The sequence below is a fragment of the Macaca mulatta genome, chromosome 10 (assembly GCF_049350105.2).
Source record: "Macaca mulatta isolate MMU2019108-1 chromosome 10, T2T-MMU8v2.0, whole genome shotgun sequence".
In the NCBI taxonomy this organism is placed as follows: domain Eukaryota; kingdom Metazoa; phylum Chordata; class Mammalia; order Primates; family Cercopithecidae; genus Macaca; species Macaca mulatta.
The window spans coordinates 106,968,207-107,040,295 of NC_133415.1; the positions used below are offsets into that span (position 1 = coordinate 106,968,207).

Below are 72,089 nucleotides of genomic sequence, written 5' to 3' on the forward strand. Positions count from 1 at the left end.
AGCATACAATTGGCTTAGGTTGGAGGAACAGTGAACTTGGTGGTCTTGCTGAGCCCTGGTCATGCATAACTAGGATGCCAGATGCTTAGAACTGTAATAAAAAATTTCCCTTGAGCTTGGTAAAATTTGGCAGGCTCACCATTCATCCTTCCATGAGCTGCGTGAGTCAAGCGCTGGGCCAGCTCAGCAGAAGCATCGAAGTTCAATCACAGCACAAAAATCTAATCAATTCTCACAGTCAAAGAATGAGCTGATGATTCAGGTATTTATAGCAAAAGGTGTGAAGAGACTATTTGGAACATGGTGGAGGGTAAGAAACAGGATATAAAATCTACTCCAGAATTTAATTTCTTGTGCGTCTTCTAGGAAATGGGATGAATGGTCTTTTAAAGAACATTCTTTATTCAGCTAAGATTTTTGGGCATCTACCATGTGCCGGGCGTTAGGCTAACTTGTAGCCAAGTAGCTGAGAACAAGACTATGTGAGCACCAGTTCTCACAGTGTTCAAAATATATGTCAACATCTATACTGAGTGTGTAGCCCTTATTATGCAGCTTGGTACTTTAACTTTCTCTAAGTTGTCAGAAACTGCTAGAAATTTGAATGATTTCCATCAATGTATTCAGATGAATTGCTCTAGTGGTGGGCAGAGGAAAGATCCTATTTTTTCTCCCCTAACACACACACCCCATTAATCAAAAGATTGCCTGTTATTTAATAAAAAATAAAACACAGTAACTTATTGAGGCAGACGTGTTTCCCAAAGCCATTATTAAAACTGAATTACCAACGACACGGTCTGAGCAGTAATATTATGACCACAAGTCATTTTTCTCAATTGACATTCTGACTGGTGATACAAGATCCATGGGAACTGTCTGAATTGCAAGGCAAATATTTTAGTAATGAGTCGATCCCCAAGGCAATTTCAACACTGGCATGGAAATTTATACATTCCTTAAGCTTTGCTTCAAAGACAGGTAAAATTCCTTCTGAATTGGGTAAATGGAATGCATTCTATAAACTGCACTCTTTGGTTACAATGAACCCAATTGCTCCCATCGTTCATAATCTGGCCCAGCAAGCCAATTCTTTGTTCCATTGCTAACCCATAGTGCAGATTTTAATCTCCAACAATTAGTAACCCATTCCCACATATCTTGGAAAGTTCACGACTGCCAGGGTAGGCAATTTTTATGTTGTGTATATAGGTCTCCAAAGAGACAATAAATATTTGTGGAATGAATATATGCTTTTAAAATTCCCATTTCAGTAAGTGGAGTTTGCAGTATACTTTAATATAGCCCAGCAGAGAAAAAATTTAGTGAGAGAAGAATCTAGAATAGTAGTTTCTAACTGAGGGTGACATCATCCCCCAGGGGACACCTGACAATGGTTGGTGACATCTTCGGTAGTCACATCTGAAAGAGGGCGCTATTGGAATCTCGTAGGTAGAGTCCAGGGATTCTGTGAAATATTCTACAGTGCACAGGACAGCTCCCCTATGATGAAATATTATCTGGCCCTAAATGTCACTAGTGCTGAGGTTAAGACACCCTGATCTGGAGGAATGCTTCTCTTTCTTTCATCTGGGGAAGTCAGCTGTGTTTCAAGTAAGCTCCAGCAGCCCCATGGAGAGGTCCACGTGGTGAGGAATGAAGCCTCCCCAAACAGCAGTCAGCAACTTGTCTGTCACCTAAATGAACTGTCTCGCAAAGGCATTTTCCAGCCTCGGTTGAGCTTTCAGATGAAAGCAGCTCAAGCAGACACCTAGATGGCAACCTCATGAGAGATTCCCAGCCAGAACTAGCCAGCTAAGCCATACCCAAATTCCTGACCCTCAGAAGTTGTAGACCAGTGGTCCCCAACCTTTTTGGCACCAGTGACTCGTTTCATGGAAGACAATTTTTCCACAAATGGTGGGGTGGTGGGGGATGGTTTTAGAAGGAAACTGCTCACCTCGGATCATCAGGCATTAGTTAGATTCTCACGAGGAGCGACAACCTAGATCCCTCACGTGTGGAGTTCACAATAGGGTTCACGCTTCTATGAGAATCTAATGCTACCCCTGATCTGACAGGAGGCGGAGCTCAGGTGGTGATGCTCACTTGTCTGTAGCTCATCTCCTGCCATGTGGCCAGTTCCTTACAGGCCACAGACTGGTACCGGTCTGTGCCCTGGGGGTTGGTGACCCCTATTGTATATGACACATTCCTCTAAGTCATTAAGTCGTTAGTAGTTCCTTATGTAGCAGCAAAACTAATATTAAGTACCTTATGTTGTATCTACACCAAATGGCTTCATTTTCTCTCCCTGTATTCCAGTGAGTACAAGAAGAATGGTGAAGGATATGCTTTTTGATTTTGCAGAGAAATGAAGACTTGCAGAATAAAGTATCTTGCTTAGTTAATAGAGTCACAAGCCATTTGATGAAGCACCTGTTGAGAGTATAGCCTAAGGAAGACTTGACTTTGAAGCCCAGATCTGCCACTTTCTAGTCAACTAACATCCCCAAGCATTGATTTTTAAAACATGGGAATAACAGGAGCACCTGTTTGATAAGGTTCCTGTGGAAATTACAAGAGATAACAATATAATGTGCTTAGCACAATGAGTGGCTGGTGGTAAACGCTCTACAAATGTTCGTTGAAGAAATAGATGTGATTACATGAGTGAAATTTTTTTTTTTCAACTCAAATCACTCTGGTTTTCTGTTTCACATCTTTGCCATTTAAAGGTTTGGGAATGAGTCTCAAAGCCCATGATTTATGATCTTGTGGTATTTTGCTGAGGTTGGGATTAGAATCATTTAAGTTGCAAGGTGGTGTTTGGTGGAACTCAGTGAACTCCCAGCTGCCTGTGCAGCTCACGTGTCTCAGTAGAGCCAGCGAGGCACTCGTTCTGGGTGAAAAAATTTAGCAGACTGCCAAAAAACTCAGTACTGTTAGGGTAAATATTTTTATATAATATTTAAAAAATCAAATTAGCAAATGATTGCTAGCCACCTGTTTTTGTAACTGAAATTTTATTGGACGTTCACCACTCACAGCTGTGAATTCAATAATTCACATCAAGCTTTTTAAGATGATTATTTTCTTAAATTTATTTTTCGTTTATATTTACAGGGAAATTTTTGCCCCTAAGCAATATTTATGTGTGCAAGCCATTGTGAAGTTAATGGCGCTTATACCCTGGAATGGGTCTGTATGAATTTGGAAGCTGTGGCAACATGTTGCGGACAGTTTATTATGAACAGCTGTGGTTGGAACTGTTAATGTCTTTTCTCATTGCCAGGCTCTTGATTCTTCCTAATTCATATGATTTGCATCCATAATTTTGGAACTAAAAATATGTCTTTTAAACTAGTAATATTTAAAGAGAAAGATTCCAAGCCCTATTTATATTTTAATTTATTATTTATCGATTATTTTTTATTTCCATATGTTTCTGGGGAACAGGTGGTATTTTGTTACATGAGTAAGTCCACTAATGGTGATTTGTGAGATTTTGGTGCACCCATCATCCAAGCCCTACTTTTAATTCTAAGGTGATAGAAATCCAGGATTAAAAAGAAGAATAAACAAAAAGAGAAGTTAAAAAAAAAAGATGAAAGCATCAACTAATGAAATGGAAAAAGAAGAACCAAACTTTAGCTCTTTGAAAAAAACTAAAACAGGCTTTTGTTGAGATACAGAGAGCATAAAAATAATCCTAAGCATAAAACAAAAATTTCTACAATTATAGTAGATGTTTTGAAAATCATAAGTGAATACAGTTAGCAACTATGTGCCAATAAATTTATAAGTCTAAATGAGATTGACGATTTTCTAGAAAAAAAGATAAATTACTTAAACTGACACAGAAAGTAGAAGAAAATCTAAATTAACCAGTAACTATGAAGGAACTGAAGTAGTGGTCAAATGTCTGCAAGCCTGTGCCAGAGCTGGCTCCATGGGTGGGGACCTGAGCTGGGCAGTCACAGGGTGGCCCCGTGCTTAGAAGTACCTTGCTCTGGGTTTAATTCTTTGCTGCTGCTTTCTTAAAATTCTTATTCTTTTCCTTTTCTCTCTCTCTCTCTCTCTCTGTGTCTCTCTTTCTTTCTTTTCTTTTTTTTTAAGACGAGTTCTCACTCTGTCCCCCAGGTTAGAGATCACAGCTCACTGTAGCCTCAAACTCCTGGGCTCAAGTGATCCTCCCACCTCAGTCGCCCTTGTAGCTGGGACCACAGGTGTGCACCATCACACTTGGCTAATTTTTTGAACACGTTTTTGTAGAGATAAGTTCTTGCCATGTTGCCCAGGGTGGTCTGGAATTCCTGGGCTCAGGTGATCCTCCAGCCTTGGCCTCCCAAAGCGCTGAGATTAGAAGTGTGAGCCACCACACCTGGCCTTAAAATTGTTAACATGTCATATTATCATATATAAATTATAATATATGTTATATTATCAACTATGTTAATTATATTATTAAAATATAGTACTATATTATTAACTATAATATATCAATATATACTATAATTAATTATAGTATATATTAATAAGAAACCCTCCTTTTAATTTTGTACTTGGCCCCACAAATGATGTGGCCGGTCCTGTTCATACTAGTATACTTTTATAGGTGAGTTTTACAACTAATTTTACAGTACTGATAATCTAAAACTTTTGAAAATAGGAAAAGAAGGCAAGTTACCCAGTTCAATTTAGATCATTGTAACAATTCCAAGATCTCTTGATGAAAGTCATTTAGAAATTTGGAGATAAAATGTTATTTCATTGGATCTGCCAAATCATTTGAATAACTGCCATAATCATTTATTACTGAAGAAGTTTGATATTGACCTTTACAGTTGAATTGTTCTCTCTTCAAATGAAGTTGTTTTCTAACTTTTTTGTTTTTTTCTGTTTCCAACAAGAAGTATGCTAGCATAGCTTATCCTAAACTCATTCTAGGTTAGTTGATGAGTTAACTATTTTAAGCTCTTCCGGCATTTCTACTCTCTTAAAGTCTTAATATGAATTTTTTTCCAGGTCACTTGCAGTGAACCTTGGAAAGATTTGGCAAATTGACTTAATGTTTGTCCAAAGTCAGACTCAGCTACTTTTTCCGGAAGCTCTAAGTTTTTTTTTTTTTTTAAAAAAGATGGAATTAGTGTTGGAAATCTTATTAAGAATATAGTGGAAGCGGCCGGGCGCGGTGGCTCAAGCCTGTAATCCCAGCACTTTGGGAGGCCGAGATGGGCGGATCACGAGGTCAGGAGATCGAGACCATCCTGGCTAACACGGTGAAACCCCGTCTCTACTAAGAAATACAAAAAATAGCCGGGCGAGGTGGCGGGCGCCTGTAGTCCCAGCTACTCGGGAGGCTGAGGCCGGAGAATGGCGTGAACCCGGGAGGCGGAGCTTGCAGTGAGCTGAGATCCGGCCACTGCACTCCAGCCTGGGCTACAGAGCGAGACTCCGTCTCAAAAAAAAAAAAAAAAAAAAAAAAAAAAAAAAGAATATAGTGGAGGCATACTTGTTTTGTTCTGTTTCTATATTTCTGATCTAGCTACATTGTTTCTCTATAAGGCGGGCAATCATTTGAAGTCAGGAGTTGGAGACCAGTCTGTGTAACATAACGAAACCCCATCTCTATTAAAAATACAAAAATTAGCTGGGTGTGGTGGCAAGCACCTGTAATCCCAGCTACTTGGGAGGCTGAGGCAGGAGAATCTCTTGAACCTGGGAGGCGGAGGTTGCAATGAGCCAAGATCATGCCACTGCACTCCAGCCTGAGTAATACAGCCAGACTCTGTCTCAAAAAAAAAAAAAAAAGAGGCTGCCCTCTGTTTCTTGCCACGAGGGCCTCCCCAGTACAGTCGCCTGCTTCATCAAAACAGATGACTATTACAATCTTTTCTCACGTAATCACCAAGTGACATCTCATTACCTTCGACATATTCTGTTGGTTAGAATCAAGCCACAGGCTCCACCACACTTAAAGGGAGGGATTTACACAAAGCTTTGTTTGCCTCATAAAATATCATTCTGTTGTTATTTTACTTAGGCATCATCTTTAAAACTTGAATCAATTGATTTATAAGTAAATTTTGTAGTAGCACCAGAACTTTAAAAAGAATTAGTATTACCAGAAGATAATTGTAAACATACATATTACCAGTAATACAAATTACTTGTGTATGTACCTTGAAAATTCATCCTGTATACAACTTGTGATTGTACATAAGCATCCTTAATAAAATGCTGAAAAAAATCAATGTAATACACTTAATATAGTGCCAAGCACACAGTCAGCCCTTAATCAATGTAAGCTATTCTTATTACAGATCTATTAGGTTGGTGCAAAAGTGATTACGGTTTTTGCCATTACTTTTGCACCATCCTACTACAAGTTTGGTCTCCAGAATATATTGTATATCGGATGAAACACAGGCTGAATATCTCTTTTCCAGCACCCTTGGCCTATTGATCATGATCTTCTTTCCTGCCATGCTTGGACTCAACTTTAGAATGTTTCTCGATACTGTGTTTCAGGCAGTTGTCACCAATCAATTGGTGTTGGCACAATCCAGAGGGCGGCTACTGGCCTCCAATAGATTTCACCTGGTGTAGAGAGATCTGGGCCAATCATAACTGAAGAAAAGCATTAACAATACATGAAATGAAGGGGGAAAATCGGTTTATTAAAAAGAAAACAAATGCAAATGAAAAAGCAAAGCATTTCTTTTTCAAGTATGTCATCAACTCTCCGCTTCATATTTCTTTTGTCTTCCTGATTTCTTTTCTCCCACAATGTGGGACATCCTCATCACCTTACCTTTCTGCTCAATGTGTGCAAAATATATTGCACACTCATTTTTATGAAAGCACAACAGATTCGGGAGGAAGAAGTTTCCTCTGTGCAAATCTTCTAATTCTAAAGCACTGGTACTTGGGAGTTGATGCTACTTGAAAAGCCCAGGTGCAAGGCATCCTGATGACTAAGAGTTCTACAAATATTTTATTGCTGATAAAGGAGATTCTACAGGACAAAACAGTCATGGAGAAGCATAAGTGATATTAATCACTTATTAGGTCAATGTCCAACCCAGGAGATTAGGAAAAGCACAACAAATTAATCTGAATCATAAAATAGCACCTTGGCTTTCAACCAACAGCTTTCTCCTAAATACTTGCTGATAGATTCATTGACTGACCCATTTAGGTTCTTTGAACACCAAGAAGTGCAGGGAAATGAGCGAGAACTATGAAGTCAGACAGACTGGGGGCTCAGTCCAAGCCTGCTTGCTGCATTTCCCTGAGTAAGATACTTAACTTCTCTAAGCCTAATTGAAAAATGAGAAGATTCCCAGCGATTTGGCAAGGCCATGGGAGAAACTGTTGGGACGATTATAGAAAAGGAGCTAAAACACACTAAAAATATATTAGTGGCCCTAATCAGATATTTGTGCATTTCAGCTTTTTAGAGAAATGCAGTGAGATGGCCTAAAAACCAAAGGAAAAAAATGCATAGATTTCTAGAATGTGCAAAATAGACCGTGAAAATGAGATGTGGCAGGTGCTATCAAGAGCAGACGCTGAGTCAGGACTCAGTGTTGGAGACTGAAGCTCAGGCCCTGCCCCAGAAAGGACTGGCTCCAGCTGATGGCTTTGTGGGCTCAGGGGCCACACAGACCAGGACCTCTGTTTTTTCACGGAAGCCAGAAATATGAGATGGTGCATCTCATCCCACAACTGTTAAACGTTAGTACGTCTTTAAATACCTGCTATTTACTGAGAATTCGTCATGTACCAGACAGCTTCTAAGAGTTTTAGTGCATTGTTTCCATTTATTCTCTCAACAACTGTATGAAATATGTTTTGATCATTATTTCTGTTTCATAAATGAGAAAACTCAAGCACAGAGAGGTCAGAATCACTTCCCCAAAGCCACACAGTGGAGGAGCTGGGATTTAAACCCAATCTATCTGCTTCCAGCACTCAGTTCTTTTTTTTTTTTTTTTTTTTTTTTGAGACAGAGTTTTCACTCTTGTTGCCAGGCTGGAGTGCAATGGAAGGATCTTGGCTCACTGCAACCTCTGCCTCCTGGGTTCAAGCAATTCTCCTGCCTCAGCCTCCCGAGTAGCTGGGATTACAGGCACACGCCACCATGCCCAGCTAATTTTTTTTGTAATTTTAGTGGAGACAGGGTTTCACCATGTTGGCCAGGCTGGTCCCGAACTCCTGACCTCAGGTGATCCATCCGCTTTGATCTCCCAAGTTGCTGGGATTTCAGGTATGAGCCACTGTGTCAAATTATTTTGACATAATTTCAGAAACGTTATATGAGCGGTACAAAGAATTCCCATATACCATTTACCCAGATTCTTCAAGTGTTTGCATTTTACTACTTTGGTTTTGTCTTTCTCTCTCTCTCTCTCTCTCTCTACACATACACACACACACACACACACACACACACACACACACACACACACACGTCCTAACTCAATGCTGAGCTTGCCTAGAAGCAGTAACATCCCAGTAGCAACGAGTACCAGGAGCCAAAATCTTGATTTCTAAATGCTCTTTTCTACTAAAATAAACTAGAACTTCTTGAAGAAATAGATGATTCCAGGGTGGGACAGGTGAAGTACAAGATCAGCCTGGAATATCTTAGGGTGTTCCAGAAAGCAAGGAAGTGCTAAAAAATAACCACGTCAAAAACAAACAAAAAAACAAAAAAAAACCAACAACAATGCACAGGAACCTATTGAAAGAGGCTCCCATTAGTCAAATCTGGGACAATCTGAACATCCAAACAAATAATGACAGTGTAAAAATTATAACCCATTCAAAAACGTAAGAAATCTGCAAGCTCGCACTACATAAATAGGCATAAATTATAAAGAATAAATTCTTCCTGACAGCACGCCTGTAATCTCAGCACTTTGGGAGGCCGAGGTGGGCAGATCACAAGGTCAAGAGATCGAGACCATCCTGGCCAACATGGTGAAACTTCATCTTTACTAAAAATACAAAAAATTAGCTGGGTGTGGTGGCATGTGCCTATAGTCCCAGCTACTTGGGAGGCTGAGGCAGGAGAATGGCTCGAACCCGGGAGGTGGAGGTTGCAGTGAGCTGAGATTGTGCCACTGCATTCCAGCCTGGTGACAGAGCAAGACTCCGACTCAAAAAAATAAATTAAATAAAAGTACACAAAATTGATGGGATTAGAAAAATCACATTTGGCAACTAGATTTGAACCAAACCAAATGCATCAAATTTTATCTGTGGATTTGTAGTTTCCAGTATTCAGTGTAAAATCTCCTATGATGAGACCACTGGGTTGATGGAGTTAACTGTATTTTTTAATTATCCTGGTAATTCTCCATCAGTCCCAAGAAGACTCTAAACAGAAAAGAAAATTAATTTCCTGTATTAGCATGCTAAAAGACACTCCCACCAGTGCCATGACAGTTTACAAATGCCATGGCAACATCAGGAAGTTACCCTATATGATCTAAAAGGGGGAGGAACTCTCAGTTCTGGGAATTACCCACCCCTTTCCTGGAAAACTCATGAATAGTCCACCCCTTGTTTAGCATATAATCAAGAAATAACTATAAGTATACTTAATCAAGCAGCCCATGCCACTCCATTGTTCTCCCTGTGGAGTGACTATTCTTTATTCCTTTACTTTTCTAATAAACTTGCTTTCACTTAAAAAACTATAATTTCCCATAAGTCTCTTAGGGTCTGCTCCACAAATAGGTAAAACTGATTGTGTTTGTATTTCCATGATGGTGTAATTGTCTCCCATTTTTCCCATTTGGGCCCAGAACATTTCTTTTGACAGGTTCTGCCCCGTAAAGGGAGCTGTTTGACTTTTGCCTCTTTGATCGAGAAATAAGGGTTCTGACGCCATCCCTGCTCTGTGCTCAGCACTGACTTAGGTACATTTCAAATTTTCTAATCTCCGTGAGAACACCTGTGCATCGGGTATGTTAGTGGCCATTGAATAGCTAAGGCTCAGAGAGGTTAAGTAAACTCTCCATGTCACACAGCTGGGAAATGGCTCCTCTAGAATGAAAACCTGGTGAGGTTAACAACTTTAAAACCTAGGTTTTTTTGGGTCGGGCACGGTGGCTCATGCCTGTAATTCCAGCACTTTGGGAGGCCGAGGCAGGTGGATTACCTGAGGTCAAGAGTTCGAGACCAGCGTGGCCAACATGGCAAAAACCCATCTCTACTAAAAATACTAAAATTATCTGGGCATGGTGGCAGATGCTTATAATCCCACTACTTGGGAGGCTGAGGCAGGAGAATTGCTTGAACCTGGGGGGTGGAGTTTGCAGTGAGCTGAGATCACGCTGCTTCACTTCAGCCTGGGTGAAAGAGTGAAATTCCATCTCAAAAAATAAAATAAAATAAAACCTAGGATTTTCCTCCTATATCAGCATGAAGTTTAAGGGTGTGGAACTCACAGGTGTTTCATTGGCAAGACAATGCACTGGGGATTTAGGTTTGAAAGTTAAGCAAGCAGAGTAAAAATTTCTTAGAGTTACAGTAAACTTTACATCCCTTCAATTATCTGTAAAGTACACCATAAACACAGAGTTTCATCTCTTATTAACCCATTTATGCCAGAAGTTGCAAATTTTTTGTGTGTGAAAAATCAGACCTTGGCGATGACCTTGAGCAGTAGGATATCAATAACTCCCACAAGCTTAGAGTTCCACTAATGGAACACTAGGCATAAATGAGTTTTAATCCACATGAATTCCTTCCAGTGTTGAAACAGTTTTCTGCTCTAGTGGGTGAAAACAACCTGAAGTAGTTGGCTTATGTCTAGGGGCCATGTCAAGTGAAAAAAGCACGTCTTCAGATACTGGAACCACACCAATGGCATCAGGAGCTCACATTTTGAGATGTACATGAGAAATAAGGCAAGAGGTGGATCTTATTTCCCATCGTGCTGTTCTCATTGAGCGAGGATGTTGGAATCACCTGGGCTACATCCTTCCATAGTCATCTTTCCACTCCAAGCATGGATGGTTGGATGTGCCTGGGTTGAGTGTGCATATGATGCAACCTCACTCCATCCCCTGCGTAAGTAGTTTCCCCACAAATAATTCCTACTCCCCAGGGCAGCAGTACTTGGTCTGCAGAATCCCTGCTACAAACGTTGAGGAATTCCTTTGCTCTCTCCATTTCCTCCTTCATTTTTTTCCCTTTCTCTCTTTTTATTTTTCCCTTCCTCTCTCTCTCAAAAATTATTTGAACATCACAAAAGCCAATTGGACTGAATTCCATATGTATCATTATATACTGGTTTCCCACAAATATCCCTGGAAATTTTGTCAAAGCTAAAATATGGAGCCAGCCTTGAGGGAGACAGAATAGGGACTGGAAAGGTGTCATAATAAGCTATGAGCACTGAGCAGCTGTGTTACTGATGACGATCACAACGGCCCTGAGTCACTAAGCATTTACCGAGGGACAAGCACTGTATGACATGGTAATCTAGAAGACCTTGGAGAGGAGGTTTTACAACTTGGCATGCATGAGTCCTGGGAAATTTGCCTAGCTTTATTGGTTACCACAAATGGCGGTTGTAAACATTACAACTAGGACAACCAGGTAAAAGGAAATATTTAATGAGTGCCTATTAAGATCTGTAAGCCAAGCATCATGGATACAGGGGCAAACTGAAATAAACATATCCCTGCTCTTATGCTGTCTATATCCTAGTACATGGGCTGGGGAAGAACAAGGGGAGGAAATGTCAATCAAATAATCACAGAAATGCATATAAACTTGCTATTGTGGTGAGCTATGTAGGAGCGGTACATGATGTGCATCCCACAGGGCCGGGAACCAATCTATCTTGGAATCTTGACTTCCCTATGTACCAATTGTGATTCTAAGGGGATTACTGAGCACCTCTGTGCCTCAGTTTCCCCAGGTGTGAAATAGGAAGAATGATCACATCTACTTACAGGGCAGTGACAAGGATTTGTGAATTCATATGTAGCGAGTGCTTAGAAGAGAGACTGAGGCAGCAAGAGCAGTCAATAAATATTATTATCATCATGGCCACATTGGCCATGTCAGTGTCCATGTCAGTGTCAGTTCTAGGCAACCTGCTCAGGGAGGTGAGGGGTAGCAGACATGGTCCTTGCTCCACCCTGTGCTCCTCACACCCTTTTGCCAGTCTTTGTGCCCTTCGCCCAGGTTTTTCATGGTTTGCTCCTCATGGAGCCTGCAGCCTTCTTTAAAGACTACCTTCTGGCCACTACAGCCATTTTGCCTGCGTATGTAAAGTCTAGAAGTATCTGGCAGTTTATACCCCAAGGTGCAGCCTGATTTGAAGGAGTGTGGAAGCCCCGCTCCCTGGGCACAAGGAGAACAAAGTGAGCTGCAGTGTACACTCCAGAGCTCCCCAGGGATCAGGCTGGGGCTGGAACTTCATTCAAAACCACACGCTTGTTTGGCTTCTTTCCCTTCCCCATCCTGCTGTCCCCACCGTCGCACAGGTCTCCTCGGGAATCACAACCCTAATGAATCTCGGTGCCGGGGACAGCCCCTGTGGGATCCGAGTCATCAAGGAAGATTTCCTTCAGGAAGTGAAAGCTGGATGGACCTAGATGGTGTGTAGGAGAAGAACAGGCAGAGAAAGAGCGTGTGCGGAAGGTGGCGGCGGGAGGAACCCTCTTGCCAGCATTTAAGGAACAGCAGAAACTGGCAGAAGCCACTGTGGCCTGGGTCCAGAGGCCTCTGGGGGTGGATGATGGGGGCTGAGGCCTGGGGGATCAGTGGGACCTCAGTTGACAGGGCCTGGAAGTGCGGATTGCAGAATCGGATCTTTAGGTAAGAGGAATTGGGGAAGCCCCAGAGGCAGGATGAGACATGATCGGGTTTGGGTTTTGAAAAGACCAATAAGGCAAGTGTGCAAAGAACAGACGGGAAGGAAGCAAGAGAGGACTGAGATCAGCTGGGAGCTCCTGCAGAGGCTAGAGATATTAGTGGTCCAGGCAAGAAATTGTCAGTATTATTCCCAGCCACGGAAGATTTGCCTGTTGTAGGTCTTTCATTGTGAAATGCAAACTTATTCTTGGGAATTAAAGATTCAAACACTGAATGTGGTAGGCAGGGGCTGAAACGGTTCGTAACCTCTACCTGACTAACAAGTGCCAGCCTCCCTTTCATGTCATGGAAGATGCGAGAGAGAACAGGCTCCCAGGCCATTCTACCCCGCTTCCAATCACATAACCAGAGTGTGGTTGATTGTGTGATTGGAAAGGGGGTAGAAATAGAAGTAACCGGACTTGAGAAATATTTAAGCAGCAAAAAAATGGCAAGTTATTTTGCAGTTCCAAGAATACACTTTCAGTAAAACCGCTATTAAAGTCTAGATTTATCTAAGGGTAAATTTTGTGATATAGGGCTTATAGGCCATATAAGAAAATTTTTTACCAGTAAAATAAAGTTTGAATTTGTTTTTATTTTGCTGTAACAAAGGCAATAAAGAGAGGAAGTCTCTCAAATATTTAAAAACTTTTATTTTTACTGTCAGAGAATTTGAAGGTATACAGATGAAATCTGACAAGACATGTGAATTTATAATTCTAAAAATAATTTCACAGCAGAGAGAAAGCATATACCTAGATATGTACACATTTATTACAATATAAAGACATAAATGTATATTTCTGAAACATTCTAAAAACATAATGTAGGAAGAAATATTTATCAAATATACAGAATTATATACAGTATGCATTTAGGAAAAGCAGTAGTAAAAATATGCACAAATAAACCATCTGTAAACACAATTTTTAAGTCTTACAAGTATTACATGCATTTCTATGCATTCTACATTTATGAAATCATATTTTTCCTAGGAGTTCAAATCACAAAACAAATGTTATATAGCAGATCTCTAACTTTTGCATGCTTTATAATTGTCCTATTTAATAGAAAAATTATGGCATGGGAAATCATTTTATAATATTAAAGTCACACTGAATATTTTAAAGCTGTGACTAAACTTTGAAACACTGCCCTCCACCACAGATCCTAAATCAAGTACTGCAAATATTAAAAAAAATGACTGAGGCAAATTACCATTAGAACACACACACATACACAGACACACACACAGACACACACACACGCACGTCTGTGCTTCATATGCACATACACAATTTAAAAATTGTTGCTTCATCCTTACCCTAATGCCATAAAGGAATCACATTAAAAAAATAAAGAATTTTAAGGTCCTCTAACAAAATGATGCCCCAGTGAATCACTAGTCTTATAAGATGTCTGACTTCATTAAAGTCCTTTTAAAAATAGAGGTGTTCTCTAGTTTCCCAATAATGTTTCTATTTCAATTCAGGAAGAACGCAATTTCATGGGAGGCCTGATCACTTTAACGATCATTTAGCTTGGCTTACATTATTAAGCAGGCATTTCCCTAAGTAGTACATTAAAGCAGAGCCACAGTAAATGGATTGTCAGTATTACTCCCAGCCCCAGAAAATTTAGCTGTTGTAGGTCTTTCATTGTGAAATGTAAACTTATTCTTGGGAATTAAAGATTCAGACAGTGAATGTGGTAGCCAGGGGCTGAAATGGTTCGTAACCTCTACCTGACTGACAAGTGCCAGCCTCCCTTTCATGTCATGGAAGATGCGAGAGAGAACAGGCTCCCAGGCCATTCTAAGCACCTGAAGACAGCGCTGACGCAGGTGAAGTGTAAACCAGCAGTGAACCCTGTAGAATGCCTTGAATCCCAGCACTCAGTCCGCTTCCCTGAGTTGGATATGACGTTAACAAATACCACGGTCTAGAAAGACAGTATAGCTTCTGGAACAATTTTGCAGAAGAAAAAATATCAACACCTGGGCCTAAATATTCTTTATAAGCTATTGTATGATGTGGGCTTTTGAAGTTTGCGTTCCGGTAATGCAGAAGCCGTAAGCACCATTTTTGCAGAAAAGTCGAAATGGCTGTTTTGGTCTTGGTTAAAAAAAAAATCTGAAAAAAAAAAAGGTACACCGTAATTATATATCAAAAAAATGTATTTAAACAAGACAAATTATTAGCCAAAAAAAAAAAATGCTAAAACTTAAATTGCCATGGGCTTTTACCAAAGGTGCGGCTTACTGTGATAAACATGCACGCTGTCTTGGCTGAAGACTGGGGTCTCACCACTAAGCTAGAACACTTTCCTTACCCTACTTGATTCAGTTCTGTTGGCTGGGATGCTCAGAATTGGACAAATTTCATAACAGCATCAGACACTTGGTAGAGGAATAATAATGTATTCATTTGGGCCTTGTTCAGAAATTTTATCTGTAATTGCATGTTTCTCTAAATAATCTACCAATTAGCAAATGCTCCTGAACTTGCCACTCGCAAACAGTATTTTCTCTCCAGGCAAATCCCAGGAGGTGCTGCTAACAGAACAAAATGATAGAATCTGGGTTTAAATGCTGACATGTCACTCTCTAAAGCCATATGTTACAAATGTCTTCGTTCCACCACCGGGGGTGGTGGCTCACGCTTGTAATCCCAGCACTTTGGGAGGCCAAGGCGGGTGGATCACGAGGTCAGGATTCGAGACCAGTCTGGCCAACATAATGAAACCCCATCTCTACTAAAAATACAAAAAGTTAGCCGGGCATGGTGGTGGGCGCCTGTAATCCCAGCTACTCGGGAGGCTGAGGCAGAAGAATGGTGTGAACCTGGGAGGTGGAGGTTGCAGTGAGCCGAGATTGCACCACTGCACTCCAGCCTGGGGGACAGTGTGAGACTCCATCTCAAAAAAAAAAAAAAAAAAAGAGCTTTCTTAGGCTAACTTTTGGTCACTTCAATAGTTTTGAATTCATTTTAATGCCTATTAGGAGAACATAACTAGACTTACTAACTTTTAATTTCATTAAGGAAATTATTACTCAGCACAAGGCCAACATATAGTATTAGGCTTATGTTAATTTAAAGGAAATAACTCAGTAAGTATTGAAATAAATAGCAGTTGGTTGGTATATGGATATGGCAAAAGTTGTGGAGGGAACATGAGAACTCCTCTACTGTCAGAAAAAGCATTGAATGGCATACTGCAGAAAAAATATTCTATTGTGTTCAATACAGGCTGATAAATACATACACTTATCGTACAAGTCATTTCATAACACAAACCTAGACCCTAGGGCTAAATAAAGTCTACCGCTCGTGTTTTGTAAAATTTATCAGAACACAGCCTTTGTAGGCAGAATAACGGTCCTCCTAAAATGTGACTGCTCTAATCCCTGGAACATGTGAATATCCTACTTTATATGAAAAAAAGGGCTTTCCAGATGAAATTAAATTTATGAACTTTGAGGTGGGAGACATGATCCTGGATAATATCTTGTCAGACAGAAGCCATATAAGAAGAAAGAGAGATTCAAAGCATGAGAGGGACTCAACCGACCATTGCTACTGGCTTCAGATGGGGAAGGTTTCATGAACCAAGGAATATGGGAAATTTCTCAAAGTTGAGTATAGCCTTCAGCTGACAGCAGCAAAAAAAAAATAAAGACGTCAGTCCTGTAACCATGAAGAATTAAATTCTGCCAACAACCCAAACTAGCAAGAGAATAGATCCTCCTCTAGAACCTCCAGAAAGAGCCCCGACGACACGATACTTTTAGCCTGGAAGAGCCTCATCAGACTTCTGATCTATAGAACTGTAAGATAATACATCTGTGTCGTTTAACTCACTAAATTTTAGTAATTTGCGGTGGGAGCAATAGAAAGCTAGAACATCAGCCCACTCATTAGTTTACAAATTGTCTGTGGCTGCTTTCATGCTCCAAGGTAGTATTAAGAGGATGTGACAAAGACTGTTTGGTCCACAAAACCTAAAGTATTTGCCAACTGGCCCTTCACAGAAAAAGTTTGCCAAGCCTTACTATTCACATGCAAAAACCATGAACAGCTGCTAGCATTTACTGAACACTGAATTGATGCCAGGCTCAGGAATAAGTATTTGGTATTCACATTAAATTTTTGTGATACACACTCTTTGGGTCATCATTTTACAAATTAAAAAAAAAAAAAAAAAAGGAAGCAGAGAGTTTAGGGAACTGCTCAAGGTCACCCAGCAAATTAGAGGTGAGCTGGGATTCAAACCCCAGCCTGGCTGACTTCCCAGCATAGCTCATCCCTCGTCATTCTCCCTACCTTGCAGAGGATAAGGAATCGCCTAGATGCTCACCTGAGGCATCTTATCGCTGGAAAAACACGATGGGGAGCTCCCGGCTGGGCACCAGGGTGCCTGAGTGTAGCATCTCAACAGGCTCGTTGTCTGTGGCCTGGATGTCATATTTGCGGACAATCTGCAATGCGCATGCACACAAAAACAGAATTACCCCTCTCTTCTTCTGCCTTGTGAAATAGCACAGAACATAATTGCAGAAACCAGTAAAGGTTTTACCCAACAAAGAGCCAAATGCAGTTGAAGCTCGGCTAATCGGCGACCAATGCACATTCTTTTTCCAATGCCAAATGGAAGATGCGCAAAGGGATTAATTTTTTCCTTCTCCTGAAGCCAACGTTCAGGTCTAAACTGACTTGAATCTTCAAAATTGTCTTCATCGGATCCCAGCACCTGGGTATTTAGCATCAGCACTGTCTAAAAACACACAGAAACACATAGTATTTAAAATAACCAGAAGATACCTTTGAATGACAACATTTACAAAAGTTGTCACCTTACAAATCAAAAGCCAAATCCACAAATGTATAATAATGATGATTGCCAATATGCACGGAGGCTTAAAATGTGCCAGGTAATAAACAGGTAAAGGGCTTTAAAATTGTGCACAATACTCACAGCAATCCCGTGCGGCAGATTCTGTTATTAAACCCCTTTTACAGTTGAAGTTGAGGCTCACAGAGATTATGTAACTCACTCAAGACAACACAGATAAAGGTGAGACTGAATCCAGGTCTCTGTCTCCATAGCCATTAGTTCTAATTCTATACTATGCAACATTCACTACCATCTCTGTATTTCCAAAATGAATATTTTCCAGTGCAAAGTCTAGGGAGATCTGACGAATATTTGCAAAGTGTATCTTCCAAGGTTTTGTAAGGTGTAGAATATACAAATTCGACTTACTCCTTTGGGTAAAGCATATTCACCCAGAACTGTTGCCTTGTCAAGAGTCCGAGTTGTAAATGGCACACTCGGCGTAAGCCTGAAAACGTAAAATCAAAGATGTCAAGGTGAGCACGAGCACCGTCTAAGTTCTCTCTGAAGTGTCAGTGGGAATGCAGATTGGATTAAATAAGTGCAGCCCAAGTGCATACTCAGAAAGGCAGCATAATCACAGATCTTCCTAAAGAAGTTGTCTTTCTCTTCTCAATAATTGTATTTCTTGTTCCTCTTATCTTCTTGAGTTAGTTAAAACCCCAGTGCAAGGGTGTTTAGTAAACTGTTAACATTGGTTTTCTCTGTACTTCACTCCAGACTTCAATTTGTATGTTTCTATGCTAGCTCTTGAAGCGCGATGTTTGTTCTATGTTTCTCCTATGTACTCTTGACAAAGTTGACAGTATCCTTCTCATCCTAAAATGTTGAGTTTTATTTTCCCAAAAGGATGTAAAAAGAATTTCCAAAAAATGTTTTATACCGGAGGCTCAAAAACAAAGCTGTCTGTACGTCCTATTACATAACAATATAGCTCTTTTGTGAGCTTCCATCTCATAGCCTTCAATCATGCCCCTATCTTAATTAGTGCTTACCGTGTTCATTAGAGTAGCAAGATTATCGAATTAAAGGGGAGGGCACTGACTTTCCAAGATTTAATAGAATTTGCCCAAATGATTTAGGAAATGAGTGCCAGAAAAGAAATATGGCTCCAAAGATTTTTTTGCGGTGTGATAATTGTTTCTAATTAGCTAGGGGAAGCTGTCCATGAGTAGGGGACCCCTTGCTTTGTAATTAAGAGAACAGTGTTCTAACACATTTATATTGGCTCAGAGATAGGCTCTTACCTCATAGATTCTTTCAGACAGGCTTTTAAATATGGCATATTCCTCAAATCTTCTGCCCGTGGCACCTGATTCTCAGGTAATACACTTTGAATTTCCTTAAACAGCTTTTGTTGCACTTTTGGATTACGGGATAAATTGTAGAGAATCCACATGAGACTGTTTGCTGTCTGCAAGCCAAATGGACGTAAACTTGAGTTTTTGTAAATAACTGCATTAAACCACTATTAGCTGAAAAAAGGTATAAGATGCCTACCACCTTATTCTGCAAATATATTAGTGAAGCTTCTTCATGCATCCTTATAGCTATGCCTTTAGAAAATCCAATATATAAAAAAGCAGATTTATTTCATAAAACATATCAATTAAGGATATATTTTAAATTAATTACTGAGGAAACCAAAGTATAATCCTTTAATCAGCTGCTTTAGAACATTTAAATACAGTTTTGTTTTGTTTTGTTTTTGCGATGGAGTCTCACTCTTGCCCAGGCTGGAGTGCAGTGGCACCAGGTCAGCTCACTGCAACCTCCGCCTCTCGGGTTCAAGCGATTCTCCTGCCTCAGCCTCCTGAGTAGCCGGGAGTACAGGCGTCCACCACCATGCCTGGCTAATTTTTGTATTTTTAGTAGAGACAGAGTTTCACCATGTTGGCCAGGCTGGTCTTGGACTCCTGGCCTCAGGTGATCCACCCGCCTTGGCCTCCCAAAGTGCTGGGATTACAGGTGTTAGCCACTGCACCTGACCTAAAATATGGTTTGACACAATAATTGTTCGAACGCAAATGAGTACATGTAAAACTGGTGAAATGAGAATATTAGCGGGTTAAATCAATGCCAATTTTGGGATTGTGACAACGTTTTCTTGTTAGACAGGATGTTACTATTAGGGGAAACGACGGATGCAAGGGATCCCTCTCTATTTTTTCTTAGAACTGAATGTGAATCTACAATGATCTCAAAATAAACATTTAATTAAAAGTTACTTGATACAAAAAACATTGATATAAAAATGGAATAAACAGAGAGGGATGATGATCCTCAGGGTGTTGCTAATGAGAGGCTTTAAGAAAATGTTATAGTGGAAATGGACAAGAAACGGCATTTCTGAAATTTAAAAGTTCCTTTGGCCACACCCTAAAAAGTTACCACAAAAATAAACAGGCACTATCTACACTCGGGGTTTCAACCACATGTAAAGAGCCCTCATACGAGGGTGCCAACACCAAAATAAGAAATTCAAGCATTGAGTTGAGTACTCCAGCTACAGTTTCTGACAAAGGCCTACGCCCTTTTAAGTGGCATCTTTTATTTTGTCTGCACAGGCAATGACTGGAGAAAAAATATTGATGGAAACAGCCAGTGTAGCTTTAAGCTACATAATATTCACCACTAGTATTCATATGTAGTTATTTTTAGGCCGTACTTCGCTAACTTAAGCCAAATATTCCCTGAAAATGATCATTGTGTCCACCTCCACAGACATGAAGGCGCTGTTGCTAAGTGCCATGTGCCACTCACACAAATGAGCAAAGTGCACGACCATTCAGAGACTATGGTTATTTATTATTTTTGGAAGAAGATGCCTCCAAGGCAGGCTTCTTCATGTCAGAGGACTGGCAGCCTCGGCTGCAAATAAACTATAGACGCCATGATTGTAAGAGTCTAATTTACAAAACAGGAAGAGGGTGTAGCCATCAAATTAGATACACTTTCAAATGGCTCTGATTTTCCAAATGTGACTTTCAGAATAGCCAGGACCAAAAAAGAAATGGATTTAACCATATCAGTGAGTCCCTCACCGCAAGTACCAAATAGTTTCCAAAAGGCAGATAACTGTAGCTTTTACCAAAGCCATGTAAGACAGTCTGAGCCTGTAGGGAAAACTGCAGGGGCTAAGCTGCAGCAGCTGATTTGAGGGGAAGTGGCCTGGAAAACCTCGGGGGCACAAACTGTCCTGGACTGACCTCCGTGGAACAGACCGAGCTCACTGACTGGCCTGCTGCACCCACTCTCTTGGCTAAGTTCATCATTCTCCATCCACCAGCCAGAGCCCACTTTCAAAAACATAAATGATCAGGTGATTCCCTTGTTTAAAATGCTGCAAGAGCTTCCCATCACAGGTGCAATCAAATCTAATGCCTTACCCAGGCTGGGCTCACAAGGCTCTGACTAACAAGGCTCATCCAATTCTCCAGTCTCAGCTCTCACCACATTTGCTAGTTCTCCAGCTCCATCCCTCTTTCTGCCCCAGGGCCTTTGCATGGGCCGTTTCCTCTACCTGCAGTGCTCTTCCACCAGGTCTTTCTGTGGCTGGCTCTTCTCATCATTCCAGAGTCAGTTCCAGTACTGCTTTCTCAGACAGGGCTCCCCTTTAATCATCTCCACCCCTCTATATTACACCATCCTGATGGCGTCCTCTGCAATCCATACCACTATCTAAAGTGACCACATCTGTTTGTTTACATGGCTACTGTCCGTCTTCCCTACTTGCATACGCGTTCCATGAGAGTGGGAACCCTTGTCTCTGGTTCATGGTGGTCTCTCAAGAACCTGGAACAGTCCCAGGCATACAGTAGGCGCTCAATAGTTCCTGAATTCATTTATTCAACAAGTATCTATCAGCCACTACTAGATGCCAAGTACTGTTCTATGTCCTGGAATCACAGCAGTGGACAACCCTACGCCATTGCTCTCAGAGAGGTCACATTCCAGTTGAAAATATAAAAGAATAATGGGTGACACTTTACTTTCACCGCTGTAAGGAGCCTCCCAGGGTAAGTAGTTCAATAGGAAAGTGAGCGAGGATGGATTCCCACTTTCAACAGCCTTCTGGAGCATGAGGAGAAATGAGAACCTCGCTATCTCCTGATATAGAAAACCTACCTTTACTTCAGGCAAGAAACAGCACAGAAGGGGAAACACATGGAAAATAAACAACTGCTTTACATTTTGCTTAGGAACTTTAAGATGCATGGAGTAAATGTTGCACTTAGGAGGAGGTTAGTGTGTGTCACTCCCATCACAGCTCAAACCAGTATCCAGGTCAATTCAACCTACCTGAATGCCTATGGCAGGGTTGGTCTGCACTTAGTATCTACTATCCCCTAGGGAGTATCGGCCACATCAGAGACAGAATTTTGGTCTTTACAATGAGCTGTTTCGTTTCAGTTAAAATCCACTTGTCCCAGACTCTTTGGGACTTTGTTTACAATTCTAAGCGATAAAAATATTATTGGCTTGAAAGAGAGTATGCCATTTTTTTTTTTTTTTTTTTTTTTTTACAGTAAGTAACAGCCACAGTTAGGCACTTTGGGGTAACATGTACAACCGAACAAAATACATCCAATTTTGAAAAATCTGGATTCTGTATCTTGCCAGGGCAGGCAACTTTACTGCTCCTGAATTCCTGCAGCAGCGTGCATGGACATCACGACACTCATCACATCCCACTCTGGGTTTTTGTCACTGGGGCACACGAAGTCTCCTCCTACCCAGTGTTTAAGCACAAAAGGCCATGCACGGATGCACAGTGGCATCTAGTATGAGACTTTTCATTTTTGTGAAGTTGGTGCTCAGTGAATCCCGGTGACATGAATGAGATGAATTACTATTTAAAATCTGTCATCTAAAAATTGTACAGACTGTTCATTTAGCAAACTCAAATCCAGCCCACCCTTACCGTTTCCACTGCAGCCAGCTGGAGCTCGGTGACAGCAGCATACAATTCTTTCTTTGAAAGCCGATTCTGGTGATAAATGTCACAAAGGAAATCTGCACTAGGCTGCTGAGAATACTTCTCTAACCGGTTGTCAACACAAGATTTGACTATTAGAGCAGAGAAGAAAGAGAGGAAGTCAGTTGAAAATGAGGATGAGGAAAATCACAAAAGAAGATCTCAGTCCAAAATCCTTCTTGCAATATCTAAATAGTCTTTTCAGGAACACTGACAATTTGTTACACACACTAATTATTGCCTTCTTGTTAAGTCTGCAAGGATTTTTCAATACCCACATGAGTGAGGCTTCTCAAACTTCAATGTGGATAGGAATCACCTAGGCATCTTCTCAAAATGCAGAATCTGAATCAGGGCTTGGGTAGGCCAGGAACTCTGCATTTCTAATAAGCTTCTAGGTGATGCTGATGCCACTGGGCTGCAGGTCATAGTTTTGAGTAGTAAGAGTTTAGATCTTGGGAGAAATAAGCGTAAAAGAAGGTAGGATTTGGGCTCACTTTCAGAATCCAACTTGGACCCAGATATTACTAAGCACACATACCCCACATACATATGCACAAATACACTGCTCGTCCATGTTGACAATAATGGTAAAAATTTCTAATATTTACAACATAAAATCTAGGCGTGCACCTTCATCACTATTAAACAACCACCAGGCTTATTATAATAATGGAAATGGTAATAATAATGGTCATCACATATGGCACAGCAGTTAGAGTTCGAGTCCAGGAAGCCCTCTGTCTGGCTTCAAACCTTGGCTTTGCCATCACCTGGCATGCAATCTTGGGAACGTTTGCTAACTTCTTTTTTTTTTTGAGATGGAGTCTCACTCTGTCGCCCAGGCTGGAGTGCAGTGGCGCGATCTCGGCTCACGGCAAGCTCCGCCTCCCAGGTTCATGCCATCCTACTGCCTCAGCTTCCAGAGTAGCTGGGACTACAGGTGCCCGCCACTACTCTCAGGTATTTTTTTTTTTTTTTTGTATTTTTAGTAGAGACGGGGTTTCACTGTGTTAGCCAGGATGGTCTCAATCTCCTGACTTTATGATCTGCCTGCCTTGGCCTCCCAAAGTGCTGGGATTACAGGTATGAGCCACGGCGCCCAGCCACGTTTGTTAACTTTTATGTGTCTCAGGTACCCCTCTCAGGGCTAACAAAAGGACCTACCTTATAGTGTGTTGTGAGGGTTAAATAAATGTATAAGTGAACAATGCCTAGCATCAAATATCCCCCTTTGTCATGTAGCAGAAACAGCTCTAGTCCACTGAGATACTGTGATATGCCAGGTTTTTATGTTAACTATAATCTGTATTAGACCCAGAAACAGTTACATTGAGGTAGGTACTCTTATTATTATGATTATTTATTATTATTATTCGTCCATTTTAGAGACAAGGCAACTGAAGATGAAAAGGTGATTGCACATTTGGCCAAGCCACCACAACCAGTGACAGAGCTCAACTTGAACTCAGGGTTCCCTGACTCCATAGAGTTTACTTTATTTTTTTTTTTTGAGATGGAGTCTCACTCTGTCTCCCAAGCTGGAGTGCGGTGGCGCAGTCTTGGCTCCCTGCAACCTCCGCCTCCCGGGTTCAAGCAATTTTCCTGCCTCAGCCTCCTGAGTAGCTGGGATTACAGGTGCCCGCCACCATGCCCAGCTAATTTTTGTATTGGTAGTAGAGACTGGGTTTCACCATGTTGGCCGGGCTGCTCTCAAACTCCTGGCCTCAAGTGATCTGCTTGCCTGGGCCACCCAAAGCGCTGGGATTATGCGGGGGAGCCACTGTGCCCCGCCAGATTTTACTTTTAACCACTCTTAATTCCCAAAGAAGACTACAGAAAGCTTGTTACTTAGAATTTGTGTATGCCGGGGCAATCCCAAAACACCTGTGTTTGCAAAACCTAAACGTGGTGATGAGGCCCTGGAGATCACTCCACACCTTCTCTCTGAAGCTCCAGACCCAGGGATGCCGGGCTGGGTCTGGCTGGATGTGAAGGGCGGCCCTTTACCTGATTTGAAAATGGTGTCCCAGGCCAGAGTGTGGTCCTGCCAGACCTTGGTGTTGAGGCTCTTGTGCAGCTCGACTGGAGTGACCATCATTCTCCCAAACGTGCTCATCATCTGAGAGAAATGCAAGCACCTTTTTATTCTGAATTCTCCTTCTCTCAAAGACAACGTTCGTTCTGGAAGAGGAACATTCTAAACCACAGCACCCTGCACTTTTTAAAAGGCTGGAATTACAAGGACGCCCCCGGCTCTCTCTGCACTGGTCCTGGGAGCAATGCCCACACCCCACCTCCACCTCCTTTCAATATTGAAGGTAATATGGGGGATGACTTTCCACTGGACGTGTTTGATAAAAAATTGCAATCTGATGACTGAATTGTAAACAAAAAAAGAGGAAAAACTATAACTTTCATATTCACTTCAATTTCTAATAATTTCCAAGCTTCAGTGATTTCCAAACCAATTTCAGTGTTTATCCTATCTACACACCACCCAAACTATTCAAAACGGTACAATCTGAAACATTTTGGGTTCCTTTTAAAAAGTATTTTAAATCAACTGATCTTTAATTAAAATAGCTCTTTTAACCTTGCCTAATCAAAGAAATAATGGATTTAATGCGCTTCTTTATGTTACGGGCATATATGCAGGGGTCCCCAACCCCCAGGCCATGAACCAATACTGGTCAGTGGCCTGTTAGGAACTGGGCCGCACCGCAGGAGGTGATCAGTGGGCCAGCAACATTACCACCTGGGCTCTGCCTCCTGTCAGATCAATGGCTGCGTCAGATTCTTACGGGAGTGCGAAGCCTACTGTGAATTGCCTATGCGAGGGATCTGGGTTCCACACTCCTTAGGAGAATCTAGTGACTGATGGTCTGTCACTGTCTCCCATCACTCCCAGATGGGACCTTCTCGTTGCAGGAAAACAAGCTCAGGGCTCCCACTGATTCCACATTATGGTGAGTATGTAATAATAATAGAAATAAAGTGCAGAGTAAAATGTAGTGCACTTAAGTTATCCTCCCTCCCCCGCCCCACCACCCTGCCCTGTCCATGGAAAAACCGTCTTCCACGAAACTGGTCCCTGGTGCCAAAAAGGTTGGAGACAGCTGTATATATGCACATCAATATACTAAAATATATAAGGCACATTAAAATGAATACTTAACTAGGGAAATAAAATACGTGTGTATGCCAGTTTTTGGGAAACACTGTGAAGTTCTGTAAAAATCGATCTGTAAAACATCAATCAAGAAAACGGCTCTCTTAAAGAGACGGCTTACTGTTTTGATGGCCATGATGAAGTTCATAGCTTCATCCCCTGCATTCTTCTGGAGAAGCCCAAATCTCTTCTCATATAACACGAGGCAGATACCTGTCATTTAAAATAATCATCACTTTACACAATCACAGCAATGCTGGAGTCTATGTTTAGCTGGCTGTTAAAGACTCAATTCCATGCCTCTTAAAAATGTGGGATTTTCTGAGAAAAGGCAACAGTGCAAGAATATCGAGGAAAAGCAAAGAGTCAGAGAACGGGGACACAATCACTCTCCTTTTCTAGAAATTATCTCCAGGTCCAATGACTCATCACCTTAGAACGTGCTGATCAGAGATCCACTGTCCTGAGTCATGTAAGTCACACAAGAGATCCACTGGCCCCAGCAAAGGTGCCGCAGGGTCAGGTCTACGCTATGCCTCTAACTCAGCTGTGTTTTTAGAGTCACTTATTGGATTCTACTGCCTAAACATAATGAATTGGAAGCCATTCACCAGAGGAGGAGAAGGGAAGGGAATAATTATGTTCTAAACACCCATTACATGCCAGGTACTGGACTAGCACTTTACATAGGGTTTTATTTTTTCTTCCATTTCATCATCTTATTTAGAAGGAACCTTTTTAAAAATAAAATTCTCAACTCTTCATTTCAAAACATTTTACCTACAGAAAAGCTGAAGGAATGGTAAAATGAATACCTGTATCCTCTGAACTCATTAACATCTTGCTGCCATTTCTTTCTCTTTGTGTGTATGTATGCATACAAGTGTATATGTGGCTGTGTGTGCTGAACCATTTGAAAATAATTTTGAGCTCTCAGGACACTTCACCATTAAATATTTAGCAGTAATGTCCTAAGAATAAAGCATTCTCCTACATAACCACAATGTCATTAACATCCCTGAGAACATTAGCAACCATTCCATAAAAAATCGACTGTGTCCCGTTTTAAAATGTTCCCCATTGTCCTAAAAATTATCTCTTGTAACCTTTTTTTTTTTTTTTTTTTTTTTTTTTTAAAAAAAAAGGACACAGGGCCAAGCATAGTGGTTCACATCTGTAATCCCAACACTTTAGGAGGCTGGGGCAGGCAGATTGCTTGAGCCCAGGAGTTCGAGAACAGCCTGGGCAACATGGCAAAATCCTGTCTCTACAAAAAAATAAAAATAAAAATATTAGCCAGGCATGGCTACATGTGCCTGTAGTTCCAGTTACTCTGGAGGCTGAGGTGGGAGGATCTCTTGGGCCCAGGAGGCCGAGGTTGCAGTGAGCCAAGATTGTACCAGTGGCCACTGCACCCTAGCCTTGGTGACATAGTCTAGAAAAAAAAATTATACAGGATTACTGCAGCCACCTTTTTAGTGGTGGATAATTGGCTCTTGACTTATAAAGTGGGAAACTAGGATTAAAAAGGTAAACAACTGGCCTAAAATCATAAACCTGAGGAGTGAGAGTCAATTAGCTTAGTCAGCACCCACATACAACTTTTCCAACTACATCTGTGTTTTCCAAACTCTACTCATTTCTTCCCAGCCTTTCAAGGTTTCGCCACATTTGTGTTCCACAGTGGTTGGTAGGTACACCACTGGGAATATGTGAGACAGCTCTGGGTGGTATATGAACTTTAAAAATAATTAGTTACCCTGAGGGGCACGATGGCTCATGTCTGTAATCCCCGTACTCTCAGAGGTCAAGGCGGGAGCATCATCTGAGCTCAGGAGTGAGACTAACTGGTGGCAAAACCCCATCTCTACTAAAAAACACAAAAGTTAGCCAGGCATGGTGTCTCACGCCTGTAATCCCAGCACTTTGGAAGGCCGAGGTAGGTGGATCACAGGTCAGGTGTTCGAGACCAGCCTGGGCAAAATGGTGAAACCCCATCTCTACTAAAAAATACAAAAATCAGCCAAGCATGGTGGTGTGCACCTGTAGTCCCAGCTACTCAGGAGTCTGAGGCAGGAGAATTGCTTGAACCCAGGAGGTGGAGGTTGCAGTGAGCCAAGATCACACCACTGCACTTCAGCCTGGGGGCAGAGTGAGAGTCTGTTTCAAATAAGTAATAAAAAAGTTATGTATTTTTATATTTATCTATTTATGGCCATATTTCTGACCCTGAATTTATGGAAGTGTTATAGGTTTTCCTTCTCTCTCTTCCAACAGCAGCCACAGTGATCCTCCCAGCAAATCTGCCCATATCGCACTGCTGCTGAATACAATCCACAGCTCCCAGTTACTTACAGGCTCATATTCAAACTCCTGCCCATACAGCTCTCCATGAGCTGGTTGCCAACCCTCTCCCAGCCTCTGTTACAGGATACGCTTGTCATTCTGCACTTTTTCTGTAGGGACATCTTCCTTTCTCCCTTTTCAGCTGGTGAACTCCTACTCAACCATCAGGTCTTAGCTGAGGGGCACCATCTCCGTGAAGCGACCCCTGGCCATGTCCGGCTTAGGTGGCCCTCTCAGATTCTCCCACAGTCCTGAAGGTCCTCAGCCAGGCACTCTCCCACCTGATCACAGCTGCCTGCTCTCCTGCCTGCACCCCCATGGGCAGTGAGCTCTGCCCTTTATTTCCAGAGTAATCTTTGAAGAAAGTGGTCATGTCCTCCCTCCCTTACTTGCACCACCTGAGTCAGACGAGGAGTAAAGTCTTGCCAGGACCTATGAGCTGTGCCCTGTTGGACGCCTGTCTTCTTTCTGACCTCATCTTTCACAGGATCCCCTTCCTCCCAGCTTGTTCATTGTGATCCACTCACTCCAGCACCTTGCAGTTCCTCAAACACGGTGCTCATGTTTCCCCCTCCCGGCATTTGTACTTCCTCTCTCTGCTGCCTGGAACAGTCCTCCACGGGTACCCTCGTGATTTGCTCCTTCCCTTCCTTTAGGACTTACCTCAAATGTCTCCTTACTAAAAAGGACTTGCCCCTCTTTCATTCTTTCATGTTATTTCTTTCTTTCTTTTCTTCTTTCTTTTCTTTTTTCTTTCCTTTCTCTTTTTCTTTCTCTGTTTCCTTCCTTCCTTCCTTCCTTCCTCCCTCCCTCCCTCCCTCCCTCCCTCCCTCCCTCCCTTCTTTCTCTGTCTGTCTCTCTCTCTCTATCTCTCTCTTTCTCTGGAGACGGGGTCTCACACCATCACCCAGACCGTAATGCAGTGGTGCAATCATGGCTCACTTAAGCTTCAACCTCCCGGGGTCAAGCAATCCTCCCACCTCAGCCTCCTGAGTAGCTGGGACTGCAGGCATGTGCCGCCAATCCCGACTAATTTTTGTATTTTTTGTAGAGACAAGCTTTTGCTGTGTTGCCCAAGCTGGTCTCAGAATCCTGGGCTGGCCTCAAGCGATCTGCCCACCTCAGCCTCCCAGAGTCCTGGGATTACAGGCATGAGCCACCGTGCCGACCTTTCATGCTCTTTCTTAACTCCCTTTCTGTTTTCTTTTACTCCCTGGAAGAGTGTATTTGAAAATGTGTTTACTTGTTGACTATCACCTTGTCTAGCATAGAAGCTCCCCAAGGGCAGGAAGGTTATGTGTTGCGTTCATTGTCATATCCCTAGTACCTAGCACAGTGCCAGACACACAGCAAGTGTTCAACACATGTTCGTTGTATGACTCCATAAACAATCCATAGTTCAAGGCATAACTTAAGCACCTAAAAGAAGCATTAAAAGGGCTGCTCTGGCCTTTCCCTAGGCAGCAATAATGCATGTTTACAAAAGCGTTGTCAAAAGAGCCATGTTTTATCTGCAAAATCATCTGCAAAATCAATGAGCAAGACTATGACGACAACTTACTTTCAAACGACCATTTGTTCAGTTCGCTGTACAAGTCTTCAATGTGGCCTCTTTCATCACAGAGCTCATCTATTCTGCCCATAAAATCAGCCAAGACCTTCAAAGAAAACAACCGCAAAAGACACATTTTAAAGCCGTTGAAGGAAAACAAAAGTTTAAAGCTCACTGAGCTAACTTCGGGTCTTGCTACATCGAATATTCACTGGCCATAATGTTATTCATCCTGAAGTCACACTAATTATATATTCTCCCTGGGAATCCACCTCATCCCCTAGCGACCTCGTCCTGGGTTATTTCTTGAAGCCACCCTGAAGCTTAAGTTTCAGCTTTTGATCTAAAAATAATTCTGGCAATTTATGAAAAGGAAAACATTTTTTTTTGTTTTTCTAATCAGAATGGGGAAGTAAACCACAAAGGAATCTGCCAAGCGTCCCTGTTGGCCCAGCATCTCAAGGACTGTGATGCGGCAGCTATCCTGAGGTGTGCCTTTCCACATCTGGGCAAGCGAACGTCTCTTTATTGGTTGGTGGTTGTGTTAAGAATGTTGAACTTGGAACCAGAAGATCCACCGATTCTGGACGCAGCTCCTTCCCTAAGTAGTCTATGACCTTGGGACAGTCACATAAGGCCTTTGGATGCCAGTTTCATAAACCAGAGTTTTCAATAACGAATGTCTCACATTTAATGAGATCCACATGGTACCAAACACTGTACAAAGTGTATTGGCTGATCCTCCCACAACCCCATGAGGTAGTAGGTACTGTCATTACTCATTTCCCATGTAACAGATGAGAAAGCTGAGGCTTAAAGAGGCCAAGTCACTCACTTATGCGCACAGAGCTGATAAGTTGCCATCCTGGAGCCTGCCATGCGCTGGTGTGACCATAGAGTCCACATGTGTGGACTTAGGTTGCATGTTTAATTTGCCCCTGTAGTGCCTTTTAAAGTTCTTTGAATTTGTTACCATTAAAAAATCAAGAGGTTTCGTATGAACATGGGGATTTACCACTACTAGTTTAACAATGTACATAATAAGTACGAGACTTGGAGACACGAGGTCTGCGTTCCGACATGGCAATCATTTGCTGGAACTGGGGCTGCTGTCCCTCCTAGGAGGGGCGCGCACTATCACGTTTCCTGAAATTTTTATTGGGTCTGCCTTATTATTTTATATTAGTCCCGTAGCCCCTGGAAGGTTCTGAGTTTGCAATCCTTCACCTATGTGATCCCATCTGGGGACACATCCAGTTCAAAATAAACATCCAAAGTGAACAGAAGTAGAAAGAGATTACTGTATGCTTAAAACCCCCTTTGACTCTGTGCTGGCAAAGGGGCGATGTCCAGATACTTTAGTATGATACAAAAATATTGTTAAGACCTGTCCAGTATCATTTCAGAGAAAGCCTCACATCAGCTACACTAAATGACTGAGTCTCTGAACACACCATGTCATTTCATGCCTCCCTGTTTTCAGAAGGCTATTGTCTCTTAATGCCTTTCCCCACCTTCTCTGCCTCAGACTCCTGCAAAACCTACCTCAAATATCACTACTTAAGAACTTTACAAGGGTATCTCATTTAACTCTCACAGCAAACCCGGGCAGCAGGAACTGTTACTCCCGTTTTGTAGATGGGAAAACTGAGGCTTAGGGAAGGTAAGTGGTATAGCCAGGTCTCATAGTCAGGGAGTGGAAGGGCTGGGGCTCAAATCCAAGGCTGTAGAATACCAAAGTCCATGCTCCCCATTGCTCCCTCATTGTGATATGACTTTAAAAGAGGGTGAAGGAGGGAGAAATAAGGGTTTGGTGGGGAGGAGGTTGTAGGAAGGAATGGAGAGAAAGAGAAGACCCCCCTTTGAATCACCCAAATTGCATGCTTTTTTTCCTTTGTATTTTGTAGCTGTGACTTGAAGCTCCACCAATATCCCTATGTCCCCAAGAGCCCCAGGAAAGCTGGCCCCAGCCTACAAACCTCATTGATTTTGTTGTCCAGCTTCATCACTTCCACTGGTTTCATTAGTTTCTTTTGAAAGGCACTCCGGACCCGTTGCCAGTCTTCCCCTTCCCTGTGAGAGAAGCAGGAATACATTTAGAGCACATTGAAAAGAAAAGAAGGGAGATGCAGAAATACCCCCAGCTGCAACTTCAGGAACCATAAAATCAAATAAACACTGAGAATCATGCCGAGAAATATCCAGAGAATATTATCATTAGAATATCTGGGATAAAATAGTGATCGTATTTTGACAATAGTTTGACAATAGGAAGCAAAAGCACCTAGTCAAAGACTGCACCAGAAAGTTGAAGTCCAGATAATTTGGGTTCAGGGGTTTTGAGGTGTCCTTGCAGGGAGTGGGGCTGGAAGGCCCGGGGCCAATTCCTAGCCATAAAAGGGGGCATGTGAACACCCCATCACCAGCAACTCAGACCTGTTTGAGGAAAGAATCTTGTCTTCTTTCGACTAATTGGTGTGGGCTTCGTATTTACAAAATATCTCATGTTTAGAATTTTACTATTGCCTCCAAATGATAACATACAGCCAGAGATTCACTGGAGTAATAAGCCTTTTGTGAACGTGTACTTGTATGCACCTGCCCCACAGCAGACCACACAGCCTGTGATGCACCGTGCATTAACAGGGTTTTCAATTCCTCATTATATCCTGGAAAATATAACTATTAGGCATTACAATTTGGGGGTAAAGGTGCTAACTTGTTAAATGCTAACAACTAAAGGCAGAAGAATCACATCCCATTGTAGCACTTACCGACCTAAAACACAACTTTGATATCCCTCCTTATTCCACCTTTACAAGTAGAAATAAGGCATGCCCCGCAATCCTCTGCAGAAAAGGCCACTGTCAAAAGCAAAAGAGGTTAACTCCTGGCTCTTGAGCTTACAAGGTGTTTCAGGGAATTTTAAAGGACAATTTTGTTTGTATAAGATGTTTGCCTGGTACGCTGACTTCAGAACCTCATCCTGCCCAAGAGTCTGAGCACCACAGTTTGTACAACCCTGTTTTGGCCTTTCTTTGATGGGAGGGTGTGGCCCTGCTCTGTTGCCAGAGAGAACGCAGGTGCCCGGTGCACAGCACAGCTTTTCCGTGGACCGACTCTAATCTATACAAGAGCTCAGGGTTGCAATGGCACCGGAGAGGGGCTTTGGTATCCGCCCTACATAAGAAGCATCCAACCCCAGGGAACTCTAACTCCACCTCTTCACAATTTCCAGGCGCCGTCACGCTCATCAGGCCTGGCCGCATGCCCAGGTCCCTCGGATTGGACTCACAGGATCAGCAGCCCGTAGCCTTCTTTGCGGTAATCGCGATAGGCCTTCCACGGTTTGATCTCCAGCCGCTGCGGGTACGCACTCTCGGTGCGGTACAGCGCTTCCAGCAGGCATGGCGAGCCCAGGTGCACCGACTCAAAGGAACCCAACTTCATGCGGAAAATCTTGCCGTACTTCTTGTGGTACTCCACCTGCAGCGGGCCGGGCACAGCGCGGTGTCAGCGCGCATCCTCCGCCGTGGCCGAAGCGCTTTCCCTCCTCCTGCCTCCTTCCTCCTCGGGAAACCGGGTCCCTCACTGCCCAGACGCCGAAGCGCACCGTGCGCCGCGCACGTCGGGGAGGGTTTGGAGCGCCGCTGGGAGGGCGGAACAGGGAGGAGAAAGGGAGTCAGGGGCGCGAAAAGGTATTTACCAGGGTGTCGTGCTGTTTCTTGAGCCCCCCTTTCCAGAGAATCTGCAGCAGGCTACCCAGCAGTGGCCAGCTGGTGGGGCCCGGCAGGGCGGCCGCGTTCTGAGTCTCGCCACCAGCTGTCAGCGGGCAGACTGGCACCTCTCGCGGCTGAGGGGACGTGTACGCCGTAGATGTCACCGGTCTTGGGGGCTGCCTCGGACTGCGCAGCTGCTGCAGGAAGGCGGCAAGCGAGCGGCTCTTGCTGATGGGGGAGCTCATGGCAGCGGGGGACACCGGAGCGCGGGAAGGCACAGGGACGGGGTGGGGTGAGGTTGGTAGGAAGCGCTGGTGGGATTCGGAGCTTAAAGATTCTGGGAAAGGGAGGCAAAGAGGGCCAGCTGGTGTGATGGAGCGGGGTGAGGCGGGACAGGCAGCAGAAAGGACCTCGGCAAGGATGCTCGACGCTGCACCACGCGACAGCCTCAGAGCACTGGTTCCTCCTTGCGCTAGCCACAGGCGCTGCAAGAGGGCAGCCGGGGTCTGGGGACCTCTTGAAAAGGGAACGCTGGGAGTCCTCCTGTTGGTCTGCAAGGCTGACCTCTAGGGTCTGGCTGGAGCCACGGGGAGGAGGTGTCAAGGAGAGTAGATGAGATGCTGCTGGTGCCGCGTTTCCTCCTGTCCCTCTCCATGTTCCTATGTCCGGGGACCATGCATTTATGGAGACCGGGCATGCCCTGGGTGGCCAATGAGCACGCAGAGGAGGGCGGAGTGGCCCCCGGCTGGCCAGGCTCCGAGGGACGCAGGACCCAGAGGATGGGGGTGGAAGGAGGATGGAGTCAGCGAGGTGAGCGAGGGCATCCGGGCCTCAGGTGACCTGGGCTCTGTTCGCCAGGCGCGGGAGGTGGGGTGGGGGCGGCAGACTCCACCCCGGAGATAACCCCCGGGAAGGCACGCGAAGCCCGGAGTTCACCGGGTGTGCGCCGAACGCGCCTCCCTGCCCTCCCCTGGCTGGCAGGAGCCGGCAGCGGCGGCCGTGGTTGCCGCCCTGCGCTTGCACAATCGCGATGCCGGGCGGGTGAGGTCCATGAGTGCGGACCCAGAAAAGCTGCTGGCGTCTGCCAGGGGCCCGGGGAGCCAGATTCCCCCAGCCTGGACTGAAGTGTTTTTTTTTTTTTTTTTTTTTTTCCCTTTATTTTGGAGGAAGTTTGGCTTTCTGCGCCTCCCAGGGTGGGGAGGATTTGAGTCTTACTGAAATGCAACAAAAGAAGAGACTTTCTTAACTTGAGCAAGAAGGGGAGTTTGTAGAATTTCCTTCCTGCTGCTTCATGTTTGGTTGTTTTGCAGATTAAATGAATTAATGCACGTAAAGCGGCAACAACGAAGCCTTGTCCATAGTCAACAGTCAATAAAAATTAGTTGCTGTTGTTATTTCTTTAGGAAGTTAGGAAATGAAGCTTGAGAGCTTGGCTTGCACCCATGTTGCTTGAATTCAGGCTGGGCCACCTCCCGTATGTCCACCGCCCGTCTCTGTTCTTGTACACCGACTACCTTGTGCAAAGGAGGGGCACACAGAGCTCGAAACCACCGTCCCCAATACTGCCCCCCTCCCCCAAGGTGCGTCCTAGGCATCTCCAGTGACAAACATACACAATTTCTAGAGTCATCGCGGCCAGCAAGAGTAGAACTCGCTTTGCTAATTCAGGAAGAGAAGCTGGAGACTTTTGTTGATTGTTTTAAAGTGGCTGGAATCCTTTCAACCTGATCCAATACAAAACTACCACCAGTCAGGGAGGAGCGGAGGGACATTCTGTTTCCTCGCCCTGCTTTTCAGTCACGTGTCTCGGTCATTTTTTGCCCCCAGTGTTGGCAAATCCTTACCTGGTAAATTCTTTTGTAAGCCTCTAGTTTGTTTCTTAAAAATCTTTTGCGGATGGGCGCCTTGGCTCACACCTGTAATCCCAGCACTTTGGGAGGCCAAGGCGGGCGGATCACGAGGTCAGGAGATCGAGACCATCCTGGCTAACACGGTGAAACCCCATGTTAAATTTTTGTAAAAATACAAAAAATTAGCCGGGCGTGGTGGCAGGTGCCTGTGGTCCCAGCTATTTGGGAGGCTGAGGCTGGAGAATGGCGTGAACCCGGTAGGCGGAGCTTGCAGTGAGCCGGGATCTCACCACTGCATTCCAGCCTGGGAGCCAGAGCGAGACTCCGTCTCAAAAAAAAAAAAAAAAAAAAAAAAAAAATTCTTTTGCAGTCCAACTTGAGCTTGAACACCATGATTTCTGATTTGTCTGGAGGGGTTAATGACTGTTTATGTTAATAAAAATAATAGCTATTGATATAAACTTTGTGAATCTTATACATATTTACATATACATTATATGGTATATATGATACAGCATACACTATAGATTATGTTATATGCAATATACACTAAATATATGTAATATGGTATAGATTGCATATAGTATGTAGATTCCATGTGTTATATAATATTCTCATGAAAGCTTTCTAGGGCTTATGATAAGTCAGGCACTGAGCTAGCCATTTTACATCAATTTTTCCATTTAGTTCTCATCTCAGCCCAATGTCAATAACATAAAATAAAATAAAAAACAAAAAAAAAAAATCAAAGACAAGCAGACAAAAAAACCCTTGACTCTTACAGAGCTAAATAATTTGCCCTATGTCACAGACCTTACTATTGGCTCAGGTGGGATTCAGACCCAATATTTTCTGATTCTAGGCTGGGCCCTAACTAATACACCCATCCATATACATCATGCTGTGTTATGTCACTTTTTCTTAAACCAGAGTGTCTCAGAATATTGGAAGTATTTCTTAAATGAGAATTATCACCAAGAGGAAAGTGGGTGGGGTCAGAATGCCTACCATATCAGTACGTGTGGGGCAGTGTGAGGCAAACGTTTTGTGTACTGATGGTGGTGAAAAAGAATAGCTCTGGCTAAGTGTGGTGGCTCATGCCTGTAATCCCAGCGCTTTGGGAGGCCAAGGCAAGCGGATCACCTGAGGTCAGGAGTTCGAGACCAGCCTGGCCAACATGGTGAAAGCCCGTTTCTACCAAAAATACAAAAATTAGCCAGGTGTGGTGGTGCATGCCTGTAGTCCCAGCTACTCAGGAGGCTGAGGCAGGAGAATCGCTTGAACCCGGGAGGTGGAGGTTACAGTGAGCCAAGATCGCACCACTGCACTCCAGCCTGGGCAACAGAGTGAGACTCTGTCAAAAAAAATAAAAGTAGCTCTAAACAGAAGGTCTATGTTATTCACCACTGAGTATCTTGATTCTGGTGAGGTGCTTGAACGCAGTGAATGGTCACATTGTTATTTCAACTACTGAGTAATTTTCTCAATTATTCTTTCTTTTCCTTCTCTTTTGGCAGGTACACACAAGGAGAAGAGGAAATAATTTCAGATTTGCTAGGTTTTTCTAAGAGTTTCATGCTATGTTGTTTTATATACTCTAAATAGATGTTTAAACGTATGGGCAATCATTAATGACCTGATGGCCAAAAAGAAAATTTCTATTTCAGGGATATTGGTTTTCTCATGTTCAGTGGAGAAAATTCCCAGTAATTTTTAGACTGGATTGCAGAGGAAGACAAGACTAGTTCTTTGAAACTTCATTGACCCCAATCCATACCTGTCCTTGAGAAGTACGGTTAAATTCAAAATGACTATTTCTGATCCCGCTTCCAGGAATTCACTATTTCTCATTTGTCCGCATCCTTCACTCACTACTTAGCCTCTATGAGTCATCCGGACAGGGATCTTGTCAGGAATTACTAATGAGGGATCTTGAAATGCCTCATAAATGCCTGCCATCATTACCGAGACAGGCTCAGGCCCTCTGTTTTGTTCTGGGAAATCTTACCAAGTCCTGGAATGGATAATTATACTTCAGCCCTCATACCAAAGGACCACCCATGACAACATGTGTGTGTGTGTTCACACACCTGTGTCCACATGTATAATGAGGGTGGGGTGGAGGAGCCTGGAGGAGTTCAAGGGCTGGTTTCTTTGTACTGGAAAATAAAAAACACTTTCAAGTATATGCAATAGTAATATAGTTTTGTGCTTAAAACTGCTTAGGCCTGGCATGATGGCTCACACCTTAACTCCAGCACTTTGGAAGGATGAGGCAGGCGGATCACTTGAGGTCAGGAGTTCAAGACCAGGCTGGCCAACATGGTGAAACCCTGTCTCTACTAAAAAACACAAAAATTAGCCAGATGTTGTGGCAGATGCCTGTAATCCCAGCGACACGGGAGGCTGAGGCAGGAGAATTGCTTGAACCTGGGAGGCGAAGGTTGCAGTGAGCTGAGATCATGCCACTGTACTCCATCCTGGGCGACAGAGCACGACTCCATCTCAAAAAAACAAACAGAAAAAACTTTGCCTAAACTGGGGTGTGAGTACTAGATCTGCTTTCTGATTGTGGAAACCTGGAGGACTTACTTGCCACATTTGCTGAATGAACAGTGTTGGAACCAGCCTCATGACAAAGTTCAAGCCTCACAGAAACAGGAGTAGTAATAATAGCCAATTTCATGGGGTTGCTGTGAAAATACTGCCAGTAAAATTGCTAGCACAGTAAAGTGTCCAGCAAATATGACCTTGTAGCATTACTGTATTGCATGCCTTGGTTTTTTCAAAATCCACAGAAGGGAGGCAATTTAGACGCCTCTGACTCAAGAAACTGTATGCTTGAATAAAGCCAAATGAAGATTAGCAATGAAATGCTGCTGAATTCCAATCCCAGCTCAGCCACTGAGCAGCCAGAAAAACCAGGGACAACGTACTTGTCTCTCTCTCTCAGCCTTAGTTTCCTCTTCTCAAAAGTGGTGATCAGGACAGGTGCAGTGGCTCACACCTGTAATCCTAGCACTTTAGGAGGCCAAGGCAGGCGGATCACCTGAGGTCAGAGTTCGAGACCAACCTGACCAACATGGTGAAACCCTGTCTCTACTAAAAATACAAAAATTAGCCGGGCATGGTGGCGGGTGCCTGTAATTCCAGCTGCTTGGGAGGCTGAAGCAGGAGAATCGCTTGAACCTGGGAGGCAAAGGTTGCAGTGAGCCGAGATCATGCCACTGCACTACAGTCTGGGCCACACAGTGAGACCCCATCTCAAAAAAAAAAAAAAATGGTGATCATGGTAGTTCCCACTCCATAGGGTTTTTTCCTGAGGATGACAAAGCACTGAAAGTCCCTAGCACACATGCTCACTATTAATGTCATTAAGAACTACAGGAACTGGGCTCTCAAATAATTAAGGCCATAATCTTTATTACATGTGTCTTGGAGTTCTTTGCCCAATTAGACAAACCTTCTTGAAATTATAGGCGTTTTTTTATTTTTTTTTTTGTGGTCTTTGTTTTGTTTCTCCTAAAGCAGATGACACAGTGCAGTTTATGTTGGCCAGCACCCAATAAGCAAATAATGGAAAATTGATTATTGATTATTTCCTCATTCCCAAGTGAAAAGGAGAATAGTATCAATGTATTCTTTGTTTTCTGAGGAAATTGTTGGGAATCCTGGAGGGCTTTATGTGTGGGTCATGTAGAAAATAGTTCGATATGACAAAACAATGGTTTCAGTCTCAAAAGCTTGGGCTGAAATCGTGGCTCCACCACTCATTAGCTGTGTGATCTTGGGCAAGTTATTTAACTTCTCTGAGTCTAGTTTCCTTAATGGTAAAATTGGGGGTTACTATACCTGTGTCTCAGGAAGGTCAAGATAAAGACCTAAAATATTAGGGCAAAACACAACCATTGTCTTCACTAAAATCTGTTTGGCCTCTGTGCTTACTTGGTAATTTCTGAGTAGAATTCAGTCATGTTGGTAAATTAAAGTTATATTGCAGGTATGGAAAAATGGATCTTAAATGCTTTAAAATGCAGTTACACGGGGGGAAATTTTCAACAGATTTATCATTAAAAGAGCTGCTTTATTGCAAAGGAGATGAGAAATACAGCATGCACACTCAAGTTTATGAATCATTTCACCATTGCTACAAATTATAACTTATTAAGGAGCTACTATGTGTGTGGCAGACATTTTCCGGTCTCCACCCACACGATAATGCTGTAAGGTAAGACTTGTTATTTTCCATTTTATAATGACAAAACCTCGCTTTCTTACAGAGTTTAAGCCAGACCTGTGTTGAATCTACCCTGTTACATGTTACCATTGTTACCAGGTTAAGTTTCCTTGTCCTCATCTATAAAATAGAAATCATAACAGTGTCTCTTACATATTGTTATTATATTATAGTTATAATAATATTATATAGTTACTGCCCTGTAACTTAAAGTCTAGCTTGCTTCAAGATGCCAGCTTCCTGAGGACAGAAAGACTGTCTTATCCTCTGCTGTATTCCTAGCACCTATAGCTATGCCCAGATCAGTTTAGGTACTCAATAAATGTCTGTCAAATAATACTATTGCAAACATAACAGCGATTAAATGCCTTACTTATTATAACTGTACTTGTTCAATTGTGTTTATCTTTCTATGAAACTCAGCTCCTGGTAAAAAGATGTGTCTAATTATAAACCTTATACATAAAGAAATATTTTCTTTTGTTTTTTCCTGTTTTCAAAATACCTAGTGAAATAGAGATCTGTGTGAGACAGATGTGCACTCTTTAACAGGTTATCTCCACGTGAAAACAGAGAATTTATTAAATGAATTAACATGTATAAAATGTTTGGGAAGATATAGATGTAGTATAACTACCGATTTAGAGTTGAGTGAAGCCAGCTAATGAAAAATCCATTGTTCTTTTTTAAATGTTCCAATGGTGCCATACGTGTTTCATAATTCAGTTTTAAAATTACATCATCACATAGATACCTATTTTATCCTTTCTTGCATGATATGGCTTGACTAATACCATCAGAGTGAAAACTGGGGAAATTCCGTGACAGGATTATTATTGTTGATTATTTTGGACCCAAAGTATAGTTTGTTTGCTCTGCTCCTATATGTCAAAATCCTGCCTCCACATAGCATCTTATTGCTGTTGACTTGGACAGCACTCTTCTGCAGCATGATTGAGCTTAGAAGGCCTTTTTTGCCAGAGCTTTAATACGAACCAACAAGCATACACCTTGATAGGAAACTGGCACCTGACGGCACCTGGTGGAAAGTACCTCCGTGGTTAGATGAGTAAACTCCAGGTGTGAATAGGGATATCCGGTTTTTTGTTTAGGAACATAAAGTGTCAAACAAAACAATTCCAAGCCAAGAAAGTCTGGAGGCTCCTTTTATCTTTGGGAAAAAAAAAAAATTAGTTAGCAGAGTACTTACGCAGTCTTTGTGCAGTAGCAATTGCCAAACACCCCTCACAATCCAGATTTTATTACTTGATTTTTCACCAACCGAGAACAGCGATGTAACCTCCTTCCGATTTTTGTGCCATATGAAACGGTGGTGTTTACGGCATTGAGGAGGACGTTTCTCAGAGTTCAGGCCTATTGCAGCTTGCATGGTGTAATTTGGGATCTTATCTGTTTATATGCATATTCACAGATCCTTTAGAATAATAGGACTTTCCATTGAAATTAATATAATGTAAATTTCCAGTGATTTATTGATTTGTTTTAGACTCTACCCAATTAGAATAGAATTCTTTGGAAGTGGAATCAGTCCAGAGACGGTTATTGAGTATCTACTATGTGCCAGGCACCATTCCTAGCACTAGGGATACAGTAATGAGCGAGGCAGACCAGGCCGCTGGCTTTTTGGAGCTCAAATTCTACTGGGGAAGACAGATCACACACATGTAAACAAAGAAATAGTATAATTTCAGATAGGCGTAAAACTCACATTTGAGCTCAGACTTAAGTTGTAGGAAATGGTCAGCTTCACTATGGCCTGGAGGAAAAGAGGCAGGGGGCCTCTCTCAGCTCCTTGAACTCAAGGTGTAAAGAGACCCACAAAGAGAATAACACAAAGGATGCTGATCAGACACACAAATATATTTAATATTTATTCTACGGATAAGGAGGTCGCATTCCTTACTGTCGTCTCTAAACCTGATTATTAAATGGCTCGTGTTTGTCACGCTTTCGTATTGCAGGGGTGTTTTATTTTTTCAAGATCATTTTGTTTAGTGGCACAGGCGTGAAAGTTAAGAGTCTTTACATAGACATGAAGCTCTTAAGATAAGAATTAAACTGAATAGCGTCGTTAGGATTACTTTCTTCATTTCCACCAGTTCACAGGTGCAACAAGGTTCTATGGGCTAAGCATAAGAAGAATGTAAATGTTGGTCAGTTTCTTAAACACTGCAGATTACATTTAGAAGTTATTTGAAGGCCATTTGATCAGCCAAACACAGCACAGACACCCTTGAGCACCTGTAAGGTTAAAAGCACATGGCTAGCCTCTGTTCTGGTCCCTGAGAAATCTACCTGCTCTCAAATCATGTGTTTCAAATGAAACAGAGCTGGAGTCTGTGTGATGAACTTCCTTGGGTTTTACCCGCCCAGCAACCAACATCTCGTCTTCTGATTGCTGTGTGGTTCACATAGGCTAATCTCACCCTACAAGGCAAAGTCCATGATTTAGGACCAATCCACACATTCCTTCCTCTTGGCTAAAGTTGCGTGCATCCATCTGGGATGAGCTCATGTTCCAGGTTAGTCAGATCAGAGTGAATGCGGAGACTTTTGCTGGAGCAACTATGAAACAAAAGACTCCCCTGGGAAGGTTACTTGAGGCCCATGATTTGCTGGGGACACCAAGTAGAGAAGGCTGGCCTTATGGCAAAGCCAGCACAAAGGAAAGCACAACTAAGAGAGGAGCTGGAAGACAGGGAAGAAAAGGGAATGTCAGATCCTCATGCCATTGTTCGGGGCCATTCATCCATCTCTGGATTTCCTGTACATGAGCCAGCAAATTCCTCACGTTGCTTATTCCACTTTGATCTGGGTTTCTCCTCTTGCAGTTTGAAGAACACTGACTGATACCGTCATTCTAAACTATATATTGCTATTTGGATTTTATTTATTTTTAATGATGAGAAAAATCATCCAGGACTAGGAAAGGGTATAATCTTTCTGGCCTCAAGCAACTTAATGAAGCACAATTATGCATGGACCTAGCTAGAGTTCCCAGTCCTGAAATCAACAGTATTTTATTTCTTTATTTCTATTCATTTTACATAGATGTTCCATCTAGTATGCTTTTCAAAAATATATTTAATTGTTGGTGTTGAGGCATAATGTGGTGGCTACACATGTGGGCTCCAGATTAGGCTGCCACCTTTATTTTTTCCCTTGTCAGCTGTGTGAGCCTCTCTGAAGATTTTTTTTTTTTTAATTGGGGGAAGCAATATTTACCTCGTAGCATTATTGTAAGGATTAAGTAGGATAATATAAGCCAATCACTTAGCAAGTGCTTGGCAGAGGGTAGGCTCTTACTTAAATTAGCTCTTATTATTATTCAATAGATAATATATGGCCCATCTGATGTCACGTGCTTCAATCTGGTATTATTTGTGTTTATTACATATGCTTCCCTCACAAATCAACCACAAGCTATCTGTTACTTTGTCTTTCCCTTTAGGTATCTCTATTGGAGATGAACGCACGTTCAATGCACGTGGCCTGCCTGAGTCATTAGCAAAGTGTCCAACCACTCTGAGGTACTGAAAAATGAAATGACTAGTTAACATAGATTGGGAGTCCACATGCCAGTCACATCTCGTCTCCCCTAAATCTCCCACCAAACTTCTAAGAAAGATGCAACCGAGATCGTGAAACTCAGGAGGACACCAAGTCACACAGCACTCAGTTGTGGTTTGAACCCCCGGGGGTCCCCGACTCCTAAGCCATCACCCTTGTTCACATTGAGACTGCCTGTGTCCCTGCCTTTCCCCAAAGAATATTCATAACTTGTAGGGCTTAAAGTGCATGCCCATGACTTGAACATGAAAAAGAATAACTATTTTCTATAACTGGCTTCATCTGACTCTGTAACCCCTATTCTTGTTGTGCCACTCTTGGGTAAACACCTAGGAGTAGAATAGCTGGATCCTCTTGTGGTTGGGTGTTTAGCTGTTTAAGAAACTGTCGAGCTGTTTCCCAATGTGATTGTACCTTTTCACATTCCTGCCAGCAGCATGGGAAAGTTCTGATCCTTCCACATCCTCCCCAACACTCCATGTGATCTTCTAAATTTTAGCCATTCTACTAAGTGCGGAGTTCTATTTATTGAGTCAGTTTTTATGTTGTGATTTTTCGGGAAATCTGTCCATTTTTTTCTAAGACATTGAATCATTGACATATAATTCTTTATCATATGTCTTTATTATCTTTTTAATGTCTGTTAAAGCTGTAATTATATCTGCTCTCTTATTCCTGATATTGTTTTCGTTTGTGTGTGTGTGTGTTTTTTTTATTAGGCTTACCTTGGGTTTATGTATTATACTCATCTTTTCAAAGATCCAACTTTATGAAATTTCTCTATTATTTGTTTACTGTTTCATAGATTTTTGCTATGATACTCATTTTACTTATTTGTTCTGTTTTGCTCTTAAGCTCCCAATATTTGGACACTGTTATGGATATCTTATCTTGTATTGTTATTGATTTCCAATTTAATTCCAGTATAACCAGAGAACATACTCTTGAAGATTTCAATCTTTTAAAATATACTGAGACTTATTTTTTCAATGTAGTACTTAGGTTATCAGGGTGAATATGCCATTGAGCACTGAAAATGAAAACGTATTTTGCAGTTGTTGAGTGGAGTGTTCTACAAATACCAGCTGGGTTGTTTTCCATTTATTCCTTCTGTTGTTGTTGGCACTACTGCTGTTAGAATATTGCTCTATTCTTGCCTTTTTCGAGAGGGTTAATCAAATCTTTAAGCATTCCATTTTATTTCTTTGATTGGCTTCTTTGCTACAACTCTTAATTGTTTATTTTTGTTTCTCCAGGGCAAGTAATTTGCATTCAGAATGTATCATGTACCCAAGCCCATTTAGAGTCAAAAGATGTCATGGCCTTCAACAATACAATTTTAGCTACGCATCCCAATTTTTTGTGTTCTTCTTATTATATCCTTTACTTCTTTTACATTATAGATCCAAGCTTACAATGCTGTGAATTTTGCTTTAGTCCTTTTAAGAAAATTACAGGAATTACAGGAAGCATAGCTTTTTATGTTTAGCCATTTATTTAACATTTCTGGGGCTACTCCCTCCCACTGAAGATCCACTTTATCTTTCTTTCAGCCAGAAGAACAAATGTTAGCCTTTCTGGGACTCTCCTCTGCTTTTTCACTTAGTCCAGCAGTTTGGGAACAGCATCAGGCCTCTTGTTTTGTTTCTAGTTGCAGCCTCTTAACGGCATGCCCTAAGGGTGCTTTATCCAATATTGTAAAAGGAAACTAAAGCAAGATTTGTTTTGAGGATTGCTTGGTGCTCCTTTAAAAAAATTAGACACCAATCCAGGAAAAGAGTTGGAAAAAAGTATCCCAAAATTTTCCCATTTACCTAGGCTGTCTTTAAAACCAATATCAGTCACCAGCAATTACCTTTTGTGCCCAGACAACAAGAAAACTGAATGGATGCATCAACGCTAAAAAGCTTGGACTGAATCAGACACTTTCCTCAGAAGTGAAAAATACCTGACAACAAGTCCTAGTTAATTTAAGGCCACTTAGATGGCAACTCCAGGAAAATTCCAGCTCAGTGCCCCAAGATTTCTCAGGGATTTGGATTTCTCTCTAACCTTCTGGAAAAGAATTTGTCATCAGCAAAGCTCTTCCGTAGAGAAACTTGAGATAAAATGGGTCTTTCAACAGGGCTGTGATTGTGTGAAAGGATATAAACTGGCAAGAACTGTGCTCCTCATTCTTGATGGAAGGTTAAGATGATTAGGATCTCCAAAAGTCTCATATAGCAAGATTAAATTCTATCTTACATATGGAAATCTCAGATATTCAAATTTCCACTACCATGTTAGATTCTTAATGTGCTCCCTTTATGTGGGAAATCGCTAACAACCACAAAGCACACTCACTCCCTCCTCAGGCATAGGCACACCCAGACCCACCCACAGGCGCACACACCCATACATCTACACGTGCACCCAGGCACCCGTGGTGCATGCCCTCACATGCACAACCCTACATGCAAGCACACCTCCATGCAACTTTCCTCACCAACACGAACATGCACCTACATTACACACCCCGTATCTATTCCCCCACATGCACCTCTTCCCACAAACACATCTTCCATACATGCACACCCCCCGCACTCATGATTTAATGGCACGCATGATGCAGAATGTCTGTGACACCATTTCCAACCTGTTTCTGTAGTAACCTGTGCTTCTCAGTCCAAAAGATAGTGGAACTTACGTTTTCAGGAAAATATGAAACAGGAATTTCTCAATCTCCTAGCAGCATCCCCACCCTGCTGTACTAATATTAGTCCGTGTTGCTCATAGCAGCAGCCCATGGCAGACTGGCTGCCTCTCCTCCCCACCCAATCCCCACTTTGCTTGTTTGTAATTGAAGAACAACTGACCGTATCTCGTGCTCGGGTTGACCAACGAGTAAGCGAAAGTGTCATGAGGGGAGATAGCCTTCTAATTCTGCAGAAATTATTAAAATAATCCAACACAGGTACCTGTGCATTTTTCAGTTTCTGGGATGAGAGGTATGTCATCTTGCTTTCAAAAGGCCAACCCTGGCTCGCTTCGTTGGCTCCCTTCTCAAGGTCTGATACAGGACCCAAAAAGGTGTATGCATCCTGTGGCAAGAAGGTGGTATCCTCACAATCTGGGACCTGCCTCTGGTGAAAAGTGTTCTTTAGGGAACAGATGATTGATCTTTTTACCTTTGCTGCTCACCACCCTTTAAGAGGAAGATCTCCCCCAAATCTCTCTTCAAATCAAATGTCGGATGTCAATGGTTCTGACCTAAAGCTGAGCCCCTAGAATCACCTGGGCAGCGCGTTGTTTTGTTTTATTAGCGCTGATTTCTAGCCCCTACCTGAGACCTACTCCATGAGACTCTCTGGAGTCTCTATGAACCAGAATTTCACCTGGGAAATCGAGGGGAAGCGAGGTTTGGGAATCACTGGCCAATATGGCGATGCCTGTCCAGAGCCTGGACTTTAGAACCCAGTGATGTCAACCACACTCATTCCACCCATCGTGCCTCGAGATGTGGGTTCCACATGCAGGGGAGGGAGGCCTCTGTGCGTGGTGGCCAGAGAACTCGCCATCCCTCTTTGTGAGCTCTGGCCCAGCTCCCCAGGCAGTCAAGGGCTAAAGGGAGAGGTGGGTGGGAGCACCCTTGAGCAGAGGGGCCTTTGTAGTGTTAGGGAGGCTTAAGAGGGAATTTCCTGCCCTGTTCTGGAGCTTGGGTCCCCAGTCCTGCCCGAAGCCCCAGAGCCCACAGTGGCACAGATAGAGGCAGCTTCAGTAGACCTTGGAGAAGAATCTCAGCAATAACTGGGGGCAGGGCAGGGTGCTAATTACCAAAGGACACTCACTCCCTACAGAGTTCTCATCCCTTACACAACTTGATGGAAAGTAAACACCCACACGGGACATTTAAATAAGGCCCAAGCCGGAATGCATTGATAACCAATGGTGTGGACATTCGGCAGCTTTCCATTTCCAGCACATACTCGACTGTGGAGAAAAGATGATGGTAGCTACCTGAGGGCCTTGGCATTTGAGCCCTGGTAGGTAAGGGAATCTGTCACAGTGAATAATACACTTGGTACCCCCAAAAACCACAGCCTCCCTTAATGGTTTAGGCTATAAACCCTCCTGATTTTTTGCAAGAATTCCACTTGCTCTGTAGTTCTGCTGGTTACATTTTCCATAAATAGTGGTTAAGACCAGAGTGAGAGAAACCTGCTTTTAACGTATGAGACCAGGCAAGTGAGCCCATCTTTCTTAGACACAATTTTGGCTTCTGACAAATGGCTGTACTTACTTCACAGAATTGCTTCAGGAATTAAATAAGATCATGAATATAAAGCATGAATATAAAGCATGAATAAATATTGGTACATAAATATTAGCATATTACTAATTGTAAATTACTAATTATTAAATTAACTGAAGCCCGAGAAAAGGGGATTCCTTAGTTTCATAAGAAATGTTTATGGTAGATGTTTCGAGCAGGTTAATTTGTGGTGGAAATTTTGGCCAGGTGGCATTTTTATATGTATAATTTTATATCATAATTATATGTATATGTCTTTAGAAGCCTCCATCATGAGAGAGGAAGAGAAGATTCTTTTTTTTTTTTTTTTGAGACAGAGTTTCACTCTGTTGTCCAGGCTGGAGTGCAGTGGTGCAACCTCGGCTCACCGCAGCCTCTGCCTCCCGGTTTCAATTGATTCTCATGCCTCAGCCTCCGGAGTGGCTGGGATTACAGGCGTGCGCCACAAAGCCTGGCTAATTTTTGTATTTTTAGTAGAGACAGGGTTTCACCATGTTGGCTAGGCTGGTCTTGAACTCCTCGGCTCATGCAAGCCTCTTGCCTCAGCTTCTCAAAGTGCTGGGATTACAGGCGTGAGCCACCGGGCCCAGCCTAAGAGAAGATTACTAAAAGGAATGTTTATATAATATCTTGAAAAGCATGCACCTAGAAGGAACTTCCAAGGGTCACATCCACCTGGTTAGCTTTAGGGAAAAAAGTGCCTACGGTGTTACGTTTTCAAGGATGTTTGAAGAATGTGTGAATGGAATTTTCTATGCAGTTTCACAGGGAGAGCAATTATTTGGGTGTCCTTCAGAATTCAACACTACATCTCTCTCAGTCTATCCTACTTTAAGGCACTTTCCCTGCTATATAGCTTCATTCATGTTAGTTCTGCTTCGAGTGGAAATGGGGAATTAATATATAATAGCATTTCTAATGTTTTGATTTAATTTTTTAAAGTTGTGAATTTCCAAGCTCTCACCATCTCCTTAGATCTTCACAAGTCATGAGATAAATACCATGTTGACAACCATTTTACAAATAAGAAAATTCTGAGTGTAGAGAATTTAAATCCTGTCTTTATTCAGCTCTTACCATAATCCCCCATTTTCCATCTTGAGTATAGTATCTTTCCATACCTTTGTTGATTATTGAGTTTTCTTTACATTTAGATGACAAATACAACTCCAAAATACCCATCTATCTTGAGTCCTTCGCAGACCAACATTTGAACCTAGAGTATTTAGAGAAATCCTAAAACAGAGACATTGGCACCAATTCCGGAAGCTGAAGGGGCTCAAAACTCTGGGCTCTCAGCTCGCCAATGGCTAGAGATCATGTGACTAACCTCAGCCAATCCCATGCTCTGTCTGGAGGTGTTCAGCGTGCAAAGAAACATTGCAGACTTCAGACATATGCCACAGCTTTCAGCGTCCAGTGCCAGCAGTCTGCTATTGCTTGTAATACTGTCCATGAATATGAATCAAACCAGACTTTCCCTTTGGTATAATTTTGGCCGCAGTTTGGCTGCCTCATTTCCCTAGATGCCTGCCTATTTATTCAGGCCTGGTTGTCCAGCCTTCTTATCAATTCTACGGACTCCCCAACATTCATCAACAAATTCCATTGCTGCGTAACCACCAAAGACATCTGTTCTTCATAAACAAGAAATGTGGTCATTGCAACCACATGATAAATAAGAGGCGGTATTCTTCCCAGATGTTTCAGGGCATCTTCTCTTAAACCTTCAAAGCGTCCTGAGCTGCTCATTTCCGGGACTCGCTGAGCCCTGACAGTAAACAGACTTTTAACAAAGACTCTCTAAATGTTCAGATTTTTTTTTTTTTAAATTAATAAGAGAATGGTCCATTTTCTTTTCAGATCTTAACACAGAGCTGACAGGATATCCCCCATAGAGTTCAGAGTCTGAAGTTTTTTATGCGCCGACATTCCCTTTGTGGTACTCTTGCCTCTATCCAGTAGTTCTCATCTCCTTGGCTTGGTCTGTGCAGTGGTTAAAAGGGGTTGATTTAATCCAGAGCACCTGAGTTTAAATCTAACGTTCCAGCTTTCTGGCTATACAACCTTGGGCAAATTGCTCAGTGTTTCTGTGTCTGTTTCTTCATCTATAAAATATATAAATTATGATAATACCTACCTCCTAAGGTTATGAAAATGGTTAAATGAGTTAATTCATATAAAGCACTTAGAACAGTGCCTGGCTGGTAGTAAATGCGCTGTAAAAGTCGACTATTAACGTATTATCTTCACCTCTGATGCATACTTGCTCACTTACCTTTTCTTTTCTCAAAACCAGCTCTCATAAAATAATCTGAAATTCCTGACTGTTTTCATTCTAAATCTGTTTCTCTCACAGGCGTATCCTCAATGAAGCCTTGTCTCTAACTGTGAAATTCCTGGTAAGAGAAGCTGAGGCATTAACAGTGGATTAGGAGGTATTTTTAGGGGAAGAGGAGTCTCAGTATTCATGGAACTCAATGAGAACTCCACCTACACAAGGCCAAGGCTGCATATGGATGTAGAGAAATAAAATTCAGGCGTTGAAAAGTATCTGAAGAGATGATAGCAAAGGGAAATTATCTTTTATCTTTCAGATAAATAGTCATTTCATGGAACGCCACAGGAGGAAGTTTTTGTTACAAGTTCTGAAGACTTGTGATGAATGAGTCCATAGTTTAACCTTTGAAAATGTTCCTGGGAATGTCAATTCCATCACTTTTACTTATATTACACTCACAATCAGTTCATCTTGCCAACAAAAATAATAATACTATCCTCATGCCCAAGCTTGTGACTTGATTTCAAAACCAGTAAATCACAAATAAAACTTCCTGTGTGTTTTTTTACATGAATCCAAGTGACTCAGGTATCGTGTTATTCAATAACACTATTACCATGACTCAGGTAAAAGGGCCGTTTATATTTTCTGAAGTCTCAAGTCTAGGGTCCAAAATAAAATTACCATCTTTTATAGAATAATTTTTCTCTAAAGTGAAAATGTGTATGTCACCTGGTTGTCAAAATCCCTTGTTTAAATCTTTAAGGCGAAAAGCAATGGTTTGGAGAGTGGACTTAGGCAATTGATGTGCTTGGATTCAAATCATAGCTCCAGATTCTATCAGCCTGTATAACTATAGGCGGGCGGCATTACCTTTCGCAGTCTTGACTTTCTTATTGGTGAAAAAAAAAAAAGAGAGAATATTCCCAGTCTTGAAATGTTGTTGTGTGTATCCTATTTAGCAGAGTGCCTGGCACATGTATGCAGGTGATATAAGGCTCTCTTTGCTTCTGGCCAAAACTTCCTGGCACAGGAGGACAAGGTACTCAGATGTGAGAACATGCTCTGTCTTCTGCAGGAAACCAGAAGGGGTTCTCCCTTCTTTGATTGCAGGAGAAAAGAATTCTAATGGAATCAGTGTCTTCTTTGGCCCCATTTAAAACTCCACACTCCGGAAAAGTAGATGGTGTCCTGGAGTAAATCCCAAAGTCAGGCCCACTGGAAAGGGTCACTGGCCTTTCTCCTGCTTCAGTGGCCTGGGATTTTAAAAGTTGGAAAAGTTTATCCATATGACTTTATTGGAAAAGATTGTTTTTTTATTCTATTCTTGCCCTTTTCTTTCATGGTATAAAGTCTTTGCTTTTATGTTGTTAATTTTAGATGTAGACAAAGTAAAAAGTTGGCAACTCTTTGAAGTTGCTGCAACCATATTCCCAGCTACAGTATCCTTCTATGCGCCTCTGCTCTCTTAATAGGTATAGCCCCAGGGATAGAAATAGACCAATTATTGGCCAGGCACGGTGGCTCACACCTGTAATCCCAGCACTTTGGGAGGCCAAGGTGGGTGGATCACGAGGTCAGGTGTTCGAGACCAGCCTGACCAACATAGTGAAACTCCGTCTCTACTAAAAATACAAATATTAACTGGGCGTGGTGGCACATGCCTGTAATCCCAGCTACCTGGGAGGCTGAGGCAGGAGAACTGCTTCAACCTGGGAGGCGGAGGTTGCAGTGAGCCGAGATTGTGCCACTGCACTCCAGCTCGGGCAAAAGTGCAAGACTCTGATCAGGTAAAATGAACCAGGATATTTTATTTTAATTTTTTAAAGACAAAGTCTTGCTGTGTTGCCCAGGCTGCAGTGCAGTGGCATGATCATAGCTCATGGCAGCCTCGAACACCTGGGCTCAAGCGATCCTCCTGCCTCAGCCGACTGAATAGCTGGGACTATAGGGGTGTGCCACCATGCCTGCTAATTTAAAAAATATATATATTTTTGGTAGAGATGGGATCTCGCTATGCTGCCGATGTTGGTCTTGAACTCTTGGCCTAAGCAATCCCTCCCACCTTGACCTCCTAAAGTATTGGGATTCCAGACATGAGCCACCATGCCTGGCCCCAGGAAATTTATAACTAGGACAATGAATGAAGGCACAAAAGACCAATCCCAGTTGGTCTATCCTCTACTATTTTATTTGTCAACAAACTTTTCATTTGTGACATTTATAGGATGGTGGCCTCTGCTGCATGCCAATCTTGTGAAGCACACACAGAGGGGCATGCCAGGTACAGGACAGTAATTACAGACTCCAACACAGAACTTCCCCGGAATGGAATCACTGCTCAAAGAATCCCACAAGCAAGACAAGTAAGTGAGTGTGAAAAGCCAGATATGAAAGGCCCCAGAAATGCTTCACAGGAAGTAAGTCACTTATGGAAGCTCTAGAAAAGCAGGAAGGGATTAAACATGTATTGATTAAGATATACTAAATGGGCCGGGCGCAGTGGCTCACACTTGTAATCCCAGCACTTTAGGAGGCCGAGATGGGTGGATCATGAGGTCAGGAGATCGAGACCATCCTGGCTAACACAGTGAAACCCCGTCTCTACTAAAAATACAAAAAATCAGCCGGGCATCATGGCAGGCACCTGTGGTCCCAGCTACTCGGGAGGCTGAGGCAGGAGAATGGCATGAACCTGGGAGGTGGAGCTGGCAGTGAGCCGAGATGGCGCCACTGCACTCCAGCCTGGGTGACAGAGAGAGACTCCGTCTCAAAAAAAAAAAAAAAAAAGATATGCTAAATGATTAGGAGGAGCATGGGAAAAGTTGTAGGTAGAGGTGGAAAGGCAGGTGAGTTATCTGGGATTACATTTTAGAGAGCAGGAAGATCACAGAGGCAAACTCCCTCTAGGGTAACAGTCTCATCTGGGATGAAGTGGAAGTTTCTGGCATTGTTTCCCCAGTTCGTGAGGAACTGCACCACTGCTCCCGCGTTCTGGAAATGACTTCTATTCTCGCCCCACAGGCCCGGGCCCTTAGCAGCCATGCAGACACAGCATGACACTAGGTTTTGGCCATAGATGAACTTGATCCAATCTGGGCCACTCAGACTTTTACTCGTAAGCACTGATTTGGGATTTGAGAAAAATCCAGCTCATCCGTGTGATCTGGTCTCTTGATCTCAGAAGCTAGGGGAGACCATTTTGCTCCACACATAACTGAAGCCAGTAGAGGAAGGTGGTTTGCAGAGGTAAAGAGGATTGAAGCAGTTGAGCAGACAGCAGACAGGAGAAATGAGGCAAAGGTCTGATGTCCTGACGGTTTCCATTTGCAGTCTCTTCCAGAGGCACTTTCTGATCAAGTAGCAATTTGGACTTTTTTTAGTTGTAAGCAACAGAAACTGGCCCTGGCTATCCTCATCTATAGAGAATGCATTGCATTTGGCAAAGGCTTGCAAGAGTGTGGCTGGATGATCAAGCTTGGGATGTGGGGAGGATTCCAAAACGGAAACCCACCACTGATGCATGGCCAGAACCCCCACCAGAGGATCCTGCTGTAAAGAATTAAGAGCCACGGATCCATCGACGCCAGGTCATGTACCCACCCTCTGGCTGCTGGCAGTGGGAACAGCAAGTTAGTGCCCTTCCACTTCTGTAGTTGATACTGGGGTCCTGATTGCTACCTGGGTGTCTGGTTATATATCACACTCCAGACTTGGTGGTGTGAAACAGCAATAGTCGTTTATTATTATCATACCTCCTCATGCTGGGAGTGACTCCCATCTCCTCACTGAGGTTTCCTGTGCAGTTGCAGAGAGTTGGTGGCTGGGGCTGGATTCACTTTAAGGCTTCCTCACTCAGGTCTGGCAGTTGATACTGGCTGAGAGCTGGGGTCTCGGCAGGGACCACTGACTGGAACACTGACATGTGGTCCTGCTGGGTGCCTGGGCTTCCTCGCAGCACAAAAGGTGGGCACCAAGGGTGAGTACCCCCAGAGAGAACAAGTGAAACTAGATTGCCTCTTCTAACCCAGCCTTAGAAGTCATATGGCAACTTCTGCTTCTGCTGCACTCTTTTGGTTAGAGGGGACTCACCAGGTAAGTCCATATTCAAAGGAAGGGCAGTAGGCTTTTGATGGGAGGATGTCAAAGAATTTGCAGAAATGTTTTAAAAGTACAATTGCCTTAACACGAAGGAATCTACTTGATTTCCTAAAAATAGAATCCTGGTTGCTAAAGGTTCCATAAGACACGCTATGTATTGCTTAGAAAATCACCACTCATTGTTTAAAGTAGTTCGAATGTGTTTCAATTGCTTGCAGGCAAAGACACCCAGTGGAAGCATTGGATTCCAAGAAATTGAATTCCTTGAAAGGAGAGATTTAAAAGTAGAATTGTATTCTAGCTTCAAAAGTAGATTTAGAAGCTAGAATACAAGCTTCCAGATGACATTTATTAAAATTGGTCAACTATACTTTGAGAAAATGATTGATATGGATTACAGTGTGATTGACCTGTGGTCTCAGATCCAAACCATAAATCCTACACATTCCACTAATCATTTTAGAAGTAGACCAATCTCCAGATAATAAATGAAGACTCAATGGATTTTGGAAGTCAGTTTGGCACAAAGGCCCTGGAACAGCTTCCGGTGCTAGAGGTGGAGTTTCCTGTTGCTAAGGTGGAAGATCACCAGACAATGAGGAAACACGCCTCTTCCATGGCTTGAGGGCAAGTCTAAGTTTGCTCAGTATCTGTAAGTTACTCTCTGGTTGAACTTTCTTTTAATTCTCCTATCAGCCAAGCCTTGTCTCTGAGGTCTTATAGGAAGTTTTTGGCCAAGTGGCAGAGGTAGTGAAGGACACACCATGACAAAATCTGGAGCCAATGAAGCAGAAAGACTTATTCTAGAATACATGGTGTGGCTCCTAGAAAACTCTAGATATGAAAGGTAAAAACCTGTGGAGGGAAGAGTGCGTTAACATTCAACATTGAAGCAAGTTAACCTCAACAAATGGTTATTTGGTTTATAAAAAACAGACCCAAACAGAGTGATATTCAGCCAGTATCATTCAAATACCTGTGGGTTATTTGAACAACGTTCTTGCTTTCACATTCTTAATGCTCAAATTGCTTAGGCATTTTTCTTTCTCAAACAGTGGGTAAATCTAACTTTTTTGGTATCTCTCTTGGACATTCCAGTTAATGCTGATAGTTAAAATTATACTAGCCAATCCCATAGGAAGCTGCCCCTCAGAGAGCCCCCTGCTTCCCCTTGGAGACATATCTGACAGTTTTCAAAATCACCAGATTGCCACCCCTGCATTAGAACCACCAATGTAATCACTGATTCTTCAGTTGTACTCCAGGGGCTTAGGGAACAAGTTGCATGAGCAATTTTATGTGTATATAATATATAATTATAGATTTATTTTATCTACATATGTTTATGTAATGTAAATATATAAACATTAGTTTATTGATATAGTTATAGAGGGCAGAGGGTATAGCATGGGTGAGTGCCCCAGAGAGAATAAGGATGGAACAAATATATAATAAATATCTATATTTATATATATAAACAAATGGAACAAATATATATAAATATTATATAAGTATATATGCATATATAATAAATATATATTTAATTTAATTATATATTATTTATATAAACATTACATATATAATATATATATACACACACATAATAGTGAATCAAGCTCACTACAGCGAGGGCTCATGCTGTGAAAGATATCTGGGAAAGGAGACTGATGGAGGGAACCGTATACATCCCAGGCTAGGCTCTAAGCTTTTTGAGTATGGGTGCCATATCGGTTTTGCTTGCCAGTGTATGCCCAGAACCTAGCACAATAAGTGACACCTAGGTGACAGGATGGACTTCGCAAGCATGCAGCCCGTGTAGTCACATAGGATCCCGCACTCACACGATCCCCGCATTGTTGCCATCCTGAAATTCTTATTGGTGTTTGAACAAGGGGCCCTGAGTTTTCGTTCCGCACCGGGCCTCACCATCTGTGGTTGCTCCTGATGACATTCAATAACTATGTGTTGCATGAATGAGTCAGAGGCCAAGGCCAGGATCACGTTCCTACCCTACCCTTAAACTCTGGGTCACGGTGAGAGCGTTCCTTTACCGGAACCTAAGGCTCATCTCTCTTGCTCTCATTTGCTGTTTTCAGGCTGATTTTTCCAGCAATGAGTAACAGCAGGGGCCATCCCTTTACTTCCAGAGAAAACTCTCCTCCCCGCATGCAACTGATCTGACGCAGTTCTGCAGCAGAACAATTCGCCAAGACTATGATACACAAAATTCCCTTAAGGGGACTTCTTTGGTCCTAAGTATCGTGTGTGAAAGACATCGATATTGAAGTTCTGGTTGGGCTTCATCAGATTCAACCCTGTTCTTGTCCAGTTTTGTCAAAACTTATAAAGTTTAATGTTAGGGAACCAATGTGTGGTGCTGATAATGAATTTTAATAGCATTGGGCATCTTTGATGCCTTGTCTTATGTCCTCTTGACCTATCTTGTTGCTCTGGCATTGAACTGACAAACAGCTGTGGCCAGGTGAACCTCACCTCAGTAGTACCTCATGTCCTGGGGCTTTTCTACTACTGAGGTCAGGTTCTAGGGCAGGATCAAACCTGGAAGTGCAGGGGAGGTAACACCCACCGGGCCAACCCTTGGCTGAATGGGGCTGGGTGGATAAATGCTGTCTCTGTAGTGAGGACAATTCTGAGGGACACATGCTAGACCCCAGAGGGTTTGCAGGAGGAGCAAGTTCCAGCAGCCTACAGGGTCATCAGCCCAGTAACAGCCCTTGGAACAGCTTCCTATCTTCACCTTTTTCACTTTTCCTCCGGCTTCCCCAGGATCACTTCCCACAACGAACTGCCTGCAGCAAGCCCTTGTCTCAGGCTCTGTCCGGACATTAATGTAGCCATGATGTATCAGTGAGCACTCTTTTGATTTTAAGTGGCAGATAACTAAGCCAAACTTTCCTAAGCAAATGAATTCGATGACTCAAGTCATTGAAAAGTTCAAGGGGAGGGCTGGCTTAGCTCTCCGTGTGACTAGGGGAATGCTTTTTATCAGGCCCTGTTTTATCTCTCCCTGTTCCTCAGTTTCACTTCTTTTTTTGGTCCCATTTTTAAATCAGTTCACTCCGGATATGGCAAGACGCCAGCCACTATGCTAGAGCTTCCATTTCTACAGCTTCACAGCAAATAGGAAGGGAGGGCTTCTGGCTCCCATTGGAATCAGAAGCTGAGGCTCTGATTGGCCTCAGTTTGTTTCTGTGCTTATCCCTGAACAGTCATGTGACCATGAGTTGCTGAATGACTGAAGGCTGTTCTTAGGCTCCATCACTAAGGGGGTATGAGAGTCCACCCAGGTCACATGGACTGATTGGGAGGAAGGGGAGGGTCCTTACATTGAAATTAGGGCTATTGCTAGAAGAGCAGGAAATGGGTGTTGGGAGGCAAGCACCACAAATTCAGGAGAACTAATTCTTCTTGGGCAGCCAATCAAATGTGGAGTCTGATAAATACAAATTCCCATTCCCCATCAGCAAAGAGACAATTATAAAATAAAGTCTGTAATGATGAGTTACAGTTGGATACAAATCTATTAAAATAATGCATTATATAGATCGATTTCCTATGTATGCATTATTCAAGTGCTTTTAATACAATTCACCCCTCTTTGGGGAGTGGGATCTTAAAATAAAAAGGAGAACAGTTTTCATTGCTATGTTGTCCTATATATCTTGTCAAATTATGCAAAAAATACAGGTAGACTTGTTTCATGAACATAACTAGATAGCATAATTACTTGGGTGGTAGTAAAATTTGTTTGAACAAAGTTAGTTCTAAAGGAAATGAGGCAGAATTATTTTTGAGAAGTAAAGTATTTAATTTTTTGTGAGAATGAGAAAATATGGTATAGATGAGAATAACTAGGATTTCTATCCTTATTTTTATCAGATAACAGTTATATAAGGTATAGAAACTTAGAGACATTACCCAATTGTGCTGAGCCTCTATTTTCCCACCTACGAAATGAAAATTATACCTATAGTTTGAACTGAATGAATCTGCAAAAGTTAAGAACCCAAAGTATATATTAAATGCTTAATAGAAATACAGCCTCTTTGTAATGCCAGTGACAAGTTAAGGACTGCCTCTCCTCCTCAGGAGAGCTCTTCCTGAGCTTAGCAAGTGGCAGCTCATAAAATACTGCAATCTTCTCCTAGGATCCATGTCCTACATTGCTACAAGAATCAGTGATTACACTGGCGAGTCAACATTTATTAGGTCAAATGGAATTCATTGTAGCCAGGACCTCAGCTCTCCTTCAGTCTGCCCAGGCAACACCTGACCGAATATGGGAAGAGGCTCATTATGTAAACACAAATGTGGAAGTGCCTTTTATTAAAACAATATTTTACCTGTAGAAAGATTTGAGCATTCAATTTGCCTCGAGGTAGCATCTTTATCTAGAAATGAAATCTCACTCTGTTATTGGAGCCAGTGTGTTTATGTCACCATTGGATGCAGGAACAATTTAAAAAATAATAGTATACATATGTTATGATTAACTCTAAACTTTTGTTTACTTTAAGGATAGGCTAAAAAATCCCACTATTGTCAAAAATAGCTTCTGTAATTTGTTCTTTTCACAAGAAGTAAAATTCTTGGGTTAATCTTTATTCTCTGTACTTTGGGAATAACTCATAACTTAGGACGTCTCAAGTTATGTTCATTCCTCCATTGCAATCTCTGTCCCTCAGTTTAACATGGACATAAAATTCAAAAGGGAATATACCAGGGAGGCATAGAAAGCTGCTTTAGGGGGCAGGGGATGCTGCTTTTGTCTGGGAGATGGGTGTTTAAGGAAAGCTTGTGTCTTAGTGCGTCTGTGCTGCTGCAACTGAAGTCCTGAGTCTAGGTAATTTATAAACAATAGAGATTTATTCCTGACAGTTCTGGAGGCTGGGAAATCCAAAATCAAGGCACCTGTAGGTTTGATGGCTGATGAGAGGTCCTGTCTTTCCTTTTAAGATGTCACCTCGTTGCTGTGTCCTCTGCAGGGCAGAATGCTATGTCCTTACCTGGTAGAAGAGCAGAAGAGAATGAACCCTGATTTGGTTTGGCTGTGTCCTCACCCAAAATCTCATCTTAAATTGTAATCCTCATAATCCCCATTATGGGGAAATGGGGATTATTGTCAAGGGAAAGACCAGGTGGAGGTGATTGAATCATGGGGATGGTTTCCCCTACTCTGTTCTCGCGACAGTGAGTGAGTTCTCATGAGGTCTGATGGTTTTTATAAATGTTTGGTAGTTCTTCCTACATTCACTCTCCGTCTTGCCGCCCTATGAGGAAGGTGTCTTGCTTTCCCTTCACATCCCGCCATGATTATAAGTTTCCTGAGGCCTCCCCAGCCATGTGGAACTGTGAGTCAATAAACCTCTTTCCCTTCTACATTACCCAGTCTTGGGCAGTTCTTTATAGCAGTGGGAGAATGGACCAAGACAAACGAATTCCCTCAAGCCCTTCTATAAGGGACCCAATCCCATTCTTGAGGGCTCTGTCCTCAGACTTAAAGGTCCCCACCTCATAATACAACCACATTGGCCATTAAATTTCAACCTATGAACGCTGGAGGACACATTCAAATCATAGCAGCTTCCTTGATGGAGTAACATAGATGCTGAGTCTTTGTAGAATGTAGCTGGCTGAACAGTAGGAGAAAGGCATCATAGGCAGCAGGAAAAGCAAGTGTAAAGGCCCTGAGGCAGGCGGGAGCATGTAGCATTCACAGAAGGGAGGCCCAAGAGGGTGGAGCACAGTGAGTGAGGGGAAAGATGGTCCAAAACAAGGTCAGGGAGGGAGGCTAGGCCCTAGTAAGAAATTTAAGTGCAATGGGAAAACAATGAAGTGTTTCAAACAGGGTTATGGAAAGACCATTTGCAAAATTGCGTAGCTAAATACAAACTGACAATACTTAACGTTACCCAGAACAGTAAGATTCAAAAGAAGTGCAAAATATTTGGAAGGTGGATTTGAATGGTTCAAGTCTGGGGAACATTGTCATGTTCCTCGGGTGCCCTCTGCAGGCGCCAAACCAAATTGCTGCGTGATCCTGGGGCTTGCTCCTTCTTGCTGCTCACTCCTCATGGCCAGCATGGAAGGTGAATCTGATCAACGTTTCCTTTTTAAATCAGAACCAGGAACCTGGAGCAGGTGTTGCAGGTTTTGGAGGGCACCCAGGCATGTACTGCCAGGAAATGATGTGATAATCTCATTATCGCTTTGTGACAACATCTAAATTAAACTGGGACGTGTCTGGACAATTTTGTAGCTTACATACCAATTCAAATAGGTCTTGTTTTTTTTTTTCTCTCTGTTTTCCAGTCAATATACTGACCATTTCTGTCCTTATATCTTCGTCATGGAGTGTTCGTGATGGTAGTCACACAGTCTTTTATTATAATTGCATGATTCTTGTTGGAGCAATTAATAGCATTTATACTAATAACACTTTCTAACATACTGTATAATTTACTTATATGTTTTGGTTATGATCTTTTTCCTCTCAATAGAATGTAAGCTACATGAGGACAAAGAGTTTTGTCTGTGTTTTTTCAGTGTTATATCCTCAATGCTGAGCACCTGCCCTTCTTGGTCCAAGCAACATACCACTGATTCCACAGTCCTTGGGGACCACTCCAGCCAGATTCAAGCTTTTTCTCCCCTGGACTCACCCCAGGGTTGCAGCTTCTGGTGCTATGATTTTGATCGTATGTTTGTCAACCATAAGCTCCATGATGCCAAGCACCTTGTCTGCTTTATTTTTCTACTTGCAATAGCACCTAGCATGGTACAAATTTCAAACACACACACGCATAAATGCTCTCATTTAGGTATGTTAGAACAGAAGGCTGGGAGTTACAAGTTCCTTTACCTGGAGGGCCTGACAGGTGAGCACACGGATGGGCAGGTGCCCTACATGTAGCTGTGTGTGCTCTGTGAGTTGGGGGTCTGCCATGCCTGGAAGAAAGCCTGCTGGCTGAATGTGCCAGGTCGAAGCAGCACCAGCAGCTGCCCATCATGCAGAAACACAGGTGCAATGTCACCAGGACGCTGATTGTACCAGCTCAAGCAAAACTAAAAATCTCAAATATTGGTTCCAGTAAAGAAAAATACCATACGGGTCAAAGAACACATAGCTTGGATCCAATCAGTGGGTGGCCAGTTTTCAACCTGGCATAAGGGAAAGTCTTTTCAAATGGTCATTGTTGATTCTCCTCCCTAACCTGCAGGATCCAAATGCTTCCACCTGTACGCCATGCTTCTCCCCGGAGAGCCAGGGACAGTCCCCAGCTGAAGAAAGGACCAGAAACAAAGGTCGGAAATGCTCCACATCAGGAAATGAGAAGATGTTCAACAGAAGACTTGAAAGTCCCTGTACCATGCGGACTTGCAGAACTAGTTTTTCTGCTAGGAGAGAGTTAGCTCAAAGGATAGCACGGTCTGGGGAGAGGAGAGGGACAAGAACAGTGAGAAATAGAATTGGAAGGAAAACCTTAGAGGCAAGGGGAAGCCAGGGGCTTCAGAGGGAGCTGAGTCAGCACCAAGACTGCCAGGAGCCACCACTGTCCTCTGTCTAGATTCAATGACACTTCCCTGTGCCCAGAGACTCTCTGCCCAGCGCCTTTTCTCTTTGCTTTTGCATGGCCTGTGTGGGGAACTAATGCTTGGAGAAGCATTCACTGTCTCGTGATAATGACGGAGTAGCCAAAGACTCATTGAGTATCCAATTGGAGCCATGGCTTCTTTCAGCCCAGCCAAAGGGATCCAGCCCAGCCATCCCCTACCTCCATATCACCTGTTAGAGGAGACAGTGCCCCCAGCCCTTCTGTCTCTGGAGCCCACGTCTCCTGGTGCAATTTCTCAGCTCAGTGACTAGTTAACCAGGCGCTTGGATATTAAGGAGGCATGGTGATGAATAAGTGCCCTGCATGAGGCTGGCTTCTCAGGGTTTCTCAGCAGCACATGTATTAGCATTTGGACCAATCTGATTTTATTTTATTATTATTTACATTTATGTATTTATTTTTAATATTGTGGATGCATAGTAGGCATAAATATTTATGGGGTGCATGAGATATTTTGATATGGGCATACAATGTGTAATAATCACATCGGGGGCCGGGAACCATGGCTCATACCTGTAATCCCAGCACTTTGGGAGGCCGAGGTGGATGGATCACCTGAGGTTGGGAGTTTGCGACCAGCCTGACCAAGATGGTGAAACCCCACCTCTACTAAAAATGCAAAATTAGCTGGGCGTGGTGGCGCATGCCTGTAATCTCAGCTATTCGGGAGCCTGAGGCAGGAGAATCGCTCGAACCCGGAAGGCAGGGGTTGCGGTGAGCCAAGATCACACCATTGCACTCCAGCCTGAGCAACAAGAGCAAAACTCCGTCTAAAAAAAAAAAAAAAAAAAAAAAAAAAAAATTCACATCAGGATAAATGGTGCATCCATCACCTCAGGCATTTATCCTTTGTGTTACACTCAGTTACACTGTTTTAGTTATTTTAAAATGTACAATAAATTATTGTTGACTGTAGTCACCCTGTTGTGCTGTCAAATACTAAATCTCATTCATTCTAGATAACTAATTTTTGTACACATTAACCATTCCCAGTTCCCCCTCCCCTAACACCCTTTTCAGCCTCTGGTAACCATCCTACTCTCCATTTCCGTGAGTTCAGTTGTTTTAAGGTTTTTAGCTCCCACAAATCAGTGAGAACATGCAACGTCTGTCTTTTTGTGCCTGGCTTATTTCACTTAACATAATGACCTCCAGTTTTATCCATGTTATAGCAAATGACAGGCTCTCATTCTTTTTTTATGGCTGAATAGTACTCCATTGTGTATAGGTGCCACATTTTCTTTTGTGTTTTTATTTTAGTTTAAGTTCTGGGATACATGTGCAGAACGTGCAGGTTTGTTCCATAGTTATACATGTGCCATGGTGGTTTGCTGCACCCATCAACCTGTCATCTAGGTTTTAAGCCCTGCATGCATTAGCTATTTGTTCTAATGCTATCCGTCCCCTTGCCCCCTACCCCCGACAGGCCCTGGTGTGTGATATTTCCCTCCCTGTGTCCATGTGTTCTCATTGTTCAACTCCCACTTATGAGTGAGAACGTGAAGTGTTTGGTTTTCTGTTCCTGTGTTCGTTTGCTGAGAATTATGGCTTCCAGCTTCATCCATGTCCCTGCAAAGGACACGATCTCATTCTTTTTTATGGCTGCATAGTATTCCATGGTGTATATGTGCCACATTTTCTTTATCCAGTCTATCATTGATGGACATTTGGGTTGGTTCCAAGTCTTTGCTATTGTAAATAGTGCTGCAATAAACATATCTGTGCATGTGTCCTTATAGTAGAGTGATTTATAATCCTTTGGGTATATACCCAGTAATGGGATTGCTGGGTCAAATGGTATTTCTGGTTCTAGATCCTTGAGGAATCACCACACTGTCTTCCGTAATGGTTGCACTAATTTACACTACCACCAACTCTTTATCCATTCGTCTGTTGATGGACACTTAGGTTGCTGCTGAATCTTGGCTATTGTGAATAGCGCTGCAATAAACATGGGAATGCGGACATCTCTTTGATATACTGATTTCCTTATTGGGGGTTATACACCTAGCAGTGCCATTGCTGGATTATGTGATAGCTCTATTTTCAGTTTTTTGAGGAATCTTTCTACTGTTCTTCACAGTGGTTGTACTAATTTACATTCCCACCAACAGCGTATGAGGGTTTCTTTTTCTCCACGTTCTCTCTGGCATTTGTTAATGTCTGTCTTTTGGATAAAAGCAATTTTTAGCTGGGATGAGCTGATATCTCATTGTAGTTTGGATTTGCATTTCTCTGATGTCCAGCGATGTTGAGCACCTTTTCATATATCCACTTGCCGTTTGTATGTCTGCTTTAGAAGACTGTCTATTCAGAATTTTTGCCCATTTTTAAGCTGGATTATTAGATTTTTTTTTCCTATTGAGTTGTTTGAGCTCCTCATATACTCTGGCTGTTAATCCCTTTTTTCTTGCCTTATTTCTTAATTAAATATTAAATTAAATAGTTTGCAAATATTTTCTCTCATTCTGTGGTTTGTCCAATGTAATTTTGAAGTCCTAAAAGAATTTAATTCAATGACTCTTCAGTATGTCATAATCTGAACTTCTTAGCTGATTTCATGGGCCTCTGTGTCAGACGGCACCTAAGGATGTGTCATGTTAAAGCCTCTTGGTTTAACCTGTCTTTGTCCTCACCTGCCATTGGCCACCTGCTCCACCCCAGGAGCCCCCACAGTGACCAGCTCCACACTGGCCATGGTGTGCAGACTTAAGGTGTGCAGAATCCAGCAGGGCTGCCTCTCGCTCCGGTTGCCTGGTGCTCACAGCCTCACACTTGTTCCTCTACCTGGGGGCTTCCCTGTGGAAGGCTGAGGTAAGAAAAAGTATGGGAGCCTCAGTGAGCAACCTGGAAGTGTCTGGGAGTGAGGTCCCCCTGGGGCCAGCCTTTGAATGGGAGGCAGGGACTGGCAGGTAAGAGTTCTCCCCAGCTGAACTCTCTTGTGCCCTGGTTATCACAGCCTCTTACAGGACAGTCCCCAGAGAGGGAGCAACCAGTCGTGCTTGATACCAAGCAAAGGTCAGCTTGGTGAGGTCTCCTGGTATGGGCTCTGCGGCCGTCCCTGACCTGCTTCATCCTACTTTTTCCTTGCTCTTGCTGCCCTGGGATTATACTCCTTAATGAAGAAGCAGTATCTAAGCCTTTGCCTCGGGCTCTGCTTTAAAAATTCCAACTAGGATGGCTTCTAACCATTGTCATTCTTCTCTCCCAGGATGCTTTCCAACTTCTACACATCTGAAATGGATGCTACCGTCTCAAAAGGCAGCACTAATAATGGCCATGGGGGTAGTTAGCAGTAATAATGAGCCAGGGGAGTTCTTTAAGAGGAGATTTGAAAGATCATAACTTGGGCAGAGGAATTTCAGAGGCAACAGGGCTGAACTGAGAAAGTAATCATAGCTAACATTTCCTGAGAGCTTACAATGCACTTTATTTGCATGTATTATCTCTTCTACTCTTCACAACAACGCTATTGGAGAGACATTATTTTTGCCATGAAAGTAACTTGTCTAACACCAAAACTAGAAAGTGGTGGAGGTATGATTTGAACCAAGGCAGTCTGGCTCCAGTACGCCCTTTAATGAGTCTTAAACACTTTACTCATGCAAGTTAGGTGACAGGAGCTGCAATGTCCACTATGAGCTACCCACTCCGGGACACAGCTGACTTTATACGTGACTTGTAGTGATGTGCAAATCCTGGTGCTTGGAGAGTGGTCTCTGGAGCCAGGTTCGCCAAGAGTTCAAACCCAGGCTCTGGTACTTCCTGGCTGCTGTAGCCTTGGCCAGGTAGCTTTGTCCTTCTGAAACGCTATTTCCTCTCCTGTAAAATGGTCGATAACAATATTGTGTGGTATGGGGAGGATTAAAACATTTAACAACATGCAAGTCACAGAATATGTACCGTGTCAGTTTTATATGTTACTATTACTGTTGCATTAGTCCGTTTTCACACTGCTGATAAAGACATACGCAAGACTGGGTAATTGATAAAGAAAAAGAGGTTTAATGGACTCACAGTTCCACGTGGCTGGGGAGGCCTCACAATCATGGCGGAAGGCAAAAGGCACATCTTATGTGGTGGCAGACAGGGAGAATGAAACAAGAGAAAGGGGAAACCCCTCATAAAACCATCAGCTCTCATAAGACTTATTCACTACCACGAGAACAGTATAGAGGAAACCACCCCCATGATTCAGTTATCTCCCACCAAGTCCCTCCCACAACACATGGAAATTATGGGAGCTACCATCCAAGAAGAGATTTGGGTGGGAACACAGTCAAACCATAACAACTATCATTATTATATATTTCAGCGAAAGGCAAAGGTTAGCATAGATGAAGGTTGAGGTCCCTTCTGGTCCTAAGATCTATGAATTTGAGGATTGAAGTGCTTCTCTCTTTGAAACCCCCTATGCTACTTTCAGTCCCCACCATACAATTACACTTCCTCAAAATTCATGCTCCATTGTTCCTCACCTTTCAACTCAGCCATTTCTCAATAAAGGTTTGAAAAAGTCAGAGTTCTTTCTCTCTTTCTCTCTCCCTCCCCCGGTTTGGCCTTACCAAGGTCTAAAACACACTCAGATCTGGCCCCTGCCTTGCACCCCAGCCTCGCTCCATGCTGCTCAGTCCTTTCTACCATGTCTCACCAGGCTCTTTCCCTCTCAGCCCTTCAGCCCTGGGGCCCACTTTCATCTCCTCTCCCCATGCTGAGGCCTCCCATTTTCTCTTAGCTTGGAGGCCAGTTCCAGAGCCGGCCCCCACCCCTCCCCTCTGTGCTCTGCCTCAGCACCTCATTTATCTCCTTCATGCACTTGGTACCATTTGTGACAATTTTGCCCTTTATTTCTGTCTCCCTCTCCACCATTTGTTTCTTGCAGTGCTTTTACATTGAGCTCTGGAATAAACAGGTGTCACTGATGGAGCATATCCTATGCGCCAGACCCTGTGCTAAAATTTAACCCTGGAAAAACATTTTTATTCAACAAATACTTTTTTTGAGCACATATAAGCTACACACTGGAAAGTCCCAATACTAAGGGCCTGGAGAGCCCAGAACAGTCAGGAGAACAGGCAATGCCCGTGGCGGGCTAGGTGGTTCGGTGGGGAGAGCACAAGGTGCTGTAAGGTCTCATTCCCCTCATTGAACCAAAGAGGAAATTGGGACTTTGAGAAAGGAGGTGGCTTGTCAGGGGCAGTTCTCAAGCTGTGGTCCATGAACGTCGGGAGTCCCTGAGACCTTTTCAGGCATCCATGAGGGCCTCCCTTTCCCAACTGCATGATTTGTGTGAGGCTGGGGTTTTTCATACCTACAACTAGACAACTAAACAGTATATTTGGAGAGACTGAATGCAGAAGTACACATGAGAATCTAACCTTCCATTAAGCCTGATATTAAAGACATCAGTGAAAATGTAAAACGATGACAGTCTTCTCAATTTGTTTTTGTCTTAGAAAATATAGGTATTTTTAAAGTGTGATTTTTATTACCATGGAATGGAGTTTTATATTATTTTAAATGAATTAATAACTACATTTTTAAAATTCTGCTTTAATTTCTAATACAGCAAATATCGATAAATAACCCACATAAAAATTCTCTGGAGTCCTCAATAATTTCTAGGAGTACAAAGAGATCCTAAGGCCAAAAAAAAAAAAAAAAAAAAAAAAATTACTAATTGGGAGATACAAGTGTCAGAATATACAGTAACTGTTCAGTAATATTGCTGTAAATTAATCAATAGGATTGCCTATTCACAACAGCAAAGGCATGGAATCAACCCAGGTGCCCATCAGTAGTGGATAGGATAAAGAAAACGTGGTCCATATACACCATGGAATACTATGCAGCCATAAGAAAGAACAAAATCATGTTCTTTGCAGCAACATGGATGCAGCTGGACATCATTATCCCAAGTGAATTAACAAAGAACAGAAAATCAACCACTCATGTTCCCACTTACGAGTGAGAGCTAAACACTGGGTAATCATGGACATAAAGATGGGAACAACAAATGCTAGGGATTCCAAACACGGGGAAGGAGGCAGGGGAAAGGTGTTGAAAAATTACCTAGGGAGTACTATGTTCACTACTTGGGCAACGGGATCATTAGAAACCCAAACCTTAGCGCTATGCAATATATCCGTGTAATAAACCTGCACACCTACCCCCTGAATCTAAATTTTTAAAAAAATTACATTAAAAGATAGGAGCGCCTCCTCCTTTACACCACCTGAATTATCATGGCACGTAAGTCTCACACCCTATTTGCCAAGGCCATTCGTTCCTAGCTCTTTTACAGGGAGGTCAGCTTTCTCAATGCAAGTCTGTGGGACGGATGCAGAAAAATTCCCCCAGCCTCCCCTTTGATCCTGCCCCAGCTGGTCCCCGCCACGCTGAGGGACGCGTACCCTGGGACGCGCACCCTGCTGCCCGCAGCCGGAGCCGTTCGCCACACCCCCGTGTTTATGTCGGCCCACGGGGGTTGCCTGTCCCTTTAATTGGCATGTACCAAGTCTTTCCAGGTCACATTTCCTCCCTACGTCCCAGCCGTTTGGAATCATTAGCCAAAAGTCCAAGAGGAGGGAATGTGGAGACAGTGTTGTATTTCTGCGGGGAGTTCTGGGCCGACCGGGAGCGAGAGAACGCTCGAGGACGAAGCGCGCCATTGCGGCCCTCCCCGCCGCGTGCCGTAGTCCAGTCCCAAGATGGCGGCCACCATGAAGAAGGCGGTGAGTGGGGCGCTCGGGGCTCTGGATGCGCGGGTGGCGCCGAATCTCGGCCGCGGGGGTTGGGGCGCGGGATGCTGGGGGTGCGCAGCTCCGAAGCCCGGCGTGGGACCCGAGGCCGAGGCCGAGGCCCTGAGAGCGGCCCCGCGGCAAGGCCTGCCCGCGCCTGGCGCCCTGAGCGTTTTCCTAGGCACCTGGCCAGCCGAGGCGGGGAGCCGGGGCTGGGGCCGGGAGCCTCCGAGGGCCCTGGGCCGCCTCCCGCGATGCCGAGGGTGCCCCCGGGGAGTCTGAGGAATCTGCAGCCCCAGCCTTGCCCCTAAGGTGTGGGAAGTCGAAGGTCTCGTTGAGTGTGGTTGGCCTTGACTCGGGCGTTGCACCGGCATGATCGCATTAGCCTCATTGGTTATGGGTAGCTGCTGCTGGGACCGTGGTTACGGGTGAGGAAACTGAGGCCCAGAGATGGGAAGTCACCTGCCTCAGGTTACGCAGCTCATAAGGGGGACAGCAGGTTCCTGCATCCCCGGATTATCAGGCCCAAGAGCCCCCGTGTCCAACCCGGAGCTGCCCATGTCCACGCTCTATGCCCCTGAGTCCTCCAGGCTAAAACCAGTATTTATTGAAGACGGACGATCTGCCGGCCCAGCAGCCGGCCCTTTATCCGTTATCCTCCCCGCAGCTCAGCAAGTGCAATGGGTTCCTCCCCACTTTGCAGGTAGAGAAACTTAGACACAGAGCAGTTAGGGGCCCCAAAGTGACTCAGCTAGTAAGAAGCTGAGCTGGAGTTCGAACTCAGGTTTGGTTTGGTTTTTCTCAAAGCACACCTATGTAACCACTAAGCAGGCTAAACTTCCATGTCGGGTTTATAAATCCGTGGCTTCCCAGATGTGTAAAGATAGCTAGACAGAAGAAAAAGAAAAGTGGAGAGGGGGAAGGAAATAACGACTGACAATTTGGGGAGCTTTACAGTGTGCTAGGTATAGCTGTACTTTTTTTTTTTTTGGGTGTATTGTTTATCTTATGTACTTTAGGGGAGATACTGTTTTTATCCTTATTTAACAAATGAGAAAACAGGCACGGAGGCAAAGCTAGCATTTAAACACAGGCATTCTGACTCCGGAGTCTGAGTTTTAAACTGCTATAGGGGGTCTTCCATGAGAATCTCTTGGCTGGCGGGATTTGCATTCATTCCACTTTTAAGACCACATTAGAACTTCCTTTGCTTTACCCCCATCCAGTACCACATAGTCTATGCCATCTGTGCCTGGTGTAGGGTGACCCATTGCCCCGTTTTATATGAAATTGAGGGACTGCCAAAACTGGGAACGCCCCAGCTAACTCAAGATGTGTTGCTCACCCTACTATTCTGCCATCCAAAAATTCTTACTGAGTCCCAGAGTAGGGTCCAGGGCCATGGTGATTCAAAACAGTATGAAACTTGGTGAGATTCACTTCACCTCTAGTTTGTGAAATTGGGCCCTCTGGTGTTAGGTATGGCCTTTAATTCCTTGAAAGATACTAGTTGTGGTTCACTCCGTTTTATAGGTATGGAAACTGAAGTGCAGAGAGGTGAAGTAAATGGTCAAAGAGGAAATGGCAGAAGAATGATTTGAACCCTGGATTTTGATTGCAAAATTTCTAATTATCAACTTTTGTTTTCCCCCTTTCATTGATTCAGTAAATTTTTGGGGGCATGTAATATGGCATAGTCTCAGTTTTAAGTGGAGACAACTGCGGTGACCAGTGAGGAAGTTCTTCTCCCCTTATTCTTATAGCCCCAAAGAACGTATGTTCCAGGACAGAGGCAGGCATTACTCACATAGTCACACAGAAAACTAGTTTCTCTGGTGAGAACTGTGAAGGAAAAGTACTTACGAAATGAGGGCCAAAATGAGGTCTGTTTTGAGATCAGAGAAGGCTTTCCTGGGAAAGTGCCATTTAAGTTGAGATCTGTGAGATTATGTAAGGAAAGAAAGGGAGAGTTGGATAGAGAATGAAGCATTCTAGAGAGGAGTATCTGCAGAGACTCTGAGTACATTTAATACAAGGAAGGCCTGATGGCAGATAATCAGGGGAAGAAAGTTTGAGCCATGATGGGAAAAGAACTTGTAGAAGGGTAGGTGGTGGCCAAAATATAAAAGATCTTCGTTAACTTTGAAGCCTTTGAGAGTCACATGATAGATGTAATGTCCTCCTGTAGATGTTTCCAGTGTTATGAACAATTCCCGATAGATTATCTTACATGTACGCTTTTCCCCTTTGCCCTCAATGGGAGAAAACAAACATGTATGCCAGTGAGTGAGAGTGAGACAGAGAGAGAGAGCCCTTTGAGTTTAATGAAAAGCAAATCATGTACAATCTGGAGTACTTTACATTTGTAACACATCGTTATCTCTCAACTGGTCATGATTTTGCTGGGGAGAATGTTTAGATGAGATGATTCAGTACTCTCATCTCTAAAGTTCTGCCTTCTAAGATCCAGTTCTTGACCATAAGGAGATCTGCACTTTGATTTCTGTTGATTATCCTACATACAAATGTTCTTTCCTCAGAGAGGCTACCTTTGACCTTTATCTAAAGAAGCCTCCTTCACTCCCCAGGCCCCCAAAACTTTCTTCTCCTAAGCTATTGTATTTTCATCATCACGTTTGTCACCATCGAACATTATCTCGTTCATCTTGTTTTTTTCTCTTCCTCCACCAGGATGTATGCTTGCCAGGTGGGATAGTGGCTCTCTTGTCATGGCATATAGGAAACAGTAATTGTTAAATAAACTACTGCATGGATGAAAGTTGAATACAAAAATTAGCTGGGTATGGTGGTGTGCACCTGTAGTCCCAGCTACTCAGGAGGCTGAGGCACGAGAATCGCTTGAACCCAGGAGGTGGAGGTCGCAGTGAGCCAAGATCACGCCACTGCACTCCAGCCTGGCGACAGAGCGAGACTCATCTCAGAAACAAAAACCAAAAAAAAAAAAAGAAAGTTGTTGAGTACAAATACAAAGCAAAAGTTTACATCATACAGACTTGGTAGATATGTTTTTAAAAGTAAAAATAAAAGACTGAAATTGGCCAGAATTTATTTCTAGGGACCCAGCTGTCAGTGCAGACTCCGAGTAATACCTAGACTTGGTGTGGGGCATGACCGAGTATGGTTCTGTTTCCTCCTCTAATCCCGTAAGATACTAGTTCTCAAGAAAAGAGCCCGGGGAATTTTAATTTTTACCTTGGATCTCGAGCAGGCGTATTTCTCTTTGGCCTAGCAGAATTTCCTTCTAGATCTGGATCTGTTCTTTGTAATGATTTTTGATAAGCAATATTCAGGATATAAAATGCTTGGCTATCATTTGACTGACTCCATCATCAAGCTTTCTCCCACATGTTCGTTTTATCAACCCTGTAAGGTAGGAACTAGCTTCTTTTTACAGATAAGAAACCTGAGGAGGTTCCATAGAATTGGGTAATTTGCCCAAGATTCCTGTTTGCTTGGATTGGATTCCAGCCTGACTCTCCACCATTCTGTGTGCTGCCTCCGATACTGTAGGATATGAAGAGCTTCCAGAAGAATGCACATACTATACATGCCATTTTGCATACAGTCTCGGGTTAAATTGACCTGTCAATGTCCATTGACCCTCCCCTAGTTAAGAATTACCCACTTCTGGCTGGGCGTGGTGGCTCACGCCTGTAATCCCAGCACTTTGGGAGGCGGAGCCTGGCGGATCACCTGAGGTTAGGAGTTCAAGACCAGCCCGGCTAACATGGTGAAACCCCTTCTCTACTAAAAATACAAAAATTAGCTGGGTGTGGTGGCACGTGTATG

At 43.0% G+C, this 72,089-nt stretch overlaps 2 protein-coding genes across 2 annotated transcripts in view; one reads left to right on the top strand and one right to left on the bottom strand.

Annotated features, from left to right (window-relative positions):
• Positions 1 to 13,524: 13,524 nt before the first annotated feature.
• CYP24A1 (cytochrome P450 family 24 subfamily A member 1) lies at positions 13,525 to 34,583 on the bottom strand. The gene is made up of 12 exons (XM_015148746.3): positions 33,539 to 34,583; positions 33,128 to 33,318; positions 31,812 to 31,905; positions 29,842 to 29,938; positions 26,056 to 26,147; positions 24,773 to 24,884; positions 22,709 to 22,854; positions 19,032 to 19,198; positions 18,154 to 18,232; positions 17,467 to 17,664; positions 17,248 to 17,368; positions 13,525 to 15,023 (listed from the first exon to the last, which is right to left on the bottom strand). The coding sequence occupies exons 1-11, from the start codon at positions 33,794 to 33,796 to the stop codon at positions 17,258 to 17,260; spliced, it is 1,545 nt and encodes a 514-aa protein (XP_015004232.1). The 5' UTR covers positions 33,797 to 34,583; the 3' UTR covers positions 13,525 to 15,023; positions 17,248 to 17,257.
• Positions 34,584 to 68,139: 33,556 nt separating this feature from the next.
• PFDN4 (prefoldin subunit 4) overlaps positions 68,140 to 72,089 on the top strand; it is an 11,210-nt gene continuing 7,260 nt past the window's right edge. Inside the window, exon 1 of the mRNA NM_001266117.2 lies at positions 68,140 to 68,273. Coding sequence (NP_001253046.1) covers positions 68,250 to 68,273 — 24 coding nt within the window. The 5' untranslated portion in view covers positions 68,140 to 68,249. The remainder of the gene's footprint in view (positions 68,274 to 72,089) is intronic.

Bases quoted from the DNA above. Each gene is read 5' to 3' on its own strand.
- CYP24A1 (XM_015148746.3), bottom strand. From the start codon at position 33,796: ATGAGCTCCCCCATCAGCAAGAGCCGCTCGCTTGCCGCCTTCCTGCAG. The intron at 26,148-29,841 runs GTAAGTTGTCGT...TTTAAATGACAG, and splicing joins GAACAAATGGTCGTTTGAAA to GTATCTGCCTCGTGTTATAT. The intron at 17,665-18,153 runs GTAAGTCGAATT...GTGTGTTTTTAG, and splicing joins AATATGCTTTACCCAAAGGA to ACAGTGCTGATGCTAAATAC.